General features: G+C 42.8%; 3 protein-coding genes across 5 annotated transcripts; 1 reads left to right on the top strand and 2 right to left on the bottom strand.

Moving 5' to 3' along the window:
- Nucleotides 1-3572: 3572 nt before the first annotated feature.
- On the bottom strand, nucleotides 3573-6987 carry LOC124658131. Of its 3 annotated transcripts, none has more exons than XM_047196557.1 (5): nucleotides 6426-6987; nucleotides 5328-5406; nucleotides 4692-4815; nucleotides 4264-4307; nucleotides 3573-3809 (listed from the first exon to the last, which is right to left on the bottom strand). In XM_047196557.1, the coding sequence occupies exons 1-5, from the start codon at nucleotides 6691-6693 to the stop codon at nucleotides 3806-3808; spliced, it is 519 nt and encodes a 172-aa protein (XP_047052513.1). In that variant the 5' UTR covers nucleotides 6694-6987; the 3' UTR covers nucleotides 3573-3805. The 3 variants fall into 3 exon arrangements, with proteins under 3 accessions (XP_047052513.1, XP_047052510.1, XP_047052511.1); XM_047196554.1 differs by lacking the exon at nucleotides 3573-3809 and adding an exon at nucleotides 3816-4035; XM_047196555.1 differs by lacking the exon at nucleotides 3573-3809 and adding an exon at nucleotides 3816-4035 and having other exon boundaries at nucleotides 5328-5388.
- Nucleotides 6988-38231: 31244 nt separating this feature from the next.
- LOC124656924 (high-affinity nitrate transporter 2.1-like) lies at nucleotides 38232-43029 on the bottom strand. The gene is made up of 2 exons (XM_047195573.1): nucleotides 41711-43029; nucleotides 38232-38439 (listed from the first exon to the last, which is right to left on the bottom strand). Exons 1-2 carry the CDS (start codon nucleotides 43027-43029, stop codon nucleotides 38232-38234), a joined length of 1527 nt encoding a protein of 508 aa, XP_047051529.1.
- A 20237-nt stretch (nucleotides 43030-63266) lies between these two features.
- On the top strand, nucleotides 63267-65161 carry LOC124656923 (WAT1-related protein At4g28040-like). Its single transcript, XM_047195572.1, has 6 exons — nucleotides 63267-63544; nucleotides 63637-63750; nucleotides 64032-64230; nucleotides 64376-64537; nucleotides 64667-64818; nucleotides 64930-65161. The coding sequence occupies exons 1-6, from the start codon at nucleotides 63267-63269 to the stop codon at nucleotides 65141-65143; spliced, it is 1119 nt and encodes a 372-aa protein (XP_047051528.1). The 3' UTR covers nucleotides 65144-65161.
- Nucleotides 65162-72089: the final 6928 nt, after the last annotated feature.

Here is a 72089-nt window from a genome sequence, read left to right as displayed (position 1 = left end):
CAATATCCAAGATAACAAAATCAACGGGGACAAGGTTATTGTTAACCATAATATGAACATTATCAACTCTCCCCAAAGGTTTCTTTTTAGCATTATCAACGAGATTAACATCCAAATAACAATTTTTCAATGGTGGCAAGTCAAGCATATCATAGACTTTCTTAGGCATAACGAAATACTTGCACCAAGATCACATAAAGCATTACAATCAAAATCATTGACCCTCATCTTAATGATGGGCTCCCAACCATCTTCTAACTTCCTAGGAATAGAAGTTTCAAGTTTTAGTTTATCTTCTCTAGCTTTTATGAGAGCATTTGTAATATGTTTTGTAAAGGCCAAATTTATAGCACTAGCATTAGGACTTTTAGCAAGCTTTTGTAAGAACTTTATAACTTCAGAGATGTGACAATCATCAAAGTCTAAATCATTATGAGCTACAGCAATGGGATCATCATCCCCAATGTTGGAAAAAATTTCAGCGAGTTTTATCACGAGCGAGTTTCAGCGGTTTTAGCAATTTCAGGCAGTTTTGTACGCTTTGCACTAGGAGTAGAAACATTGCCAACACCAATTATTTTACCATTGATAGTAGGAGGTGCAGCAACATGTGAGGAATCAACATTACTTGTGGTGGTAATAGTCCAAACTTTAGCTACATTATTCTCTTTAGCTAGTTTTTCATTTTCTTCTCTATCCCACCTAGCACGCAATTCAGCCATTAATCTTATATTCTCATTAATTCTAACTTGGATGGCATTTGCTGTAGTAACAATTTTATTTTCAATATCCATATTAGGCATAACTTTCGATTTTAAAAGATCAACATCAGAGGCAAGTCTATCAACCTTAGAAGCAAGAATATCAATTTTATCAAGCTTTTCCTCAACAGATTTGTTAAAAGCAGTTTGTGTACTAATAAATTCTTTAAGCATAGCTTCAAGACCAGAGGGTACACTCCTATTATTGTTGTAAGAATTCTCATAAGAATTACCATAACCATTACCATTAGCAGAAGGATATGGCCTATAGTTATTACCAGAATTGTTCCTATAAGCATTGTTGTTGAAATTATTATTTTTAATGAAATTCACATCAACATTTTCTTCTTGAGCAACCAATGAAGCTAAAGGAACATTATTAGGATCAACATTAGATCTACCATTCACAAGCATAGACATAATCACATCAATCTTATCACTCAAGGAGGAGGTTTCTTCAACAGAATTTACCTTCTTACCTTGTGGAGCTCTTTCCGTGTGCCATTCAGAGTAATTGATCATCATATTATCAAGAAGCTTTGTAGCCGCCCCCAAAGTGATGGACATAAAGGTACCTCCAGCAGCTGAATCCAATAGGTTCCGCGAAGAAAATTTTAGTCCTGCATAGAAGGTTTGGATGATCATCCAAGTAGTCAGTCCATGGGTTGGGCAATTCTTTACCAAAGATTTCATTCTCTCCCATGCTTGAGCAACATGTTCATTATCTAATTGCTTAAAATTCATTATGCTACTTCTCAAAGATATAATTTTAGCGGGAGGATAATATCTACCAATAAAAGCATCCTTGCATTTAGTCCATGAATCAATACTATTCTTAGGCAAAGATAGCAACCAATCTTTAGCTCTTCCTCTTAATGAGAAAGGAAACAATTTCAATTTAATAATATCACCATCTACATCCTTATACTTTTGCATTTCACATAGTTCAACAAAATTATTAAGATGGGCAGCAAGCATCATCGGAACTAACACCGAGAAAATTGCTCTCTCATGACAAGATTCAGTAAAGCAGGTTTAATTTCAAAGAATTCTGTTGTAGTAGCAGGTGGAGCAATAGGTGTGCATAGGAAATCATTATTATTTGTGTTTGTGAAGTCACACAACTTAGTATTTTCAGGGGTATTCATTTTAGCAGTAGTAAATAACGCAAACTAGATAAAGTAAATGCAAGTAACTAATTTTTTTCTGTTTTTGATATAGAGAACGCAAACAAGACAGTAAATAAAGTAAAGCTAGCAACTAATTTTTTTGTGTTATGTTTAGGTGCAGCAAACAAAATAGTAAATAAAGTAAAGCAAGACAAAAACAAAGTAAAGAGATTGGATTGTGGAGACTCCCCTTGCAGCGTGTCTTGATCTCCCCGGCAACGGCGCCAGAAAACAGGCTTGATGGCGTGTAACTCACACGTTCGTTGGGAACCCCAAGAGGAAGGTATGATGTGCACAGTAGCAAGTTTTCCCTCAGAAAGAAACCAAGGTTTAATCGAACCAGGAGGAGCCAAGAAGCACGTTGAAGGTTGATGGCGGAGGAATGTAATGCGGCGCAACACCAGGGATTCCGGCGCCAACGTGGAACTCGCACAACACAACCAAAGTACTTTGCCCCAACGAAACAAGTGAGGTTGTCAATCTCACCGGCTTGTCTGTAACAAAGGATTAACCGTATTGTGTGGAAGATGATTGTTTGTAGAAAACAAGTAAAACAAGTATTGCGATAGATTGTATGCGATGTAAAGAATAGGACCGGGGTCCACAGTTCACTAGAGGTGTCTCTCCCATAAGATAAAAGCATGTTGGGTGAACAAATTACGATCGGGCAATTGACAAATAGAGAGGGCATAACAATGCACATACATGATATGATAAATATTGTGAGATTTAATTGGGCATTACGACAAAGTACATAGACCGCTATCCGAGCATGCATCTATGCCTAAAAAGTCCACCTTCGAAGTTATCATCCGAACCCCTTCCAGTATTAAGTTGCAAAACAACGGACAATTGCATTAAGTATGGTGCGTAATGTAATCAATAACTACATCCTTAGACATAGCATCAATGTTTTATCCCTAGTGGCAACAGGACATCCACAACCTTAGAACTTTCTGTCACTGTCCCAGATTTAATGGAGGCATGAACCCACTATCGAGCATAAATACTCCCTCTTGGAGTTAAGAGCAAAAACTTGGCCAGAGCCTCTACTAATAACGGAGAGCCACTACAAGAAATCTGGTGACTTGCGACCCTCCATATTGGTCGCTGAAAGGTCGTTGTCCGCCATCTATGACCACGCCGTGACCAATAACTGTTGGTCGCCAGTTGAGCGTCACTGACGGCGCACGGCGACCTTCTTATTTAAATGGTCGTAATCCTCTACGACCAAAATGGATGGTCGTAGATTCTATGACCAAAATGTTGGTCACGGGCTGGCCTGCGCTATCCAAGTCAGATCCAACGTGGCAAATCCTACGTGGCAGATCGGTGACCAAACCAAATGGTCGTGCATCGAAATCAGCCCAGTCCAGTTCAATGCTTTAGATGGGCCTAGGCCAACAATTCAGCCTATATATATTTTTTTTCCATTCATTTTTTCGGTTACATGGGCCAAGCCCAATATTTAAGCTCTTTTATTTTTAGGCCACGACCATTTTGGCACTACAGGTTCAGTTTTCTCTTTTGCACACAATGGTTACACTAGTCAGATTGCTCCTAGTTGTCAGGTTCCACGTAGAAATGGTTCGCAATAGATTTTTCACTCGTTTACACTTTTTATCAAGAATATTCAATCAAATTGATTCCAGAAATGATTCATTCCAAAAAAAATCAGAACAGAGGTAGTTACAGACTCACAACACAAATTCAAAAGAGTTTACAACAGCACGTTTAGAACAAAATTCAATAACAGTTATACACAGGCAGCAAAACATGCAGACCATATCAACTGAAACGGTGCTGCACTATCTTCATTCTTCAGGCATCTTTTTATCCTTTGTCACAGCAGCTGCCTCCAAAGCGTTCACATCCTCAACTATTTTCCAACAGATAAATGACATTAAGACAAAAAAGAGAGTTAAAATGGCAGGAAGCTAATTCACCACAAACTTCAAAAAAAGGACGGTGTCAAATGGCAGCAAGATAATTCAAGTGTTTTTCTTTCTGCGCATTTTTCTGAACTTAAAAACAGTCTGCACCGTATTTCAGATACAAGAGCACATCAATTATGCCTCTGGTGGAAGAAAATTGTTGTAGATGGACTGCACATAAGACATAGATACAGAGAGGTGAGCAATCAGATGGCCTCACCATAAGCACTACAGCAGCTTGACAACAGAATATCTCGTTTAGACCCCTTCCTACGTTTGTATACTTTATGCAGTTGCAAGGACAAGTAAATGGGGTGATTCAGTTGATTGTTCACATGCTGCGCAAACACGACTACAAAAGAGCAAATACTACATATGTTCAGTTACTGATTTAGTTACCTTGGCATGCTATGATTGAGTCCTTCACGAACCAGGACCATCACCTGCATAAATTGTTTCATTTACCATCACTGAAAGATCAGAAGCAGGCAAAATAGGCTGTTTGCATAAAAGATACAATGCCAAAAGAATCTCGGTTGCATATAAGATGCTACGAGAAATACAAAACCACATAACAACCAACTGACCATCTGTGGCCATGCACTTGGTGCTTATTTTACATGAAGTTCCTCCTTACAGCTTACACTAAACTCAACAAGAACTAAAGCATCACTACACAAAACTCACAAAAAATGAAGCTCAGGTGAACAAAGCATTAAGTTATATGTGCATATGAAATTATCGTGATAAATAGCAAATTATTGATAAACAGCGACTATCAATACATAAAAAAATGGGATGCAGAAGAGACAGGAAGGTAATATTACCCTGGAGGCAGACACAATTCTGGGCCTCCTTGCGGAAGACGTCAAGGCCAGTGTAGTATCCCTTGGCCCTAGGCGGAAGATCAGGCCAAAGGGTCCCAAACATGAGAGCGCCATCTTCGGGTTCCTACAACAAGATTCCAGTTTCAACAGATGCAGCGCATTAGAGGAGGTTGAGCAGGAAACATCAGTAAAATATGTAGCATGATCATAAGACAGTACAATATATTTATTGTGTGGGTCTATAATAAATCCTCTTGCAAGTTAGAAGCTGCAAAAATCTTTATTTGGGCTTAGTGAAGTAATTGCACAACTAATTTAGACAGAAGAGAAGCCTTGTCCATGTCTATCCTTCAAATTATAAGTGTATTGGGGTCAGATGGACCATTCTATCTCATATCATTTACACTTAAATTTACCACTTCACACTTTACTTTAAATTATTTTGTAAGTATGTCTCACAAGGTTTAATTACTGCCATTTTTTCAATACAGATTAAATTACTACCTCATCACCCTAATCTTCTCTATAAATAGGCAATGCTAAATCGCTTACATAGGAATAGGTAAAAAACACCATACACAGGAAAAGGTAATCAGCATATGTATAGTGTCTAAGACATTACAGAAGTGACTTTACCTAATCCAATCGCTTGCTGTCCAGAAGCAGACCATATATCCTAAGCAACACGCATGTGCACCTGCGTCAATTAGAAGCACTACAACTCAGCAACTGAGACAAATATCTGCATCAATCAATCGGTCCAGCAATGCAATATATAAGCCCAGCTACAATAGATATACTCCTTTGATAAAAAAAAACCATGCATGCAAAGATGCTAAAACTGAAAGAGCAGGATAACTCCTTTTGATTATATCCTCATGTATATCGTGCACTTCTAGTTCATATATGGACAAAAATGCGAGTAAAACACAATCAGTAAGCATAAAACTGCAAGTCAAACACAATCAGTACACTTTTTTGAACGTTGCCTCCTCCTACACCACCCGGAAACAAGGAACCCTATCAAACTACTATAAACTCAAGTACAAAGAAATACAGTACAAGTCTATGTAAGAAACAAATTATCATCTGAATTCAACATACTAGCAGTAAACTAACCACCACATACTGCAGCTAGATCTGTATTATAATGCAACCTTGGAAGGTAACAATAGAAGTGTACAAATAAGTGCATTCAATTGAGAGATCTTTGAGCTGATAATTGCTATGTACAAGAAAATATCAGAACATCTGCAATGATAAACAGCAGCGAGGTTTACCACTAGAACACACTGCAATAACAATACTGCCTCCAGCCCTATGTTGACTGTGTGTATCAAATTCTACATAAATTGCCCCAACACATAGTGGAGCTAATTCCTAGACATAGTGGAGTCGATTCATCACATAGTGAAGCTAATTCAAGACATAGTGGAATTGATTAATCAAACTTCAGTAGCAAAGACTGATACTAATCGCTAGAAAATAAAAATTAGACCATGTTCACACAATATCAAGTAAATTACAACGACCCTAGTGAAACAATATTTAGTAATATAATTTATGGCTAGCTTCGTGACTACCTCTCCTTGCTTGGTATGTGAGACATCTCGCCTAGTAGCTATGTATGTTCTGGCAGTCGTGAAAGTATACTAGACGCACAAATTTTCTATTCACATGCACATCTAGTGATATCCCAAAGGCCAAAAATCCATAAATTACCAAGAAAATTACCTGAGGTAGAGCCGTTCATGGGGAAGTCTGCGTACAAGATCCTCATCGGCGTCGCCCTGTGTGCCGGCCATGAAGCTACGCCATCCGCTGTAGCCGAGGTCTGAGAAGCCGTATACTTGCAGGGTTCCACCTGCAGAAAGAGATTAAGAGAGAAAAAGGAGTTAGAAAGAAAGAAAAAAACCGAGTGGAAGAAGGGTAAAAGTGAGATGCGGCATGGCTGGGTGAAGTCGTGGTCCGGCGACCACATGGCCAGATCCGGCGACCACATGGCCAGATCCGGCGACCCCGAGGCCAGCTCCGGTGATCCCGCAGTCAGATCCGTCGGCTTCTTGGATTGGTCCACCGCGGGATCTCACGCGCGCCGACCACGGCGAGGCCGTCCATCCACGGGTCACGCTGGACGGCTAGCTTAAAATCCTCGTCGACGAAGGGCAGCGCCTCGTTGTCTCCAGATCAGACACGGAGGAGGGACGGAGGCCAGGCAGTGAAGAGTACACCATGGCGGCGCGGTGGTGGGGTGAAGGACGCGCGGTGGTAGGGGAAGGTCGTGGCAAAGTGGCGGTGGGGGATAGCCATCTGAAGGTATAATAGCTGCCCCCCCATGGGGGCTTCACATCGATCCTCGAACGTGAACCGTTTGATCTTCCCATCAGCTAATCTCGGCCGTTCATTGTTGGCTCAGAATCTGCTAGATAAATCCATGCAACGGACGTATCCTACCCGCCTCAGGCTGCTCAAGGGTCCCACCAACGTTCGGGCCCACCCGTCAGTAGCTGCGGGTGAGGTTGGCTTCGGTCGGCCGCGTCGCACTCGCGCGTGGAAAGATCTCCACTCGCGCTGCTCTCCTGCTGGGCCACCAGCTAGATAAATCCATGCAATTGTTGTGTGTTACCCGGCTGAGGCTGCCCGTGGGCCCCACCATCGTTCGGGTCCACTCGTCGGTCGCTGCGAGAGAGGCAGCTTTGGTTGGGCGTGTCATCGCGGGCATAGGGGTCCGCCGCCCACCCAATCCCCGATCCCATTCTCTCCCCAATCCTCAGTCCCATTTCTCTCCCCTAGAAACCCTAGGCCAGTCTCCACCACGCGATCCACGGCCGCCACATCCCCTCGCCGAACCGGCGAGGGCGAGCGAGCATCGAGTGGAGCGAAGCAAGCTGCCGGGAAGATGCGCGTGGTCGGCGGGAGGGCGCGGAGGAGCGCGGGCTGCAGCGGCGCTTCACCTCGCCATGCCCTCCTCTGCGATTGGGTCGACGTGCGACGGCTAGGCGGGCAAGCGCGTCCGGGGTGGAGCAGAGGAGCAGAGGAGGCAGCGGACGGCGGCACGGCCTCTCCCTCCTTTGGCAAATCCCCTCACGCTTCGCCTCCTCTCCCAATCCCACCCCGTCTCTCCTGCTCCTCCCTCCTCTCCCTTGGCAAGAAGACGAAGGGGGATCGGCAGATCGAGCGGGCGACCATGCCAGGATGCACAGAAGGGGGGCGTTGGGGCGGCGCTTGCTGAGCAGGAGGGCGTCCACGGCGGATCTATGCGAGGAGGAGCGCCCACCTCCGATTTGTGGTCATAGGAGGTGTCCTCCATAGCGGTGCGGCTTAGGCCGGAGCTTGGTCGGCGGCAGAAGGAGTCCCACCGGCAACCTTGGAGGAGCCATCAGGATGGAGGCGCCGATTCGTCCGGGCAGCGGCAACTGCTAGCTCGTTTTGGTGAGTTCCCTCCATCTATCTCTCAGATGATTTGAGGTTTGTGGTGCTCAGTGCCGGCCCACCCCGATGTGTTGCTGCTCATCAGATCCGGAAGGAAGGGGAGGAGCCAGGGATGAAGAAGTAGTGGGGAAGAAGAGAGGTTTCAGGGAGGAGAAATAGGAGTGCTGCTCGTGACTTCTAGTGCTTCATTTAACCTGCCAGGCTCATCTTTTTCTCAAGTTTCACATGAAACACCAAGTTCTGCACCTGAAGCCTGGCTGCATGTCTCCAACGTTTGGCTTGAGGCAAGATTTTGCAGTTGAGAGAAAATGGGCTCTTGGGCTTCAGGTAATTTTCGTTCGAAGTTCATCTTGCTATAAATGAAACTGGAATGCTTAAAGTATCCTAATTCATGCATATTGGTTTCATGTATTTATTGTTGCAGCTAGAGGATGAATTACCTTGACCTGTAAGAGGCACTCGATCTCATACAAATTACATACAATTTCTGATTTGGAGCCTGAAGAAGGTATGTGTTGTTGCTCCACATTATTTGTTTGATGATAACCATTGTTATTTTGATTGTTTAACTGAACTCTCGTGATAAAGTATTTAAATCATAATCAGCTTGCTTCCTAAAGAAATGATTTCAAATGCACTCGCTTAATGCAATGAAAAGGTTTTTGAAACATTTCCATTCTTGAAATTTAATCTGAACTTATCTACTTTGAATTAATTGGTTTAATTTTGACTTAACTTCTGTTCCCTAGCCCCGGCGAGGCGAGGTCGTCACTTTCGCCTATTTAAACACACCTAGGCACCTACCATATGTTGGTAAGTCCAGTCATTCCCATGCTCTCTCTCTTGATCGACCTATGCATCATAATGGAATACCTGGTTGGTTGTGAGCATCAATAGACTCTCTGTAACTATTAATTACCTTAAAGCAAGGAGCTATGTACTCCTAGGTCATGAAGGTTGAACTATATCTAAATTATTGTTCTTCCATGTTTCGAGCTTCGCACATTTCTACTAAATAGTTTATGTAGTTATATTAAGTTTTATGAGAGATGTTTTCTTACTGACATGTTTAAGATACTTTGGATTAATTTTCAAGTGAAAGGATAAGCACTTCATTGTGTGTGTACGACACTTGGTGGTGATCTCTGTTTTGTTTACCAAATAATGTTCACTTTGCGGACCGGTAGTTCTGTACGATGTTTGGGAACTGCCTATCCTTATGTCCTGGCCGATGCATATGTGATTCGTCTCAGTTGTAGCTAGCACCATTCATAAGGAATTCATTTAAGTGCACTTCCTGTCTAACATTATGCCAATGAAAATGTCATATGGTAGGTGCTGGATGAGAGCTTCAGGATGTAGTATGTAGTCATGGGACCATTTTGGTGATGTCTCCACCGGCATCTTCGGCTCGCATACTTGAAGTATTTGCCCTCTAGCTTTACTTGTTATTGTTACTTCAACTGCTGCATGTTTAAGACCCAAAGCTTCTCCACCGATTGCATAGTACTAACTAGCTAAGGACATACTCTACGCCCGAGACATCGGCAAATTAGTCCTCGGATTACGGCAATCTTTGCTTCAGATTTGTTCCGGCCGACAAGCTTCTTCCAGGTCCTAAAACATCACTAAGCTGAATTACTAACTAGCCTTTGATATTCAGATGCACCTGTAACTCTCATTGTTCTGTGACTTGTCCACTTTCATGAGCGATTAAGCAATCATAGGGTGTTTTCTTTCATGTACTTTCTGTAAAATTCTACTGATCATGGTAAATATATATTATATCTGAAGTTTAAAGAAGTCTGTAATAAAAATGCTTGGGCATGTCTTCTGCAATTCACTTTTATTAAATCATTTCATCCTTATCTGCTGTCTTTTGGAACAATTATTCTATCTGGTTGCCCGTTGGTTGCCCGATATTAGATCTTTTGAGAGCTGCTTAGAATAACTAAGTCGGTTTTTGTTTCCTTATATATATCGAAGTTTCAACTTTTCAAACTACTAAATTACAAGCCTTGGTATTATTACAGCTCATTCACCCGTGTTCCTATATAGGTATAAAGGCCAGTGACTTTTATGATATCACATTTTCTCACATTTGATTTGTGACTACAGATATAAAGGCCGGAGTGATTTGGGAGATACGAAGCAAATTGTTGTGTCCTTCATCAATTGAAAGGTATTTCGCCTATAGCTCATGCTTTAAATAGCAATGTATATTTAGAATTTTGTGTGGGGATTGATGTTATGATGCAATTCATGTGCATGATCTCCTGCACTTTACTTCCAAAGCAATGTGAATTTAAGGCCATGTTCCGAGATTCGGTCATAGTAATTAAATCAGAAGCTTTGTGTGTTAACCCACTTCGATAGCAATTGAACAAGTTATGTCAACGGATAATAATGATTGCCTTTGCAAAGCAACTACTTTATCCAAGCAAACCCAATATACTCGCCCAAACAAGCTGTCCCGATAGTGAAATACAATAGGCAATGCGCTCAGCCTAATAATATTGTATACAAAATATTTCATACGGTTTGATAAGTTGGCTTAATGAGTTGGGTGATACATTGCTTGACTCCTCACATTTTCCCACTGCTTACGGTACTACTATTAGCAATTGGGTTTATCTTGATTTTGTTCGACACCTTATTATATTTAAACCAAGACAAATAACCACCCTTCCGGACACCATGTGTGCCAGGTCCTTTGCCGAACCAAGTGATAGAGCTTCTACCTATTCATTCGGAATCTAAACAGCCAGACTATGGATCAACGACCGTACGTCGCATATTGTTTGATATTGGTGCTCGGTAGTGCTGATTGGTCTTCTTGACGGATTAAGGCTTCACACGCATTGAATCTAAACATCTAGCTATGGATCAACGAGCGTACATCACATATTGCTTGATGTTGGTGCTCGACAGTGCTTGATTGGTTTTCTTCACGGATAAGGGCCTCAAGCGCATTAGATGTAAGGCACCGTAAATAATTGGATTTCTTCACCACTTGTATTAACTAATTATAACCTCATATACAGCTTATGCCAATTTTGTTTTTAGATCAAATCGGGTTCCTGCGACGTACTATACGGAATAGCTAAGCTTGGGCGTTATCTCTCTTGGAACAAAATGGGAAGGGCCTACATGTCAAGGCCTTGGATCCAACGAGGATCTGTTGTGCTTCTAGAATTAGAAATTTCTTCTAAGATATTATTGGTGAGCTTATTTGGACGCATTCTTGGCAACGACAATGAGACAGTGCTTAAGAATGGCACTAGAGTTAATGATAAGATTTTATTTTTTATCTTGCATGCTTTTTCTTTTTTCCTGTGTGAAAAAGGTGTTTGATCCTTTGTCTATATGCATTTTTGTTACACTTAATGTCTTAGGGATTTTCTTTTTGCAGAATGAGTCTACGGTAAAAACTTCAGAAGTGTTAATTGGTCTCCATAAATATGAATGGTGTTGCAGACCTAACATTTCCATTATGGCATTTGTTGCACGGACAATATGGTGCCTTAAGTTACAAGCCTCAGAGTTCAAACGTCAAATTACTTTTCAGGTTCAAACTATTATATAAAAATATACTTGGATGTATGTTTTAATGCTAAGAATAGTTCGTGCGGCAACAAGGTCCACATGTAGCTTATGTAGATGTAGCTCTTGTTGTTTCTTCCTTACTTTTGCTACTCTCCACAGAACAATTGAGTGTTAGTTGTATAATATTTTGCGAAGTGATCCGGTGCTAGATTTAATCGATTCTCTAATATTTGTTTTCTCTAAACCTGAACCAAATTCTTGGTTTGGCTCATATTTCTCATATTTGGTTCTTTTTTTACTCACAATCATGTAACCTTCTAGGTCATGTACGATTTCTGCACGCAGTTTTCAAATGTAGTTGTTGTGACTTACATCGCTTTGATGTAGCCAAAATAGTCCAGGGATGAATGAAATATTAATTGGTATTATATCCTTTCTCTCTGATGTGAATGAAGAAAGGGAAAATGAAGAAAGGGAACTTTTAGTCCAAGTATCATTTTTCATCAGGTGCTCATACCTTCATGGACGACTTCCCATGCTCTTCTTAGATTATGGGCATATGAACACGCATGGTTTCAGTTATACTGTCATCACACAATGGCAGTCGGTAGTGTCGTGCTGATGTGAGACTTTGAGAGAGAGAGAGAGGTGGGGAAGTAAATAAATGCATAGACTTTCAGAGGTGATGAATAAATTGTGCTTAGTGTACATCTATTTATAGACTATGTTGATCATGATGGCTAGGGAAAAAAGGGAACCTGCTTATTTCTCATATTTGGTTCTTTTTTTCACTCACAATCATGTAACCTTCTAGATCATGTACGATTTCTGCACACAGTTTTCAGATGTAGTTGTTGTGACTTACACCGCTTTGATGTAGCCAAAATAGTCCAGGGATGAATGAAATATTAATTGGTATTATATCCTTTTCTTGATATTGGGAACAAATACTCGTGTGATTGTTTTTCTTTTTCTGCTTAAATCTGAAGTATACTTAAACTTTTCTTTGCATTTTTTGCAACATTTATTTATACATACATGGTGGAGCGCGGGACGACAAGGCAGTTCTCCAGTCTTCATCACTGAAGATGGCGGCCAACAACATATCGGCCAGCCCTCCTCTGCCTCTAATTTTCAGGTTCTCTCTCTCTCTCTCTATATATATATATATATAGGATAAATACTTCCTACTCCTGGGTGTAACTACACCCATGTCTCATATACGACCATACGGAAGTATATACCATACTTTATCGGTTTGAGTATGTTCGTATATCGTATCTAAGATACTCCAAACCAAGTTTGGTGAATTTTTTTTAAATGAGCCCATGGTTTGCACTATATATCCGAAATACATGCATATTTATATGTAAAGAAAGAGTGTACGTAAAAAAATGTATATACCACATACAAAATAGTATATATACTACTAAAATATTCTTATATACTTCATACTACTTTGTAGGAAGTATGCAGATTTTTTTACGTAGACTCATTTTTTACGTATACATATGCATGTATTTTGGATATATAGTGCAAACTATGGGTTCACTTTTATTTTTTTCACCAAACTTGGTTTGGAGTATCTTAGATATAGTATACGTACATACTCAAACCGGTAAAGTATGGTATATACTTCCGTATGGTAGTATATTAGATATGGGTGTAACTACACCCAGGGGTAGGAAGTATTTATCCTATATATATATATATATTTATATATATATATTTATAAATATATATATCTATGTGTGTGTGTGTTAAACATTTTCTACTACACTCTGCAGCCGAGGTCACACAGCAGTCTTCCTTACCTTGGCTTGTATATTAGATTACCACGCATGTACATGTTTCTTACTGTAACTAATTTTACTCTGCTTGTAGGTTCAATTGTAATTAATGGAAAGATGAAAATGTTAGCCACAGAGGCAACCAAATTTTTAGGCTTAGGTTTTCTCCATCAGTAATATGTAGCATTTTTATTCACCAGTTTATGGAACTGAAAAAATTCCACGGTATCTAATTAAATTATGCCAAGCAGCCATTACTTGGATTTATAAGGTTACACTTCATCTGCATTCCACCATTATTAGAAGGGATGTGTCCACGAAAACTGAGTTCGTAGTTCAACTAGGTGTTCAATGGTTGCCCTGGTTGGCAGTGCCTTAGATTCTGCACAACTTGGTAGCGAATTTATAATCACTGTATTTTGTATTGTCGGGTTCGGATATGGGGAACTATCATGTAGCAATGGATGCAAGAAAGGTCTACCGAAGTTCATTTTCACACCCTTGAATAAGTAAGAGGACTATCTACGTATAGCTGTTTTAAAATTGTTTATCAGTGAGGTGTAGGTCTTTGTTCTCTAGACAATGCTAAATATTGTGTATCTTAACTATCTTAGTGGACAAGAGACATGCTAACAAGTCTGGAAAAGCATTTGGGGGAATGAGAAAGAACTACTTCTCTTAAATCTGCAACTGAGTTACACCTGTCGTATTTTTTATTATCAAACATGCATTAATCTCCAACTCTTAACATTTCTTTCATTTGTCTCGCTTTTAACTGCTGGCTAATTTTATCTTCTCATTTACGGTGGTATTTCCTTTTGGTAGTGCAAGTACCTGTTGTGGCCATGTTTCCTTTGTGCTGTTGCGGACCATGTCCGGAGAATGTCCATGAGCTGCTTATGTAGATGTTGCTTTCGCTGTTACTACCTTCTATTGCTTTTCATAGAACGTTCTTCTATTTCCCTGATTGTATATCAGCTTTGCTGCTAATATTTGTAGTTGTATGTGCTTTATCCAAGTTTCAACCTAGCAACATCATTTTGTAAAGCGCAACGGATGTATTATTCTATTGACAATTATTTTTATCGTTCTTATAAAAATTAACATTGACACGAGCTCCACGGGGTCGTGCGCCAAGGCGCACATCTAAATCTAGTAAACGTAGAGCGGGAGAGAGCGTGGTCGAGGAGGCAAGAGTAGTAGCATTCCGCTCGCTGAGTGGTGGTAGGGGTGAAGGAAGGGCGAGCTCGGGAGCGCCGGCCCAAAAGCTTGGGTGAACGAGGGCCGGGTGGGTCGTGGCGGCGGATAGGGTTGTGTTGTGTCTTGGGATGGGTAAAATGAACCGCGCTTGGAACTGGAAATTCGATACGCGCGCAGAGATCCGGTGCCCCGACTGAGGCAGGGCACGGATGAACAGTATCGTGCCCTACTGCCTTTTCTGGCCGTTGGATCGAGAACCGATGGCTGGATGAACGTGAACAGGCGCATGCTACAGGGGACATCTACAGTGCGTATGCTACAGTATATTTGCTACAGTGCATCGTCCACAGTACCTACTACGGTGACATCCACGGTGCGTGCTACGGTGCAAAATCTGGTCTATTCATTTTCGATCCAACGGCCAAGGCAGCAGGGCACGGTACTGTTCATCCGTGCCCTGCCTCAGTCGGGGCACCGGATCTCAGTCGCGCGCGCAGACACCCCGCGCTGCCATGGAGTTTGTTCAGAACGGTAGTTTATTGTCTACAAGAATAGTACTAGTGGTAAACTTTTTGCAATAACAACTTTGCCTAATTTGAGATGAATTATATGTAAAAACTAAATCTTTTGCCATAGAATATTTTTTGTACAAAATAATAGTGTCATAAATATTTGTGAAATATCTATGTTTGCTTCTATATGTTTTACAGGTGACATTTACAAAACAAAATTCATATTTAGAGATCATAAAAAACCGCTTATGAATGAAAGTGTGGTTCATCCTCTAAGATATAAAACACCACAACTTTTCAGGGTCAATTGCAAGTAGAAAGACACAATTCGTTACCGCGCCGAAGCAACACCAATTCTTGCCAAAAAAAAAATGTAGTTGGGCTTAAGGTGGAATGTGTTGCGTGCTTTTGAATTGCCATCCAGCAACGAAGCTTGTTCCAACACTTTGCCCATCCTGAAGTCCCTCTCCTCTATATGACAGTCTGCATAGTTTGTTCAAATAACTCTATATTGTGCACATGTGTGCATCTTGAGATGGTAAAAATCTTGATGCTGGGAATTAGCAGTCATGACAATTTAAATTAGTCGTAATCGGCTAGAACTAAGGTCATGGACCGTATTGTTCTCTCTATGACCAATTCAAGTAAGGAAAATATGACCTTTATGACCAGAATTGTCGTAGAAAATTAGGGTTTGGACCCTCCCAAACGGCTAACGACAACACATAGGTAATAGATTGATAATCACCATAACATAGTATTCTCTATCCATCGGATCCCGACAAACACAACATATAGTATTACAGATAGATGATCTTGATCATGTTAGGCAGCTCACAAGATCCAACAATGAAGCACATGAGGAGAAGACAACCATCTAGCTACTGCTATGGACCCATAGTCCGGGGGTGAACTACTCACTCATCACTCCGGAGGCAATCATGGCGGTGAAGAGTCCTGCGGGAGATGATTCCCCTCTCCGGCGGGGTGCCGGAGGTGATCTCCAGAATCCCCCGAGATGGGATTGGCGGCGGCGGCGTCTCGATGGGTTTTCCGTATCGTGGCTCTCGGTGCGGGGGTTTCGCGACGGAGGCTTTAAGTAGGCGGAAGGGTAGGTCAAGAGGCGACGCGAGGGGCCCACACAACGGGGCCGCGTGGCCGGGAGGTGGGCCGCGCCGCCCGGCGTGTCGCCGCCTCGTCGCCTCACTTCGTTTCCCTTTCGGTCTTCGGAAGCTTCGTGGCAAAATAGGACCACTGGGCGTTGATTTCGTCCAATTCCGAGAATATTTCCTTTGTAGGATTTCGAAACCAAAAACGGTAGAAAACGACAAGCGGCTCTTCGGCATCTTGTTAATAGGTTAGTGCTGGAAAATGCATAAATACGACATATAATGTGTATAAAACATGTAGATATCATCAATAATGTAGCATGGAACATAAGAAATTATCGATACGTCGGAGACGTATCACCGGCCCCCTCCCCTTGCTCCTCATTATATAGGTGGAAGCCCCCAAGAGTTGGACTCCAAGTCTTCGAATAAGACCCCAACTCAAAACTTGCCATAGGTGGGAAACCTACCCAAGGTGGGACTCCTACTCAAGGTGGGACTCCCACCCTTTCCTTGGGGGGGGGGGCACCTTAGGTGGAGTCCACCTGGGACTCCTCCCCCTTAGGGTTGGCCGGCCATGCTAGTGGAGTCCCTCCGGGACTCCGCCTTCCATAGTGATTTCATCCGGACTTTTCTAGAACCTTCCATAAATGCACCGGATCATTTTCAAACTTATAAAATGACTTCCTATATATGAATCTTATTCTCCGGACCATTCCTGAACTCCTCGTGATGTCCTGGATCCCATCCGAGACTCCGAACAAAACTTCGAACTCCATTCCATATTCCATATCTACTTAAACGGCATCAAACCTTAAGTGTGTCACCCTACGGTTCGCAAACTATGAAGACATGGTTGAGACTTCTCTTCGATCAATAACCAATAGCGGGATCTGGAGATCCATAATGGCTCCCACATATTCAACGATGACTTAGTGATCGAATGAACCATTTACATACGATACCGATTCCCTTTGTCACGCGATATTTTACTTGTCCGAGGTTTGATCATCGGTATCTATATACCTCGTTCAACCTCGTCTCCTGACAGGTACTCTTTACTCGTACCGTGGTATGTTGTCTCTTATGAACCATTCATATGCTTGCAAGCTAATTAGACGACATTCCACCGAGAGGGCCCAGAGTACATCTATCCGTCATCGGGATGGACAAATCCCACTGTTAATCCATATGCCTCAACTCATACTTTCCGAATAGCTAATCCCACCTTTATAACCACCCATTTACGCAGTGGCGTTTGATGTAATCAAAGTACCCTTCCGGCAAAAGTGATTTATATGATCTCACGGTCGAAAGGACTAGGTAACTATGTATCGAAAGCTTATAGCAAATAAACTTAATGACGTGATCTTATGCTACGCTTAATTGGGTGTGTCCATTACATCATTCACATAATGACATAACCTTGTTATTAATAACATCCAATGTTCATGATCATGAAACTATGATCATCAATTAATCAACAAGCTAGTTATACAAGAGGCTTACTAGGGACTCCTTGTTGTTTACATAACACACATGTATCAATGTTTCGGTTAATACAATTATAGCATGGTATATAAACATTTATCATAAACATAAAGATATATAATAACTACTTTATTATTGCCTCTTGGGCATATCTCCAACAGCCGGATGAATGAAGGGCCAAACCCGGACGAAATCGAGGAACCGGGGGCGCGACTGGGCCGAATTTCGCCGTCCGGATGGGAAAAACGTCGCTCGGGGGCCTCGTCGGGGAGACGAGTGGAGATTCTCTCACCGCGGCCAGTCCTATATACCGATCAGGTCACACGGCACACCCTGGTCGGGTAATGGGCCTGGCCCATTTAGCTTTTTTGTTTTCTCTTTTCTATTTTTTGTTTTATTTGTTTTTCTGTTTTCTATTCTATTTTCTTTTATTTTTTATTTATATTTTTATTTTGGTTCAAATTTGAGAATTATTGATATTCGAAAATTGTTTAAATATAAAAACTGTTCAAATTCAAAAATTGTTCAAATATAAAATTTATTCAAATTCTAAAATTGTTCAAATTGAAAATTGTTCATATAAAAAATAAAAGATCGAGGAGAAAATAATTTTAAATTTTAAAAGTTTTAGATTTTGAAAAAATATAGAAATTAAAAAGCGTTCAAATTTCAAAAGTTTTAGATTTTAAAAAAATTAGTTTTCCATAAAAAATCAGATTAAATTTTGAATTTTAAAAAACGCAAAAAAGAAAGAAAAAAGAAGCAACAAAAAAGAACAAAAACCGAAAAATGAAAAAAAAAATGACGGACTGGGCTGGCCCAACACCCACCCTGGAGGGTGCGGCACCTGGTTCGCACCGATCAGGGTGGTGTATAGCACCTCCCACCACTGCCGTGGAGTTAGGCGGAGCAAGATGGCCGTCCTATTTCTTTGCTCGCTTTTAGCTGCTCCATCTAACGGAAACACCAAACGGAACCCGGGTCCTCCCGAGGATGAAAACACATCCAATTAAAGACCACCACGTGTCTAGCATCACATGTATTTTAATTAAGTATCAGACATTAGCTAACCTTGTATTGCTGTATTCCATAAGTTCAGAAATTAATGCTGGCAGACAAGCTGACACCCGACATGCCCCATTAACTTCAGAGGACAACCTGCCCAGCAAAAGTTGATGCTTAATTAAATTGATGCCTCTAATTCAGATCTTATCGAAAATAATTTGGTCATGAACAGTAAGGACTATTTTTTGGTAAGCAAATATTTTTTCTTAAGTATGAACATAATAATGCATTTTTTATGCATGTGCTTCATCTTATTGATGCTTGTAGTTTAAACTTATCAAACAATAAGATGATCATGAATGGTAAGAATATTTTCTTGTTAAGGATGTTTATTTTTTTAGACCATATGATTAGAACAATACAATTTTCAAGCTTCAATTAACATCGATTAGAACCACTGTTTAGTGTTTTTCCAAACAATAAAGATCCCGGTCTAAATATCACCATTTAATGCCCAGCCATTAAATTTCGAAAAAAAACGAGACCTATGGGCTCTAGCACCCAAGGCATATTTTTATAGAAGGAGGGAGCTGCGAGAAACAACCGCGGGCTCGAGACTCGAACCCGGGTTGCTGGGGCTAGCGAGCTACTCCAGTGCTACTAGCCACCTGACCCTCTGGTCACAGCCATTAAATTTCATGAGGGGGAGTACTCTCTAATGAGTACTACTCCTACTACTAGTCACTCACTTTAATTTCCCTAACCACTTTTGTTTAGGCATGTAAAAGTTATGTACGCCTATGTTCGATGCCAAAAAATGGCTCATTTTCTAATTATAAAATTAACTCGATAAGTTTTTAAGAACGTGTAAAAATGGCTCATTTTCAGAAAATATATTTTAATGTACAAATCGAATTTGTTCCCAGCAGAGTAATTAGCATATTATTTCTTAAGAATTCCTCGAAGAAAAAAAATCTGAAATTCCTTGAGTTTTATACTGATTCATGTAACCGCAGCAGGGGGAAAGTGGATGCATGCAACGAGAAATTAATGCATCATTAACATGTAATCTCACTGCCCCCAATTAATGTAGCAATCAGGTTGTTCAGCAACGCAGGCAAAGGTGTCAGTGCATTAAACATCTCCTATTAATTGCCGTTTGTATTTTGCACGTATAGAATTTGTAACTCTTTCGTATTAAGTGAGCGCTATATTAAATTCAGATCTCAAAGAGTGAATCATTGGTCTCGATGTCATCCTCGCGCGTCCCCATGTTCCAAACGTCCGGGTCGCTCCATCTAATCCATAACGTCATGGTTTTAGGTGGACCCGTCTACAATACCAAATAGGCCCATCATAATTGCTGATCTAGTCCCAGGCTTAGTTCATAGTTGGGCTTAAGTGGCCTCGATCAGGTCCACGAAAGCTCATCAGTTTGCAGCCCACTCACGGAGTGACTCGAAACATTTTGACCGGCAATTCCTCGCTGAAGAAGGAGCGGTGCCGTCAAATTAGCTACTCCCGTCAAATACGAAGTTAGCTGCTCTACTAAAAATAGAATTATCTGGTACCATCAAATTTGGGTGATTTGTTTCCGTAGTTACATGGGGTTTCACAGAAAGATAAATATTGGCAAGCAAATTTGGATGATTAGTTTCCTTATATACTGACTTAGTAAGTTGCTAAACCATTCACATAGATAATTATGATTTGTTTCCTTAGATAATCATGATTAGTGACCTTGCATACATATAGAGACATAGAGAATCTTCACAAGTGTTTTTTTAGATAGTGACCCGTAATTCGATTTTCTACATCTTGATGATCCTCTCGAGTAAAAAGTGTCCACAACTTCAACAACTAATGGCAGTAATGACAATGTTTCTTGAAGAAAAGTATATGTGATATTTAACAGCTAAATGCTTACATCACCCGTAATTATAACATTTCACCACACTTAAGTACTAAAGTATCAACATTCCCTTACAAAACATCAATGTAAAGCAATCTTGGCATGCACTGATTGTGTCTTTATTTGTGATTGCTAGAAAAAATGGTCATCCAAAATTAAACGGTTGGTACCACTATTTCTAGAAATCAAACTCATGAAATTCTCCTGATAATCTTCTACTATTTATACTGAATACCTTTACTTTATTACAAAAAATTGCAACAAAATCAACTTTTTATGGAATTAATCTTATTACAGTGCTAGTAATACAAATATTTTAAAAAAATGTTAGAATACAAAATTTAAGTTTCAATCATACAGCTGATATATTATTATAAATACACAAAAATTGTGATTCTATTTTGCTGCATTATATGATTTCTGTAATTTGGGTTTGCGACATATCGCTCAACCAATTTGGTTTAATTTTAAGAAAGCGTGAAAAGATGAAAAAAAATCATCATCTACATAATTATTCACACCAATTATATGTATATGTATATTGTGTGTCTGTACTTTATTATGCTATTTGCTAATGGTAGGTTACTTTCAGACAAGTCGGCTAACTTGTTTCTTGAGAAACTTTGGTCCATATGCCCCAAGATGACTCCGCATATTCTCGACGTGAATATCTATATTGATATCATGATAGAGACGGTTTCTACAAGCCACGAGTCCAAAAAATATCCTAACAACGGCTCATAAAATAGAATTGCCAAGTTTAGTTTTAACTAAAATTAGTTTTAGATTGAACCGTTAGTTTGTCATCAAACTGAACCCTCTTGCCAGAATGAAGGTGACAAAGGCAACCACATCAGGGACACTAGCGTGCAGCGGGCCACCATCTTCACAACCATGTCAATGGCAACGCCATCATAGACGCCAACATGCAGCGCGGTACCGTCTTCAGAACTACGTGAAATGATAAAGACGATGGCCGGCATGGTCCTAGTACCGGTGTAAATGGAACAACGAAGATTATGATATGTGATCATGCCCATACCGCACACGGCTTTTGACCATGGGCTCGTATTTGTAGAGAGGCAGGAGAATGGAGGGATGAAGAGGACGCAGTCGGTTGGCTATGTCTTGTGCTTGTTGCTGCCATCAGATTACCAATTAGAACTGTTAAGCGCATCAGTTTACGGTAGGAAGATTTGATGACTGACAGTTTATATGGCCGTCTTCTCTTCATTCCATCTCCTCTAGGCCATGGTACGTAAAACAGAGAACTGCAGCTATATCAAAAGGAAAGAAAGTCTCGAGATCTTCATTCGGCTGACCTGTTGTTGCTTCGATCTGTCCTGCAACTCGAATGAATCGTCATAGGCCGCAGGTTCCATTTCCTGGCAATCCAATGATCTTGCCAAATACGAAAGATGACACAGTTCTTTAAGTTTTTGTAGTACAAGGGCATCCAGTGGCAAGGGAATCATTCTAGGGAAATATATAAGAAAATGCATTTTAAAAAAACGCAGATTACAGTGAAAGATCTGACGGCAGTTGACTGTGCAGTAGGGCTTCTAAATTAATTATGGCTTGTATGTGCATTGTTGTGACACTGAAGCCTGAAGGTTCCGGGGTAAAATTACGGAGGTGTGTTAGGAACCTTGCATTGCCATCCTCTCGTCGGAGACATGGGCTCACCATGAATGGCTTGGCCCAGCTCCCTGCCAGCTGCGCATCGACAATTACAACTGCACAAAGAGATGCAACGAACAGCCAGAAGGATCAGGACCAAAACAACAACGGCTTCTTCTCCCACCTCGGCTCTGATTCCCCATCTCCTTTCATGCTTGTTCCTCTGGTGATTTTTTTAAAATAATATATTTTTTTATTAAATTTCAGAAATAATACTTGTTTTGGAGAAATTACAAAAATAGGATCCACTCAGCGAAACAAGTATTAAAAAACATATTATTGTTTAAAAAATCGATGTTCCTCTATGTAGCTAGTGAATTCCTATATCTATGACTGATTTAAGTGAATTGAGCAATTGGCTGTTAACATGAGGCAGTCATCCCCTTCTCCAATTTTCCCCATTTTTTCCCATCCCATATCTCACCATGACTCCCGAGCTCAAGGCCTACCTCGATGAGTGGAGGGCCGAACACAAGATTATGTATGACGAGATGCTCGACACTCTTCGCAGACCGCTAACCGAATTAAGCTGTCATCCAAAAATTCATTATTTAAAATTAGATTTTTTTGGCATGTCAAGATTGCAAAACAGAAGTGCTTCTTCTCTACAATTTCTCTTATTCTACTGGCAAATTATTAGCATGGAAAGCACTTTGATTGATTAATTTCTAATTAATCTCTAGTTTGTGGGTGCATGAGACCACAGTTGAGGAAGTCCCTAAGAAAATAGCTTTTGATTTTTCAATCAAGCTGCAAAAGATGCTCGTAGTGGAGTCATTTTCGCCAATGATCTCGAGGTGATCTAAACTATGATGCAATCTTGACAGCTCACGATCTGGAGCTTTTTTGACAGCCTGAATAGTCAACTCCTATAGTGTTGTTGCAATCAACGGACTAAATATAGCAGCAAAATAAGCCAACATGGTTTTATCAAAGAATTAACAAAAATATAAGTACATCATGGCGTAGAAGTAATTATGCACTGCACTTATTCATGATAATCAAACCTTGTCATAATTCATAGACTTAGCTCAGCAACCCTGATAGGTCCGAAGCGACGGATATACAGGTGCTAGAGATGTATTATTGTAAGACCTGCGCTTCGGTCCACCTCTCCTAAGTTTTTGTTGTAAGTGCATTTTAGTAATTTTCCGTACTAACTCATGTCAATTGAAACTTTTTAATTCGGGTCATGCCACTACAACAAACGTAAGAATTCCCAAGAAAATGTATGCGTTGGGGGTGTTAGGAAAATCCTTGGGGATGCTAATAGCAAAGGGGTACTCTTGCAATTGCTGCCTTGGAGTTAATAGCGTAGCAGATGCTACTATCTACAACGATCTCGTTGGGGACAAGTTCTGCAAGGACATAATTGCAAGGGTTGTTCTTGGTGATGAATTGTCTCGGTTGCCACATAGAATGCTACTATTCTCAAGGACCCCTGTACGTAAACAGATTCATTTGACTAATTAATTAAATATTAATCATATTTCCTATAGGAAGGACTGGGAATGCATTTATTTATTATTTTTATTATTAATTTATCGAGGTTCCATATTCCATATTATTTAATTATGGGTAACTGAATATTTTAATCTACTTTTATTTAGCACGCACTAGGATTCAGCTTCACGTATCATGTAGGCACAGTGTATGTAAACAATCATTTAACCAATAAATAATCTCACTTTTAGCATTTTTTTTTCCTTGGCCATGTCAACACACTTTGGTCATTGATGGATTACACAAGAGAAGAAATGATAATTTAACATGGTAAATAGGTCCATACTGGCTAATCTAGTAACTATATAATACATATATCTCGGGTTTCTTGATCATCACATCACTATGATGCTCCAGATTGATAGCACATCCTAGAAATCCCAAGGATCATCATTCTCCTGAGATCTTTCAGATTGTGGTCGTTGGTCTTCATGTGTATTGAATCCATCCTGTAGCAGAATAACATGATGTACTTTAGACTTACAAAAAGGGATACAAGAATGTATGTCAACTTCCACTTTCAAAATAAACTTCATTATAAATGATTCCAAAACTTATGAATAATGAGACCTTTCGATTTGATCAAACAAAACTGGATCTATAACTCAAGAACTTATATGCCAAGGACTCATACAATTTGTGACTTGACATTTTCTCTTGAATGTTAGCACTTGTGCATGTGTTGAAGCATTCAATAGGTTCATTCACATACCATTGTCGAACACATTTTTTTCAATGTGCATCACATCAAGGTTGTGTCGTATAAGCAGATCAGGCCAATAAGGCAACTCCCAAAATATAGATCTCTTCACCCAATTATGTGTCTCCTTGAATCCTTCAATCTCTTGGTTTCCTACCTTGGTACCAAATGTGATTTGAGGAAAAGACTTGACCCGCTTGTACACATCCAATGACGAGCGATAAGTTGGTGGGCCATCTTTCTCTTCTCTATCCTTTGTGAATTTCTTTTTTTCACGTCGAAAAGGGTGCCTCTTTGGTAGGAAGCGTCTCTGGCAATCAAACCAACATGGCTTACCTCCAGCTTCAAGCCTAAATGACTTTATATCCTCCATGCAAATTGGGCATGCCAATTTTCCATGTGTGCTCCAGCCAGCCAACATCCCATATGCTGGAAAATCACTTACAGTACCAATGAGAGCAGCTTTCATTAAAAAGTTTTGATTCCTAGAGCGGTCATATGTCCAAACCCCCTCTGTCCAAAGTTGTAGAAGTTCATCTATCAATGGACGGAAGAACACATCTATGTTTTTTCCAGGGTGCTTTGGACCTGGTATAACCATGTTCAGAAAAATATTTTGTTGCTTCATGCATAATGCTGGGGGCAGATTATATGGAACAATGAAAACGGGCCAACAAGAGTAGCTGGATCTTTGTGTGATTGAAAGGTGTAAACCCATCGGTCGACAATCCTAGGCGCACATTTCTTGGATCCTTTGCAAAATCGGGGTATTTTTTATCAACTTCCTTCCATGCTTCGGTGTCGGTTGGATGAGCTAACTTTTTCTTTTTTTTTTCATTGTTACGTTTCTCTGATTCAAGTCCCTCCTTGTGGTATGTCATGTGTTTTGCAGTGCTTTCTGACATGTACAGTCTTTGCAGCCGTGGAATGATAGGGGGGTAGCGGAGAACCTTCTGTGGTGTTCCCTTCTTATTCTCAGGCAATGCATCCCCTTCAGCATATCGAGGCTCATTACAAGTGATGCATTTCCTTCTGTTAGAGTGCTCCTTGTAGTATAACATACAATCATTCTTACATACATCAATCTTTTGGACAGGCATGCCTAAAGCCTCAACCACCTTCTTGCACTTGTAAAAACTTCCCAGTAGATTTGCACCTTGAGGTAGCATTTCGTTGAATGCCTTGATAAACCCATCAAAGCAAGAAACAGATACATTGTGTTCAGATTTTACCGATAACAAACGAGTTACAGCTGACAATTGAGTGTGTTTCTGACAATTCTCCCAAAGTGGTTTGTCTGCTGCTTCTAACATATGAAAAAATGATGATGCCTCAGCATTTGGTGGCTCTTGCATGTTTTGGTCAAAATTAGGCCCAGCAGCATCCAACACCATCTCATCCATATGATCAAAATCTCCATAGGTATTACCACCTCCATCTGTTTCATTGTCTGTGCCAACTTCAGGGGTCTCACCATCAGTCGCTTCATGCTCACCATGTCTATTCCATACATGATAATTCTCAGTGAAACCTTTGTTGCACAGGTGCATTTGGACTACACGCCTGTCATGCAGTTGTCCATTATTACATTTTGTACAAGGGCATCGGATCCTCTTTTCAGCTTGACCTTCTAAACTTGACTGAGCATGTGACATAAACCTTTTCACGCCCTGCAGATATTCATCTGAGATGTATCCATTTACCACCCTTTTGTACATCCAACTGCGGTCTTCAGCCATGGATTACCCACTGACAAGTTGAGCCAACATGCAAGTTTTGGTTGCCTCTATACTTGGCCTTAGATGATCAAAGAGATTCCCCCAACAAATGATGAGAATATCAAAATTAAACTAATATCGAGCAGATTCTTTAAACAACTAGATGTATGGTTGATCTATTTCTTCCATCATCATAAGACATCATATCCTAATCTACTGCTCGAGATATAATTTTTTATCATTACTAATTTGATCAAATAATAATATAAATACGAATTTCGAAAATATGAGCATATCAACATAGGGAGATTCTCTATATAAATTCTAATTAAAATTATTGCAAAGATCACAGTAGGAATGTCTAAGTACTTATTATGCTACTCACTCTCTGAAAATACAAGCCTGCACATGGTATCTCAGTCGAAAGGATGCACCACTACTTGTTGCATGAATGAAAATCACTTATAAATATGGTGTATAAAATCCTAAAGTGAACAACGTATCATACTGAACTACTTCCTTGTACAGTAAAGGGATTATGAAAAGAAGTGTTAGTATCATACTGAACTACTTTCTTGTACAGTACATATCAGTGGTTGTATCATCTCCTTTTACTTGCATTTTTCTTGGCATGCCAGTTAATGATCTTACGCTTTATCGGATAAATGCTTTCATTTGTCTACGGTTCCAGTAATAACTCTAAACTAAAAGATGTGCTAGCACGTGGATATAGATCATTACTACCATCTAAATTCCACCAACGTTCAGCAGAACCAAGTTGCATAATATGTCAGACAGTCAGAGCATGTTAAATTATCAAATTCAGTTTCTCATGGTACTCTCTAGTACATAAGGACGATTATAACATGTAAAAACTACCGAATCACCCACATCATGTATGCATACAATACAATCACTGGGAGTTCGTACAAAATGCCTACTGAGGTGAACAACAAAACAACTAGAAGCATGTATATTACTATAGACCAAGGGGAAGATATTGTCTGCAATATCTGAGATAATGTCTAACCTAGAATTTCTTTGCTTGCGGTCGGCCGGCCGGCGACGGGCATCAGGTCGTGCACGAGCAGGGGAAGCGATGTAGCCGACGCGCTTGGATCCGACGGCGGCTGGTGGACGTTCTACCGCGACTGAGGCGCTGGACTCCAAATTGATCGTGGTTAAGGATGGAGGGGGAGGAGCTATGGCGTGGATGAAGAAATCCCCAATATGGGATGCGAAAAATGGCAGCAGCGGAGAAGAACCCGTGAGTGGGGGAGATGGGATTGTGGGGCAGTGGCGTGGAGGAATAATTAGAAATTCGCGGGAACGGGGAAGAGGGAGATTAACCAGAAATTTGGAGATCGGAGGGAATAAAGAAAATTTCAGTCTCCTTTTCTCTCGGATGGTGGAAGAAGCTCTGTATTTCACCCAGTTTTTTTTTTCTGAATAACTCACCGAGTTTGCTGGGAGTGGGAAGATAACGTTTGCCTGGTCAAACAGGGGTAATCTGCTAGCTAGAAATTCAGTAATCAATAGCCTATTATTTTATACTTCAATCCAAAATGGTCGTGATAATTTTTGATAGTTTTTCTATTTCACTTGACCCATTTACTTTAGTATAAATAAATTTATGTGCATCTCTAAAAATACATATTACCCAAAACTTTGAGAAAAACTGATGCGTGGTATTGATTCCTTCCGCACAAATAAAAGCTGAATAATTTATTTGCACTTAAGTAGACTAGCACCAGCTGCCCCAACGGCTGGTTAGTTTTCCTTGGAGATGCTACACTTTTGCAAGGGCGCATTTATCACCTTGCTAATAGTACTTTTCAGCAAGGGTACCTCCTGTCTCCTAACAAATAACAATTAATAGCAACGAATTTAGTGGTGGTAGCAGATAGGTACTAAGTGCAAGGCATAGTTTTAGCAACGGAGATTACTCTTGGGGCTAATCACATTTCTTGTAGTGTGCACTGTTTAGTCTATCAAACTGCACACGAATATCCATGCCGTCTCTTCTCGATTTCGGGGTGTTAATTCCAGAAAAAAAACACCACATTACAGCTAGCGCCAAGTTCGCAAAATCACCGCTATTCGTCTAAATTGCAAAAATCCACCGGTATTGGGAGAATTCGTTGCAATGTGCACTGAATTGTCACGATCAATTGTTCTAGCTATTGCAAAAGGTACAAGATCGAACGCCCATCAAAAGGTAGAAGATCGATCGCCCATCAATAGTCTATTGCAAAAGACAGACGATCGCCCGAAAATAACTAGAAGGTGTGATCTAAACAAAATAAACAATACGCGTCTAATTATTCATATGTTACTGATATACCGTCGCCGGCTCTCATGTGGACATGCCACTAGAAAACCTCATTGCGCCCTCGAAATGTTAGGACTTCGAAGATATATCTGGATTAAAGATAAACTACCACAAGAGTGAAGTTATCGTGATGGGGCAATCGCTTGAAGAGCAACAAAGAGTTGCGAACAAATTCAACTGTAAACGCGGATCCTTCCCATTTATGTACCTTGGCTTACCTATATCGGATAGGAAACTCCGCCTCGAACAATGGTTGTTCTTGGTGAGAAAGCTTGCCTGAAGAATTGAACCGTGGCTGAGCAAGCTCCTTACTTCGGGAGGAAGACTTATTCTATCTAATGCGTGTCTCGATAGCATCCCCATCTTTGCTATGGGCCTTTTTCTGTTGCATGACAGGATTCATGCTAGATTCGACTCTCATCGAGCAAAGTTCTTTTGGGAAGGAACTGGCACTAAGCGCAAGTACCACATGGTAAATTGGCCAACGGTCTGCCGCCCAAAATTCACGGGAGGATTAGGTCTGCTTAACTCCAAAAAGATGAGCATAGTGATGGCGTGTATTTCACACGTTCGTTGGGCAACCCCAAGAGGAAGGTATGATGCGCACAGCAGCAAGTTTTCCCTCAGAAAGAAACCAAGGTTTATCGAACCAGGAGGAGCCAAGAAGCACGTTGAAGGTTGATGGCGGCGAGATGTAGTGCGGCGCAACACCGGGGATTCGGCGCCAACGTGGAACCTGCACAACACAACCAAAGTACTTTGCCCCAACGAAACGAGTGAGGTTGTCAATCTCACCGGCTTGCTCTGTAACAAAGGATTAACCGTATTGTGTGGAAGATGATTGTTTGCGGAAAACGAGTAGAACAAGTATTGCGATAGATTGTATTTCGAGTAAAGAGAATTGGACCGGGGTCCACAGTTCACTAGAGGTGTCTCTCCCATAAGACGAACAGCATGTTGGGTGAACAAATTACGGTTGGGCAATTGACAAATAAAGAGAGCATGACAATGCACATACATATCATGATGAGTATAGTGAGATTTAATTGGGCATTACGACAAAGTACATAGACCGCCATCCAAGCTGCATCTATGCCTAAAAAGTCCACCTTCGAGGTTATCATCCGAACCCCTCCAGTATTAAGTTGCTAACAACGGACAATTGCATTAAGTATGGTGCGTAATGTAACTAGTGACTACATCCTTGAACATAGCACTAATGTTTTATCCCTAGTGGCAACAGACACAACACAACCTTAGAACTTTCATCGTCATTGTCCCGTGTGTCAATGCGGGCATGAACCCACTATCGAGCATAAGTACTCCCTCTTGGAGTTACAAGCATCTACTTGGCCAAAGCATCTACTAGTAACGGAGAGCATGCAAGATCATAAACAACACATAAGCATAACTTTGATAATCAACATAACAAGTATTCTCTATTCATCGGATCCCAACAAACGCAACATATAGAATTACGGATAGATGATCTTGATCATGTTAGGCAGCTCACAAGATCCGACAATGATAGCACAATGGGGAGAAGACAACCATCTAGCTACTGCTATGGACCCATAGTCCGAGGGGTAGACTACTCACACATCACACCGGAGGCGACCATGGCGGCGTAGAGTCCTCCGGGAGATGATTCCCCTCTCCGGCCGGGTGCCGGAGGCGATCTCCTGGATCCCCCGAGATGGGATCGGCGGCGGCGGCGTCTCTGGAAGGTTTTCCGTATCGTGGTTCTCGGTACTGGGGGTTTCGTCACGGAGGCTTTAAGTAGGCGAAGGGGTAGGTCAAGAGGCGGCGCGAGGTGCCCAGACCATAGGGCCGCGCGGCCAGGCGGGGGCCGCGCCGCCCTATGCTCCGGCTGCCTCGTGGCCCCTCTTCGTTTCGTCTTCGGACTTACGGAAGCTTCGTGGAAAAATAGGCCCACGGGCTTTGATTTCGTCCAATTCCGAGAATATTTCCTTACTAGGATTTCGAAACCAAAAACAGCAGAAAACAGACAAGCGGCACTTCGGCATCTTGTTAATAGGTTAGTTCCAGAAAATGCACTAGTATGACATAAAGTGTGCATAAAACATGTAGATAACATCAATAATGTGGCATGGAACATAAGAAATTATCGATACGTCGGAGACGTATCAGCATCCCCAAGCTTAGTTCTGCTCGTCCCGAGCAGGTAAAACGATAACACGGATAATTTACGGAGTGACATGCCATCATAATCTTGATCATACTATTTGTAAAGCATATGTAGTGAATGCAGCGATCAAAACAATATGTATGACATGAGTAAACAAGTGAATCATATAGCAAAGACTTTTCATGAATAGCACTTCAAGACAAGCATCAATAAGTCTTGCATAAGAGTTAACTCATAAAGCAATAATTCAAAGTAAAGGTATTGAAGCAACACAAAAGAAGATTAAGTTTCAGCGGTTGCTTTCAACTTGTAACATGTATATCTCATGGATATTGTCAACATAGAGTAATATAATAAGTGCAATAAGCAAGTATGTAGGAATCAATGCACGGTTCACACAAGTGTTTGCTTCTTGAGGTGGATAGAAATAGGTGAACTGACTCAACATTGAAAGTAAAAGAATGGTCCTCATAGAGGAAAAGCATCGATTGCTATATTTGTGCTAGAGCTTTGATTTTGAAAACATGAAACAATTTTGTCAACGGTAGTAATAAAGCATATGCATCATGTAAATTATATCTTATAAGTTGCAAGCCTCATGCATAGTGTACCAATAGTGCCCGCACCTTGTCCTAATTAGCTTGGACTACCTGGATTATCACCGCAATACATATGCTTTAACCAAGTTTCACAAAGGGGTACCTCTATGCCGCCTTGTACAAAGGTCTAAGGAGAAAGCTCGCATTTGGATTTCTCGCTTTTGATTATTCTCAACTTAGACATCCATACCGGGACAACATAGACAACGAGATAATGGACTCCTCTTTTAATGCTTTAAGCATTCAACAACAATTAATTCTTTTCTCATTAGAGACTTGAGGATATTTGTCCAAAACTGAAACTTCCACCATGAATCATGGCTTTAGTTAGCGGCCCAATGTTCTTCTCTCACAATATGCATGCTCAAACCATTCAACTCGGTGTAGATCGCCCTTACTTGAGACAAGACGAACATGCATAGCAACTCACATGAAATTCAACAATGAGTTGATGGCGTTCCCCAGTAAACATGGTTATCGCACAACAAGCAACTTAATAAGAGATAAAGTGCATAATTACATATTCAATACCACAATAGTTTTTAAGCTATTTGTCCCATGAGCTATATATTGCAAAGGTGAATGATGGAATTTTAAAGGTAGCACTCAAGCAATTTACTTTGGAATGGCGGAAAAATACCATGTAGTATAGGTAGGTATGGTGGACACAAATGGCATAGTGGTTGGCTCAAGTATTTTGGATGCATGAGAAGTATCCCTCTCGATACAAGGTTTAGGCTAGCAAGGCTTATTTGAAACAAACACAAGGATGAACCGGTGCAGCAAAACTCACATAAAAGACATATTGAAAACATTATAAGACTCTACACCGTCTTCCTTGTTGTTCAAACTCAATACTAGAAATTATCTAGACCTTAGAGAAACCAAATATGCAAACCAAATTTTAGCATGCTCTATGTATTTCTTCATTAATGGGTGCAAAGCATATGATGCAAGAGCTTAAACATGAGCACAACAATTGCCAAGTATCACATTACCCAAGACATTTATAGCAATTACTACATGTATCATTTTCCAATTCCAACCATATAACAATTTAACGAAGGAGAAACTTCGCCATGAATACTATGAGTAGAAACCAAGGACATATTTGTCCATATGCTACAGCGGAGCGTGTATCTCTCCCATAAAGTGAATGCTAGGATCCATTTTATTCAAACAAAACAAAAACAAAAACAAACAAACAGACGCTCCAAGAAAAAGCACATAAGATGTGATGGAATAAAAATATAGTTTCGGGGAGGAACCTGATAATGTTGTCGATGAAGAAGGGGATGCCTTGGGCATCCCCAAGCTTAGACGCTTGAGTCTTCTTGATATATGCAGGGGTGAACCACCGGGTGCATCCCCAAGCTTAGAGCTTTCACTCTCCTTAATCATGTTGCATCATACTCCTCTCTTGATCCTTGAAAACTTCCTCCACACCAAACTCGAAACAACTCATTAGAGGGTTAGTGCACAATATAAATTGACATATTCAGAGGTGACACAATCATTCTTAACACTTCTGGACATTGCATAATGCTACTGGACATTAGTGGATTAAAGAAATTCATCCAACATAGCGAAAGAGGCAATGCGAAATAAAAGGCAGAATCTGTCAAAACAGAACAGTTCGTATTGACGAATTTTAAAATGGCACCAGACTTTCTCAAATGAAAATGCTCAAATTGAATGAAAGTTGCATACATATCTGAGGATCATGCACGTAAATTGGCATAATTTTCTGAGTTACCTACAGGGAGGTGGACCCAGATTCGTGACAGCAAAGAAATCTGGAACTGTGCAGTAATCCAAATCTAGTACTTACTTTTCTATCAACGGCTTAACTTGGCACAACAAAACTCAAAACTAAGATAAGGAGAGGTTGCTACAGTAGTAAACAACTTCCAAGACACAAAATAAAAACAAAGTACTGTAGGTAAAAACATGGGTTGTCTCCCATAAGCGCTTTTCTTTAACGCCTTTCAGCTAGGCGCAGAAAGTGTGTATCAAGTAACATCGAGAGATGAAGCATCAACATCATAACCAGCGGTGTTGGGAGTTTTGTCAATTTTAGGCCTATAGTAATTCTTTGGTTTAGGAACCTTAGAGACATACATGAATTTTTGCTCCTTACCCACATAAGCTTTCTCATTAAATTTAAGAGAAGAAAAAGTTGAACCCAATTTTCCCATAGCTCCTTCAAGTTTACCAATTCTATGGGTTTGATTATCATGGATAGCACAAGTTTCTAGAGTAGCAATTCTTTCGTTAATTCTTCCTAGGATTTTATCAAGTTTATCGAGTATTATCAAGTAATATTTCCAATTTAGTTTCAACACTACAATTTTTCTCTATGGTTTCCAATTTTTTCATAACATCCTCAAGGGAGGTTTCACTTTTAGTTTCATTAACAGGTGGTGTTCCAAATAAACTCTCAATAATGCAGCTAGCTTCTAAAGCGGGAGCACCTAGAAAGTTACCTCCGCGAGACAATCAAGAACATATCTATTCCAGCTAGAGATACCAACATAAAAATTCCTGAGTAGGATAGTGGTGGAGTGTTTCTTAGTGCACCTATTATGGGCATCACTAATTCTATACCAAGCATCTTTTAAACATTCTCCCCCTTGTTGCTTAAATGAACGAACTTCAACTTCGGGATTACTCATTTCGGCAGTAGTAAATAAAGCAAACTAGATAAAGTAAATGCAAGTAAACTAATTTTTTTGTGTTTTCGATATAGCAAACAAGATAGCAAATAAAGTAAAACTAGCAACTAATTTTTTTGTATTTTAATTTAGTGCAGCAAACAAAGTAGTAAATAAAACTAAGCAAGACAAAAACAAAGTAAAGAGATTGAGAAGTGGAGACTCCCCTTGCGGCGTGTCTTGATCTCCCCGACAACGGCGCCGGAAATTTATGCTTGATGGCGTGTATTTCACACGTTCGTTGGGCAACCCCAAGAGGAAGGTATGATGCGCACGGCAGCAAGTTTTCCCTCGGAAAGAAACCAAGGTTTATCGAACCAGGAGGAGCCAAGAAGCACGTTGAAGGTTGATGGCGGCGAGATGTAGTGCGGCGCAACACCGGGGATTCCGGCGCCAACGTGGAACCTGCACAACACAACCAAAGTACTTTGCCCCAACGAAACGAGTGAGGTTGTCAATCTCACCGGCTTGCTGTAACAAAGGATTAACCGTATGGTGTGGAAGATGATTGTTTGCGAGAAAACGAGTAGAACAAGTATTGCGGTAGATTGTATTTCGATAAAGAGAATTGGACCGGGGTCCACAGTTCACTAGAGGTGTCTCTCCCATAAGACGAACAGCATGTTGGGTGAACAAATTACGAGTTGGGCAATTGACAAATAAAGAGAGCATGACAATGCACATACATATCATGATGAGTATAGTGAGATTTAATTGGGCATTACGACAAAGTACATAGACCGCCATCCAAGCTGCATCTATGCCTAAAAAGTCCACCTTCGAGGTTATCATCCGAACCCCCTCCGGTATTAAGTTGCTAACAACGAGACAATTGCATTAAGTATGGTGCGTGATGTAACTAGTGACTACATCCTTGAACATAGCACTAATGTTTTATCCCTAGTGGCAACGAGCACAACACAACCTTAGAACTTTACGTCACTTCGTCCCGGTGTCAATGCGGGCATGAACCCACTATCGAGCATAAGTACTCCCTCTTGGAGTTACAAGCATCTACTTGGCCAAAGCATCTACTAGTAACGGAGAGCATGCAAGATCATAAACAACACATAAGCATAACTTTGATAATCAACATAACAAGTATTCTCTATTCATCGGATCCCAACAAACGCAACATATAGAATTACGGATAGATGATCTTGATCATGTTAGGCAGCTCACAAGATCCGACAATGATAGCACAATGGGGAGAAGACAACCATCTAGCTACTCGCTATGGACCCATAGTCCAGGGGTAGACTACTCACACATCACACCGGAGGCGACCATGGCGGCGTAGAGTCCTCCGGGAGATGATTCCCCTCTCCGGCAGGGTGCCGGAGGCGATCTCCTGGATCCCCCGAGATGGGATCGGCGGCGGCGGCGTCTCTGGAAGGTTTTCCGTATCGTGGTTCTCGGTACTGGGGGTTTCGTCACGGAGGCTTTAAGTAGGCGAAGGGGTAGGTCAAGAGGCGGCGCGAGGTGCCCAGACCATAGGGCCGCGCGGCCGGGGCGGGGCCGCGCCGCCCTATGCTCCGGCTGCCTCGTGGCCCCTCTTCGTTTCGTCTTCGGACTTACGGAAGCTTCGTGGAAAAATAGGCCCCTGGGCTTTGATTTCGTCCAATTCCGAGAATATTTCCTTACTAGGATTTCTGAAACCAAAAACAGCAGAAAACAGCAACTGGCACTTCGGCATCTTGTTAATAGGTTAGTTCCAGAAAATGCACTAGTATGACATAAAGTGTGCATAAAACATGTAGATAACATCAATAATGTGGCATGGAACATAAGAAATTATCGATACGTCGGAGACGTATCACATAGCTTTGCTTTTCAAGTGGGTTTGGAAACTCTACCAAGAAGACAACACCATCTGGGCCAGAATCATCAGAGCCAAATACCGGGATGCCGACAACTTGTTTGAGGGTTCCGGGCAAGGTGGCTCGCAATTTTGGAAAAGTTTGCATAAAATAAAACAGTTCTTCAAGTTGGGGGCGAAACACGTTATCAGTGATGGGCGGCGAACGTGCTTGTGGACTGGTGGATCCGTGATCGCCCCCTCAAAGAGATCTTCCCCAATCTCTTCAATATTTGCGAAAACCAGACTCATTCGGTAGCTACCGTCCTCTTGAACATTACCTTCCGTCGCTCGCTCAATCCGGAGGGAAGGAGACAGTGGATCGAGCTAGGTGCGCTCACGGATACCATTGCCCTCACAATCGGTAAAGACAAGATCCTCTGGCACCTTGAACCATCGGGCAAGTTCTCGGTGCAATCACTGTATGCCAAACTGTCGCAAGGGGCGTCAGTGACATTCCACAAGGATGTTTGAGAAGCTAAAGTGCCCCTTAAGATCAAGATTTTTGCTTGGCAGCTCATATTAGATAGACTACCGTCTAGCCAACAGATAGTGACAAGGCATGGTCCGGCCACGGGAAACTGTTCGCTCTGCGGAGCCGTCGAAGATGTTGGGCACATCTTCTTTTCTTGCTCTCTGGCTAAATTCGTTTGGTGCGCCATTCGAAAGATTTTAGATTATAATTAGAGCCAAGGAATTTTCCACAATTCCATGCCATCTTAGCTAGCCTTGCGGGAAGGGCCCGTAGACTCCTGTGGTTCCTCTTTCTGGCTCAATCTTGGGCTCTTTGGAACATTCGCAATAAACTTACCATTGAGAAAAAAGTTATTAATCATCCCGCTAATGTGATTTTCAAAACTGATATCTTCTTACAGCTCTGGACCGTCAAGGCAAAACCAAGCGACCAGGAGGGACTCCGGTGGATGGAAAACAAGCTGAGGGAGCTGTACGCCACCGTGAGACCAGGAACTACAAGCTAAAGAAGATCCAGTAGCTCTCGCTCGCCTAGATCAGTGCTGCTGCCCCCCCTGATGCTGTCCTGTGTTCTGTGTTGTACCCCGTTTCACCCCCTTTTGGCTAAGCTGTATGCCGCATCATGTACCAAAATATGTGTGAACCTAAGGGCTTTATTAATTTAAAGTCGGGCATTATTATGCCTTTTATCTAAAAAAAATGTCAGGACTGGACCTGCATAGACTATGCCATGTCAAGCCTCTTTTATGTCAACGGTTAAACAAGGACCTGAAATTCACCACATGCAACCCTTATTCCATTGTAGGTAGTGATCCAAATGATCCATTATTATGGTACCTTCTACCATATTTAATCCAAAAAAATATAATTCCTCCATTTCACGAAAGTTCGAATTAAGACAAATCTCAGACAAGTTGAATGGGACCGAGGGGGTACTAGCTTTTGCCCATGACATCGTCAAGTTATTAAATTTTTGAATAAAAAAGGTAGAGGGTACGTTAACAACGGACCACTTGCATCCATAACTGAGGTAGTTTTGGGTATATTCCTTGTTGTAAAATACATGTTTCCTAGTTTTGTGATGAGGGCTGATACACATATGCTCATAATTTCCAACAGATGGGTTTATACCATATGTAAATGGGGTGAATGTGTAAGGGAGCAGGTGTGCTCCACGCACCCACACTTTTTTTTACCTTTTCTTTTCCATATCTCTCTAATTAGATTTTTTGTGATGAGGGCTGATACACATATGCTCATAATTAGATTTTTTGCAAGTCACACAAAATAAAAAATAGAATGGGTAAAAATAGTTCGGAATTTTTTGTGCAAATTTGAATTTTAAATTATTTCAAATTCAAAATAAATTCTTGATATATATATACACATAATGACAAAGAAATCCAAAATATTTTACCCATATTCTAGTTGTTATGTTTAAATAATCTGCAAAATTTCAAGTTCAAGGATTATGTGGTTTGAGAGATACAAAAATGAGTTGTTGTTTGAGAGCAGTAAAAAAGAGCTAGCACGGATCTTGATGCAGTATAGATAGTTCAGATAGGGGTGCGCACCAAGCACCTGCTCTAAAAGTCCTCTCTCGATGGATTATATAGATACACGAAATTTTATAGTGCAAAAATATGGTGACAGTAAAATTAATCTTGTTTTCTGAAAAGACGATCTTTGATGAGAAAAGAAAGGATCTTCATGAAGATAATATAGACATTGCTAATCGACCAAGACATATCATCGTTCTTTTTCGGCACATTTCAATCCAGCATTGCTGAAACGAACCAAATTACTCATGAGTTGCTTATACATTTTGGTTGGTGTCATTGGGCCGCGTGGCGGCCTTGGCGATAATGGCGTTGCGCCTGCCGCGCTCTGAGCGGCTGTTCTCGGCGAACTTGACGCTGCGGGCGTTGAGTCCCTTGCTCTTCTCCTCCTCCGACCACTCCGAGCCGTAGTACTTCTCCTCATCGGCACCGGCGCTGGGCGGGAAGAACATTGAGCCCCACTCACTACAGGAATGGACGCATACGCCGACGGCCAGCTGCCCTCGGCGTAGCCACGTCTGGCCCTCGGCGTATGGCGTCGGCGTTTAGGTCCCTCGGCATAGACAATATTGCCGTCGGCGTTGCCCGGCCCTCGGCGTAGCATGCTATGCCGACGGCAAAACCGTCGGCACACAAATTTTACAAATTTGAATTTTCTTTTTTTCAAAAAAAAGTTCAAAAACAAAATCCGAAAAAAAAATAAAAAAAATGTATATGCCGACGGCAAAGCCCTAGGCATAGAGTTTTAAATTTTTTAAATTTTTAATTTTTTTACACCATTTTTTTTCCTTTTTTTACTTGTTTATCTTTCACCCATACACTTTTAACTCTAAGTACACTTAATCTTAGGTCAAATTACAATCATGGCTAAACTTCCCAATCGGTCACCCATCCTCACACTACTCCAACCTCAGCACGCTTAACTTCTTGGTTCCATTCGGATGAGCTTCCCTTAAAGAATTGACTCCTTGCTGATAATAATAGCCTATCAACCCTATTAACCCTTGGACCGTGATGTCACAACTCATTCTTTTTGAATTCCAAACAATTACTTAAGTAAACAATAATGAATATATAAGTAACAATGATTAATAATATTGAATTTAAATAACAATAAAATGATTTTATTTTTTGGTCTTTTTCTATTTAATATGAAACAATTAATATCTTTAAATCGGAAAATCGATATTCCACAAATAATATGTCTAAATCGATCAGAAAAATGAGAGGAATCTAAATATAATATCCATATGATCATTTGAACCTAAAAATCAGAGGAATCTAAATATGACGCCCAATTTGCCATGTGGCCAAAACGGCCCCCTCGGGAGATGCGAAATGGCCGTATCGGGCGGGTTGGTGCACCGTTCGCCAATACGCTAAACGGACAAAAATTAGCACATAAAGTGATGTGTTATAGACCTAAAAACATTTTTTGCGGAATTTATTGAGCGATGGAAAGTGTACCCCTAGTTCAAATTCGGTCAGTTTCCAGCGGATTCGGCGGGACACCACAGGAAGCCGCATGGATTCTCAGATAGCTAGCGCGTACATATGGCATGTGATATATGGTGCGGAGGCGGTGTCCTACCACTAGGCGGAGGTCTAGTGTAATACTAAAATGCGTCCCATGTAGCTGCTTCACAAAAAAAAACCGTTTTAGCACCCCGAAAATGAAAAAACCATCACCCATGGGTCGGATTGGAAATCCGCTCCCGGGGCCTTGCTTCCCATCCCAGGGACCACGCACGTGCCAAATATGGCCTCGTTCCGACAAACTATGTGGTGTCACGGGCCGTTTCCTACTCATTTGCCCTAAAAGCCATAGAACTCCGGACGTGATAGCCCTGTTTGTGAAGGGTTTCCAAAATAATTGCCGTATCCTAATTCCGACTTTTGGAGTGGTTACTAGGACACATAAAATGACGCCATGCGGCTCCGCGGGATTTTCTGACTTCGTTTAAATTGCCATTTGACCAAAACGGGCCCCCACGGAGATGCGGTATGGCCGTACCGGGCGCGCTGGTGCCCCCGTTTACCATCGCGCTAAACGGAAAAAAATTCACACATAAAGTAATATGTCCTAGAACTAAAAACATTTTTCCCAGAATTTATTGAGCGATGGAAAGTGTACCCCTAGTTCAAATCATGTCACTTTCCAGCGGATTCGGCGGGACACCGCGAGAAGCCGCATGAATTCCCGGATAGCTAGCGCGTACATATGCCATGTGATATATGGTGCGGAGGCGGTGTCCTACCACTACGCGGAGGTCTCGCGTAATACTAAAATGCATCCCATGTAGGCTGCTTCACAAAAAAACCCGTTTTGGCACCCCGAAAATGAAAAAACCATCACCCATGGGTCGGATTGGAAATCCGCTCCCGGGGCCTTGCTTCCCATCCCAGGGACCACGCACGTGCCAAATATGGCCTCGTTCCGACAAACTATGTGGTGTCACGGGCCATTTCCTACTCATTTGCCCTAAAAGCCATAGAACTCCGGACGTGATAGCCCTGTTTGTGAAGGGTTTTCCAAAATAATTGTCGTATCCTAATTCCGACTTTTGGAGTGGTTACTAGGACACATAAAATGACGCCATGCGGCTCCGCGGGATTTTCTGACTTCGTTTAAATTGCCATTTGACCAAAACGGGCCCCCACGGAGATGTGGTATGGCCGTACCGGGCGCGCTGGTGCCCCCGTTTACCATCGCGCTAAACGGAAAAAAATTCACACATAAAGTGATATGTCCTAGAACTAAAAACATTTTTCCCGGAATTTATTGAGCGACGGAAAGTGTACCCCTAGTTCAAATCATGTCACTTTCCAGCGGATTCGGCGGGACACCGCAGGAAGCCGCATGAATTCCCAGATAGCTAGCGCGTACATATGCCATGTGATATATGGTGCGGAGGCGGTGTCCTACCACTACGCGGAGGTCTCGCGTAATACTAAAATGCGTCCCATGTAGCTGCTTCACAAAAAAACCCGTTTTGGCACCCCGAAAATGAAAAAACCATCACCCATGGGTCGGATTGGAAATCCGCTCCCGGTGCCTTGCTTCCCATCCCAGGGACCACGCACGTGCGAAATATGGCCTCGTTCCGACAAACTATGTGGTGTCACGGGCCGTTTCCTACTCATTTGCCCTAAAAGCCATAGAACTCCGGACGTGATAGCCTCGTTTGTGAAGGGTTTTCCAAAATAATTGGTGTATCCCAATTCCATCTTTTGGAGTGGTTACTAAGACACATAAAATGATGCCATGCGGCTCCGCGAGATTTTTTGACTTCGTTTAAATTGTCATCTGGCTAAAACAGGAACCTGAGGACATATAAGAAAGTGATTGAATTGTTTCTATATTAACATGGTACTGTACATGATTCAAATATGCATGATTTTGACATGAATGGATAGATGATGTTTTTATGAACATTTTGATACCTCATACGCATTTTTCCGACATCATATGAATTAGTTATGATTTTTACAAAATTAGACAAATTTGAAAAATGGCTACGCCGAGGGTGGCCGTCGGCGTAGCCCTGTCTACGCCTAGGGCCAAAGATATGCCGAGGGCTGCCCTCGGCGTAGACCTCGCTACGCCGACGGCCGCGCTACGTCGAGGGTCGGATGAGGAGGCTGGCCAGGCCAGGCCATACGCCGAGGGCCCCGACTTTTGGCCGTCGGCGTATAAAAGGCCCTCGGCGTATCGCGCCATTCCTGTAGTGACTGCGGGAAATACACGAGCGTGACTGGCAGCGTGCATGCCATTGTCATTATGCCCATGTACTGGAGCCCCTGCCCAGTGCCGTAGCTGGACGACGTGAAGAAAAGCAGCTGCGTGAACGCCGCACCGAAGGTCCCGCCGGCGCCGGTCATCCCCGAGATGATGCCTAGGGAGCGGCGTGAGACGAAAGGTATGACGGCGAAGATGGCGCCCTCAGCGGCCTGAGCGCAGATCGAAAAGAAGACCATGGCGGTGACGGATGAGGGTAGGCTGGAGGCGCGACCAAGCCAGAAGCAAAAGGCGCCACCGGCGGTCTGGAGGATCCAGATGTTCCAGAGGCGGGCGCGCATTCCGAAGTAGCGCGCGCCAACGTCGGAGAAGTAGCCGCCCATAGAGCGCACAAAGATGTTGGCGAGGCCGAAAGAGGCGGCGATGGTGCCGGCGGTGCGGAGATTCAGGTGGAACCGGTCGTAGTAGTACTCAGCGATGACGTTGTCGGTGCAGAGCTCGACGCCAGCAGAGTAGCCGTAGAGGAGCACGAAGATCCACGTGCGGTAGTTGGTGATGGCGCCCCAAACCACCTTGACGAAGCTGTCCTTGGCAACTTGGCCCTTTTTCTGCAGGCTTGAGAGGTTGCCGTCGGGGAGGTCCTGCCCCAGCGTGAGCACCATGATGCCCACGACGATGTGCAGCGTACCGGGGGCGAAGTAAGCTACGCGCCAAGCCGTGAAGCGGGTGGCGCCGCACTTTTGGATGGCCTCGAACACTAGTGGCATGAGGAGCTGCGTGATGCCTCCACCGACGTTGCCCCAGCCGGCCGCGAGCCCGTTGACGGCGCCGATGATGTTGCCGCTGAACATGGTGCTCATCCAGTACTGGCATGAGATGAGCGTGGCGAGCGAGAAGCCGATGAGGAAGCGGACCATGATGTAGCCCGAAGCGTCGTCGACGAGCGACATGCAGAACACGGCGGGCGCCGACAGCATGACGAGGAATGCGCAGCCGTAGCGGGGGTCAAGGAGGTCGCACACGACGCCCATGGCGACCCTTGAGAAGATAGAGCCGGACACAGAAGCCACACTGGCATTGCTGATGTCGGCCTTGGTGAGGCCGAGGTTGTCGCGGATGATGGGGACGAGCGGCGCCGCCGCAAAGGTAGAGACGAAGGCCATGAAGAAGGCCATCCAGGAGAGATGGAAGGCGCGCATGTGCGGGCCGGCGAAGGAGAAGAGCCTGAAGGACTTGGCCTTGTGCTCAGAGTCCACCGGCAGCGAGAACATGTCCGGCGCCGCGTTCGTTGCCCGGGGGCCCACCTCCGTCTCCATTTGCTCTGCTTCTTCTCTTGCTCTTAAGCTTAGGTGGTGGCTGCTCTCGAGCTCTGCTCTGCTGGTCTGTGGCTCTGTGCTTTGGATCCCACTTCTGTTTGGTATTTATAGCACGCGCGCGTACACATTGCAAGCAAACGTTGACATATTGTCGACTGCGTCATGATCTCATGGAAACAGCTAAGCTAGCTCAGAGATGGTGCCTCGATTAATTGAGATCTAGATAACACGAAGAATAAGCTTAGTTTAAGACTTTAGGGACATTGCCTTCAGAAAAGACTTCAGGGATGCTGAGAGCGTTGAAGCCAACGAAAAAATAGCGTGCTGTTTTAGCATTTTGGTGGCGCTATGGCGTATTTGGAGACTGAACCCTAAGCTATGTATGTTTGACTCGCTAGGACACTAATCCCGCTACTAAAGACGCTATGTATGCTATTTTTTTAGTGTTGTAGGGGCACTTTTTTTCGCAAGAAAATGGACCAATCGGTTAGCACCATTTTGGCCATTTTGACCCATGAGCCGCCAAAATTCCCATTCCTAACCCTATTCATTCAATTAGAAGCACATCGACAGTTTCCACTGCTCCTCATGTAGTTCATCTGATTTTGATTAGTTACTACTTCTGCTATGATGTTGCCTCGTTAGTCGTTTATCTAGACTATGCATGTTGTTTCGTTAGTTGTCTACTTATGTTTCTTACATCTTAATTCTCCATCTAGTTTTGAACTATGTCTACTTATTATTGATGCTAGTACTTGTTAGAGCGTGATAAATCTTTGTTTTTTATTGTGATCTGGACTTTGTCATTTTGATTTGCTAATCATTGCGATCTAGACAATTTTTTAATGCTGGAATCCTTAGTATACATACTAGTATTTATTTTTTTATATTTCTTTACAAAACTCTGTTTTATAAAATAGCATGCTGTTAACATGTTTTAACGTGCATAGTATATTTTGGAAAGCAACGCTATTTCATTTAGCGTCCTATTTTTTCATTGGTTGAATCTAAAATAGGAAATTCCGTTTCCGTAGAAGCCCTCACACTTTTGGATCAACGAAGGATCAGAATACGAAGTCTTTGTGAACAAGATGCTTCCCCAGAGCCCAGTAGATTTGTTTCCATTATTACTTTCTTCCAAAGATTGGGTTTATTTAAAGAATGTGTAGTGGCGTTTACTGAATAGATTAGAGGATCACCCTCCCAAACGAAGCAATAATCCTACACCTACGGGGTGTTTCCTATGGGCTGAAAGTTACTCCTTCGAAACATAAGCATTCTTTGCTAATTTGTGCACAGATTGGATAACAGAGGTGTTCTCCGATATATCCCACTTTTAAGAAGTTAATATCTCAACGCTGATCAGCGGTGGAGATTAAAAGATACCATTTCTTTACGAAGGGTATTATGGTACATTTTGTTGAAGATTTAATGAACTAGACTCAGATCTTGGCAGCTCCTTTGAATTCTAAACTGTAACTGACCTAGATCCCCAATTTGTATGCTTGTGTTCTTCTATCCTAGATTAACTTTTAGGGCCTTCCATCTGATCATGCCAACGTATGGATGAAAACAGCTAGAGAGCCGCTTCATCGGGCATGCCGAGGTCGCAGCAGCTTGAAGATGATGCAACACAGAATTCACATTCCCAACTCGTTCTTTCATCTGATTTGACCACATGTAAGTGCATCTGATTTAACCGGATCATGTTCGCCGACTTGAGCATAATGAATCCGGAACAAAAACTGTCCAACGGCCACATGTAACCCCATCGGCTCGACGCAATTTTTGTCCGGCAGCCAAATTTTGATTTCCAAACCAAATTCACAAGGTGGCCATACAAAAAAATGGTGGTTCAAAACTATTTAGTCAATCATAAAGTGCACACAAGTATTAGCTGCACAAGTTGCAAAAGAGGCACAAGTTCGAATGAAATGAAGTAAATTAGGATAAATGTGGGCGATGTGTCACGTTTGCGGATGATGCCTCGTTTCTTCTCGAACCATGCCTTTTGTTCCGAATTCATTATGCTCAAGTCGGCGAACATGATCCAGTTATGCTTCGCAAGAAACTTGGCCGCGGCCTCCAACCTCTGGACCTTTATGACCTGTTTGGTTAGGTCGATGAAGGTGGCAGCAACACCCTCCTTCTGCCAGCTGCTTCTCATCCCTCTTGGCCAGGGCCTCTTCTGTCTGGGCCATTATTGTATCCCAGATCTCGCTCAGCGTAAGGGCCAAAGCATCGCGCTTCAGATCAACCTTGGTGGACTTGTGGCCCCTTTCGCCGATATGGAAGGGATTTGTTTTTCCCGGGAATCCGTCTTCGCCATCGACGGCCATCGCCACACCGGCTCCGCCATTCTTGAAGGTGATCATGTAGACCGCATAGCCTAGCTTTCACTTTGGAGCATACTTACCCACATGCCAACAATGGACCATTTGGTAGTCCTTACCCCATAATGCCTAGAATAAGTACAAGGCTCTAATTTGAGACTTTGGTGATATGCCAAAGCATTATTACTTTCCACAAATGAAGCCGGTCGTGCCCTTACAACATCAACAACGCCAAGGCCGCTAACTTTGCGCGAAACAACATGATCAATCACCACACAAAACTTGTTTGTCACTTGTTGGATGTACATCCACATCTATTGGAGGGCCAACTGGTTGTGGATACTATGAATCTGGAACAGAGCTAGTAGTCGGCATTCATGGAATTCTTGGGTGACCTTCCACCAATATGCATGGCCTTTTTGCTCGGCACCACATATAGGATCCTAGTTGATGGACATCCAATATAGGCATAGCACGAAGTCCTCTTTGTTGCTGTAGCCGGAGGTTCTTTGTCTCATGCCCTTCTTTTTTCCCTCGCCGACGTCCTTTGCCCCGACATGGGCCTCACCTTCCTCGAAGCCCTCACCCTGGGCATCATCGAGCACGGGCGTTCTTGCTCCATAGGTTGGCCCAATTGGGAGAACAATGGGGCCTCATCAATGTCGTACCCTTGGGTCTAGGTTTTCGTCCTAATGTCATTGTAAGTTAGAAAGCCACCACCATGGATCATCGCCTCAATGCAGCCCTCGTTGTGATCGACGTAGTAGGCATGAGGATCACCAGGCATCAAAGGACTATAGCACATAGTAAAGGGACGTGAGATCGAGCGAGCATACCGGGTCGGTGGGCGTTGGGAGGGGCTGTGGCATTTCCTCAAACAGGTTGCGGGGGCTGGCATGTTCACCTGCTAGATTGCCTGAGCCTTCCTAATGGGGCCTTCTGCTGGATCACCGCCAGGCGTGCGGGATAGGTCCAGACCAAGGACCCCAATGATGCCCTCAAAGTACGGGACATCTGGTGACAATGATCGAGAGGCGTCGAGCCGGGAGAGAGGCTACTAGACCTGCATTGCGCGACATGGCGTAGCCGGCAAAAAAAGTGATGGGCTTTGTTGTAGAGGTGGTCGTGTGGCCTGGGAACTTATAGAGCTCATCAATGACACCTGGGCATGGCCGACGATTGCCTCACGCTTTATCTTGAGAATTGCCTCAGCAACGACTGGCGATAGCCAGAGCTGTGCGTTGGCATTGGCTTTAATCTCCAAGTCCATCTGAGTGGTCAATCTCGCAGTGACCTCGGTGTCTTCGCCGGCACGACGCCGCGCCGGTAATTGCATTTCTTGGTCTGTATCGTCTTCTCCTTCACCATCTGCTCCTTCTTCGGCACCTTGTCCTTCCCTACGTGGCCGGGGCGACGGCCCGATTTTTGGGTTGGGTTTTGGGTGGGCTCTGTGATGGCGGGGGAACTACTTACGGTGGCTTGGTTGACGTCCATGGAAGCCACGGCGTCCATCGCAGGATAGGGCTTGGCGTCGGCGAAATGCATTTTTTTTGGGTTGGCGGGAGTGGCACTGGATTCTAGCGGGCGGGCCATGTAGGTATGGGAGTAAACCGCGCTCGGTCTCGTTTGCTGTTTGCGGTGATGCATTCCGAACCCAAATTTGGGCCGCGGGTGCATTGGCGCGAACAAGCCGGTCAGTTTCACTGAGCAGCTAGGCTGGGATTTTCTCCAATTCTTGTTTACGCGGATGTAAACGGTCACTTTATGTCTGTTTATGTCGGGTCACTCGAGATGTCCTAAGAGCATGCTAGCCTATGTAGCTCCTGCTTATACACAAGCTGACTACAAGCTTATGTAAGGCTTGCATGTATCGGTTTTGTTAGGAAGTAGTGGCAGTGTTTGGAGAACTATACCTGTGATCACCCACTCCAGAAGATATTGCTTGAATCATGGCACATAATGTAGTAACCGGATTTTCAGGGATGCTTGGAAACATCGATTATATGCATTGCTAGTGGAAGATCTATCCATTTGCTTGACAAGGATTGTACAAAGGTCACAAAGGAGGTTGCAGTGTGATACTTGAGACAGTGGCACATCATGGGGTATGGATTTGGCATTTTTTCTTTGGTATTGATGGATCCCACAATGGCATCAATGTGTTGCAGTGCTCCGATATATACTACCTAGTGGATGATATCTATCCAAGATGGGCAACATTTATGAAGATAATCTCATGCGCTACTCCAGGAAAAAGAGCTTGGTGCTCAATGCCAGAAGGCTTGCGGGAATGATGTCGAGCGGCCATTTTTTGTCCTCCAAGCTCGATTAGCTATTGTCCAGTTCCAACTCTTACCTGGTCGAAAGATCAGATGACGGATGTGATGACTGCATGCGTGATCTTGCACAATATGATCATTGAGAGTGAACGGGGGCATTCAGTGATTGACCTAGATCCATGGCACCGGAGGGTCCTCTTGCAGTAGTTGGTGGTCCGGAGCTGTCTGCGTTAGCTTCCTTCCTCGCCATAATCCGAGACACAACTACTCATCACCAGCTGCAAGACGATTTTATGGATCATCTATGGATGTTGAAAGGAGGGGCCTAGTTTTTTTTATTTTAACTACGATTTCTATTATGTAAAAATATGATTTCTATTTCATTATGTGACACCGTAGTTTAGCGGTAACCTATTTAAGTATTTATTCAAATTTGTTGGTCGTATGGCCGCTTTGGGAGGCCGAGCACCTCCCAAAATGAATACGAACAGGTTTGCAAGGCCAAAACAGCATGGATATTCGTGTGACAGTTTGACAGACTAACAGCGCATGACCCGAATTAAGAAGTTTCAGATGACATGAGTTAGAAAATTTCTAAAATGCCCGTTCAACAAAAACTTAGGGGAGGTGTACGAAGCACAGGTCTTACAATAATACAAGTAGCACCCGTATATCCGTCCCTTCAGACATACCAGGGTTGCAGAACTAAGTCTATGAATTATGATAACCTTTGATTATCATCGATAAGTGCACTCTGTATGATTACTTATACGCCACGATTGTACTTATACTTTTGTTAATTCTTTGATAAAAGCCATGTTGACTTATTTGATGCTATATTTAGTCCGTTGATTGCAATAAGACTATAAGAGTTGACTATTCAGGCAGGCTGTCAAAAATGTTCGAGATTGTGAGCTGTTTGCATTGCATCATACTTTAGCTCGCCTCGAGATTATTGGCAAAAATGACTCCACTACGAGCTGTATTCCTCAACTGTGGTCTCATGCACCCGCAAACTAGAGGTTAATTCGAAATTAATCAATCAAAGTGCTTCCCATGCAAATTATTTGCCCGTAGAATAAGCCAAATTGTAGATAAGAAATGTTAGCACTTCTGTTTAGCAATCTCGATATACCCGAAAATCCTAATTTAAATAATGTTTTTTTGGTTGACAGCTAAAGAAAATCTGACCGCAATTTTAGCCCAGATCGATCCTTCAGACTTCGGTGTCACAGCGATGCACATACAAGCCACAATTACTCCGTAATTCGGAGGCCCTACTGCACAGTCGACTGCATTTTTTGATGTTATTCGCTGTCGATTGATGGACCGTTAGATCCTTCTTTCCGTTTGATGCAGCTGCAGTTCTCTGTTTTTGCCACGCCTTATACCGCCACCCGTAAACTGATGGACACTACACCCTCTCAAACTGATGCGCCTAACAGTTCTAATTGGGACTCGGATGCCTTGTAGGGGAAGTTATGGCAACTGAAAGTTGTGCCAAAGGTTGGAGTATTTTTGTGCAGTGGGATTAAGGGCTTATTGCACTGTTTGCTGAAATAGCCCGACGCCGGCCATCAGGAAGAAGCTCTATATCTTGCACTGCTGAGTTGCATCCACGCAAAACAGTTTTGGACAGTGACCCTTGACCATCTCGTCTTCCACCTTGTGGAGGTGAGGCAGCAGAGGGCGTCGACGGCGGCGTGGATCCCCATAAACCCTGCTGTTAGTAGTTCCGTTTCAGTTTAAACAGTTGTTAGTTTCAGTTAGCTGTTTTTCCTCGCTTGGAAAAGTTAGCTGTTTTTCAGTGACGGATTTGGCCCAGCTTGGGTCGACGCGGCTGTGCGTTTTGACCAGGTTTTTAGGATCACAGCGTGAACCTCGCTCGATCGTGGGATGATACGATTCAGTTGTAAGCATGGCGCATAATGCGGCAACATTTGTGCGTTTGGAGAATAAAAGGAAAACAGAAAAGTGGCATTGAGTATGCCGCACCAAAACGATGCGATCAAGTTACCCAACCGAAAGTCCCTCTTGATAGTGCGGTTATCTATCCTATAATCTGGTCTTCCAACAACCATCTTGAGACCGGTAAAAATAAAACCTAGCAATGCCATACCTTTGCCTTGCGCATCCCGCTTGATCTTGATGACAACGCTTCAAACTCCACACAAGCCGGAATGCGTCACTTGATCGGTGTTGCTTCGTGAAGACTCACAAATGCACCCTCATACACCATGATGGGATAACTTCATTGAGACACATATTCTCTGTCCATTATCACCAAATGGACCGCAAGCTTCAAGCATGATATCTTTAATATGCTCATCTTGAACTTGCCCTGAAAGAAGTTGGGCGGCGCGCTCAACATGTTTGGGTGCACCACCTGCCCTCTTTTGAGCCTCAGGCCCATCCAGGCCTCCTCCAAAACTCCAGGGTGCTTCTCCCGATGAAAAAGTGACGCTCCAAAAATCGAATCCCGCACTAACAACAAGAGAGAACTACAACCCAGGACTTGCTATGATTGTGTTGAACTTTCGGGCCCGGATTTGCTTTTCTGCTCCTGCTTAGAATAAAAGCTTTTATCGGTAATATGGAAAATTCCTCGCTGTGCGCTCGCCTTTTGCCTGCTTCTGCTTCATCTGCAGATCGGATCAAATAACGTCTTATAATAAGAAGAAATATTTCTCGCTATCAATCCCCTTGACCCTCATTCTTTGAGAATCAGAAGGATCATTTTCGAGTTTCCATTTCTTCATTTCGAATTTGGACTCTTCTATCTTCGATTTTTTTTTGGTCTCTAGCACATATCTTTTACTGAAATCAGGGAGAACCAACACAGGGGCCTCAATTAAAGCTTGCTTGAGAACATCAAAGGATTGCTTTGGCTTGTCCACACTCCCGCTACTGACACTTGAAAAAGTTGCTTTCAAGGTCTCGTCGCTTCAGTGAATCCTCCACCCCTTTTACCATTTTTAATGGAATATCCTTCACTATTTTACTAAAAATGGAACGAAATGAGATTGGATTGTCCTCAGTTGAAAAGAGATGTCTTGAGCAATCAGAGAATCACTTTGATAAACATATTTGATCATTACCGACTTAATTAAGGCATTAGTGTTTGTTCTATTAGACAAAAAAAGATCGCCCGTCGAGCAGAGACGAAATTCGGCCTTAGTGATCCGACGGTGCCAAGTGGAAGGGTCGTCGAATCCTAGGTCAATTTGACTCCATATAGGTCGAAAGTGAAAATATGCGAAACAAGATTTTCCTGTTCTATAGGGTTATAAACCAAATAGAGGGGATCATTGGTAAATCTCCATAAATCAATGTAAAACATGTCATTATTATCATATATGTTGCAAATATGTGGGAATTCAATATGATAAAGGACAAAGTTCATGTATGCATTTTACATGCATCAATCATGTACCCTATTCTTAAGTACTTGTTCTGATCAAACTTGTATGCAAGAATATGTGTGAGGAGAAGTGTGTATTAGATGGAGTAGCATGGTTGTAGTGATTTCATAGTGATAACAAATTTAAGATCTACTACGGTATTTAACTTTCTTTTGCTGCCTCCTTTGGGATAAAGTGAATCCATGTGCTATAATTATGTTGTGACAGTAATATAATCTTGTTTGGTCAAGGTAGCATATTTGAGATTCAAACATCATGTCATATTACTTAAGTCTAAACTCTCTTGATTCTTAATTCAAGATTCCTTGGAGTATTTCCTTTCTTGAGGAGTATAAGAGTGATGTGTTGTATCATCTCTATGTTAGAACGTGATGCATATATGAATGCTTATTAAACACATGTTGAAGTTCACCTAATATTATGTATTTGATAAATTGTTTGTGTTCACTACAATTTAAAAAGGTAGTAGCTAGACAAGTGAACCCACGAACCCCGGTCCAATTTAAATCATTAGAAACACCTTTCCAACATAATTACCACACTTTATATTTTCTGCAATACTAATATGAAGATACCAAAAATACTTTCTTTACTTGCACACACAAAAACCCAAAAACACTATCCTTTTGTTGCCTTTGTTTTTCTTGCTTAGTTTGTTTGCTTTACTATACTTTACTTAATATTTATATTTTCTATTACTAATACGAAACTGATGAGGACATCCCTGTCACACTACTACCTCCGTCATTGCAAGATGAAGATGATGCTGCTATGAAGCTAAAGTCCAATGAAGTCAGGATTGGACCAATGACACGAGCTCGTGCGAAGCTACTTAAGCAACATGTGAACTTGTTCCTATGTGATACTTTGGTCGATGAGAACTTTATACTGCCTAAGTCGTATTACTTATGTATGATCAGGTATGAAGAGGAACCAAGCATCGCACGAGGAGGAGAGGAGCAGCTGGACAAGAAGCTGGAGAAGAAGCTGGACGTGAAGCTGGACATGGAGCTGGACATGAAGACATCCCATGGACGCGCGAGGGAGGAGCGGGAGGTATGCGCGAGAGGAGGAGATCAAGTCCAGGCCGGCGCCAGGTCCGGTCAGACCGGCCGTGCCGCCGGACCAACCGGTCACAGGCCCGGTCCAACCGGTTTCCACGCCGGATCAGCCCGGTCCAAACCGGGTTCTGTGCTTGTGCCAATCGGGCCACTGTCCAGGGACGCTGGAGCCATCACCCGGTCACCACCCGGCACCGCATCCGGTTGAAACCGGATGGGCCGGTCCCAGACCCGGTCGACCGGCCCCCAGGCCGGCCGAGTCCGAGTCTGTCTCGACCAGATCTATTCTGGGTCGGTTATTTTCTTACTTTTTCGACCTGAGGTCGTCCCGGACGCTTATATAAGTGCGCAAGACGCCCCCAAAGTTGCTTTAGACCATGTTTAAGATAAACTCTAGTTCTTAGTTGTTTGCTCTGCAAAACTATTGAATCCCTTCACCATATTGCTTGATTTGGTGTAGATCTGAAAGTCTTGTGTGATCTGCTGTTCCATTGGGAATTACAAGGTTGCAACTTACCGCTTCGTGGTCGGCGGCTACGTGCGCAAGTGTGTGGAATTGCGAATATCTTGCAGGGTTGAGAGCTGTTGCATTGGCGACAGGGACCAATCGAGAGATCTCGTTGCGTCATACAAGTTATCATCCACTTCATCAAGTTATCTCCGCTGTGTTCGCCCCGTGATCATCATCACCACCGTTGCTTACTGAGAAGATCGGGCCACCCCTTATCATCTTGGTATCAGATTTCAGCGTTTCCTCGGTAAGCCATCCACAATCCACCCCATAGTTGAGTTGTGAGTGTTTCCTATCCAGAAAAAGCCAAAACAAATTAGGGTTAGGGTTTGCCATAGCCTTAGACTGCACTAACTTCGAGTTTTAGTTGTTTTTCATAGTTTTTTTTGCGTATCTTTTTCTTCCTTCTAGTATTGTTAGGGTTTGTGTTTCCGCTTTCATCTAGAGTCAGTTTTTGTTGCTCCAAGTACACATAACATACAATGTGTTTCTCCAAACCATAGCCACAACCTTTCGATATACGTGACTAGGAACTTTCCCAGAAGAGACTAGTTTTACCACTCGACAGGCTGCTCATTAGGGTTTTGGTGCTTTGCTTTATCTGTTGTCCGTGTTATCAAGGAGTTGAGTCAAAAAAAAAAAGAAAATTGAAAAGAAGCAAAAAAAAGCTACATATATGCGTGTGATAAAAAGAAAAATTCAAAAAGAAAAGTGAAGTGCTAGTAGAGTCAAGTGAAGGCCTAAGTTTTCTTTACTGCATCTTGTGTCTGTTCCGTTGAGCTTTGCTAGCGTCTCTCGAGTGCATTGCAACCTTTCATCCATATAGTTGCATTGCCACAATTATCGCCTTGTGTGAGTATCATTGGTTTTCTACGGTCAGCGCTAGAGCTTGTTATTGGTGCAAATAGGTAGCCCACCTACAGCCCCACATATACCCTGCTTTGTCGTGTGATTGTTCTTATACCCTTGATATTCGCTTCGCTACATCCGTGCACTAGTCATCACTACACGTGGTAAGCAATACTAATTCACTTTGGAGTGGTAAGATTTCCTTTTCTTATCAGTTTTGAGTGAGTTGTGAGAGTACCACAATATATATTTGTTTTAGTGCACTAATCTACTAACCATGTCTGCTAGTGATGAGAAAATTGTTAACCAGGAAAACAAGAATTCCGCTGATTTGATGACATGGAGGGAGTATGAGGCTCTTCGTAATGAGATGCGACGTGAATTCCGCACTCAGTATGATGAGCTTAGGGGAACGGTCCAAGGGATCTCCCAAAAGTTGGATGCTACTAATGCGACCGTCACCACAATGCGAGATCAAATGACGGATATCCAGCGCAGTCTTCAAGATTTGCAACTAGCAGTTGGTAATCTCACTCAACAACAGCAACAAGAAGACGAAGACGAAGCAGAAGATGAAGCACCTAATGCTCGTGGTGCAGCACGTGGTAACCGCCCTCGTGTGTTTGCTGAACTTCGACGTCCAGGTCGTGGGTTTGAGGAAGAAGATGGATTGGTAAGCCCAAGTTCTCCATACCCAAGTTTGAAGGAGGTGCTGATGTTGAAGAATACCTCACTTGGGAGCTGAAAATTGAGAAGTTATGGCGCTTACATAATTACACTGAAGATAGGAAGATCAAGCTTGCTTCTTCCGAATTTGATGGCTATGTATTGCGTTGGTGGGATGGATTTGTTCGTGCTCGTGAAAAAGATGGTGAGCCGCCTATTATCACATAGCGTGCAATGAAGGCGGCAATGCACGATCGTTTTGTGCCCACTAATTATTTGCGACATATATATGATAAGTTGACCCTATTGAGACAAGGTGTGAAGACTGTTGATGAATATTACATGGAGATGGAGATGGAGATGCTTATGCAGCGTGGCCGTGTCCGTGTGTCACTTGAGATGACAATGAATCGTTTTCTCAATGGATTGAAGTATGATATCAAAGGCATTGTTCGTCATTACAGTTACACCACTATGAATGAGTTGCTACATCATGCAAGAGAAGCTGAATCATAGTTGGCTGACGAAGCTAAGGTTAAAGGCCGTGCTATGGGAGCTTGGCGTTTCATGCCTCGGGCGCCCCCATCTACGGCGCCGGCGCCATCTACGCGCTCCGCACCTTATTCTACTCCGCCTAGCAAGCCGGTCTCCAATGTGTCCAACACAAAGAAGTCCGAATCTGCTGCAAGTACGAGTGGTTCTAGCATCTCTACTGCGCGCAACCGCGATATGAATTTCCGTACGTGTGGTGGCAAGGGTCACTTCAGGAGAGATTGTCCTAATCGCAAGGTCATGATTATTAATGAGGACAATGAGTATGAGACTGGAGATGATGTTGATCCTATGCTCCAGAAGATGTTGAGTATGACAGTGATGGTGTAGATGCTTATCCGTCTGAAGCTCGCACTATAGTTGTGTCTCAGCATGCTCTTAATGTGTTGCCTAGTGCATCTCCTCAGCGCTGCAATATGTTCCAAACAAAGGCTTTAGTTGGTCCTGACAAGGCTTGCAAGGTCATTATTGATGGCGGGAGTTGCTGCAATTTAGTAAGAAAGGAGTTGTGTACCAAGCTGAAGTTGAAGTATCTACCGCACCCGCATCCATACTATATTCAGTGGTTGAGCGACAATGGAGAGATGAAGGTAAACCACATGGTGCGTGTTGAATTTGCGATTGGACCATATAAGGATTCCATTGATTTTGATGTGGTTCCTATGACGATGTGTCACCTACTATTGGGTCGGCCTTGGCTCTTTGACCGTTCTGTGCAACACAATGGCCGTGCCAATACATATCACTTGGAGTTCAAGGGCAAGAAAATCAACTTGCAGCCTATGTCACCACAGCAAATTGTCAATGAATCTCGTCAGAAAGTTGAAGTAAACTTGGAGGATGCTCCTTTAGATGGGCGAGAGAATTGTAATGTCGTGAGTGATATAACGAAAAGTGAGAGAGTGAATTCCTTAGTCTTATTAGCCACCAAAGAAGACATGAGAGAATTTAGTGAGGATCCTACAGCCATGCCTCTTGTGCTCATGTATAGGGGTGCGGTTTTGGTTTCTAACGACATGACCCCTCTTCCTCTTGGTGTTTCTAATGTTTTGCAGGAATTCAGCGACGTGTTTCCGGAGGAGGTACGCGCAGGACTACCACCATTGCGTGGTATTGAGCATCAAATTGACTTGATCCCCGGAGCTTCGCTGCCCAATAGGGCGCCATATAAAACGAATCCCGAAGAGACGAAGGAAATACAGAAGCAAGTACAAGCGCTACTCGACAAAGGTTATATCCGCATAAGCCTTAGTCATTGTGTTGTTCCTGTTATTTTAGTTCCTAAGAAAGATGGTACATGGCGCACGTGTGTAGATTGTAGAGCGATAAACAACATTACTATTCGATATCTTCATCATATTCCCCGTTTAGAGGATATGCTAGATGAATTGAGTGGTGCTGTTGTTTTCTCTAAAATTGATTTGCGTAGTAGTTATCATCAAATTAGGATGAAAGAAGGGGATGAATGGAAAACAGTCTTTAAAACAAAATTTGGTTTATATGAGTGGTTAGTAATGCCTTTTGGTTTGACTAATCCACCTAGCACTTTCATGAGACTGATGAACCATGTTTTGCGTGATTTTACTGACAAGTTTGTGGTTGTGTACTTTGATGACATATTAATCTACATCCGCAATGAATCTGATCATACTATACATATTCGACATATTTGGCAAGTGTTGCGTGATAATAAACTCTATGGTAATCTTGAGAAGTGCACATTTTGCAAAGATAAGGTCATATTTATGGGTCATGTTGTCTCTAAGCATGGAGTAGAGGTAGATGTGTCTAAAATTGAAGCTATTCAAAATTGGCCTACTCCCATGAATGTGAGTCAAGTAAGAAGTTTTCATGGTCTAGTTGGGTTTTATAGAAGATTTGTGCCCAACTTTAGTACTAATGCTGCACCTTTGAATGATTTGACTAAAAAGGGTGTTGTCTTTGAGTGGGGCACAGCCCAAGATCATGCTTTTGATGAACTGAAACGATTGTTAACTTCTGCACCATTGATTGCACTTCCTGATTCAATAAACAATTTGAGATTGAATGTGATGCTAGTGGTATTGGAATTGGTGGTGTGTTAATGCAAGAGGGTCGCCCAATTGCATATTTTTCTGAGAAACTTTCTGGTGCTAAGTTAAACTATCCTATATATGATAAAGAATTGTATGCTTTGATTAGAGTTCTTGAGGTTTGGTAACATTACTTGTGGCCAAAAGAATTTATCATACATTCTGATCTTGAAACTTTGAAATATCTGAAAGCCCAATCTACTTTGCATAAGCGTCTTGCTAAGTGGGTTGAGTTCATTGAGTCTTTTCCATACATTATTAAGCATAAGAAGGGAAAAGATAATATTGTTGTTGATGCTTTATCTAGGAAGAATATGCTATTAACTCAACTTGATGTTAAAATTCCTGGATTAGAGATACTATGTGATTTGTATGCCACAGATCATGATTTTTCTGAACCATATCGCTTGTGTGCTATTGGTAAAGTATGGGAAAAATATCACATACATGATGGGTTTTTGTTTAGAGCTAACAAATTATGTGTTCCAGAATCTTCTGTGCGTTTGCTCTTATTGCAGGAATCACATGCTGTAGGTTTGATGGGTCACTTTGGGCGTGAGAAGACGCTATTCATGCTAGCTGACCATTTTTATTGGCCAAAGATGAGGCGAGATGTGAACAGGTATGTGAAGAGGTGCATTACTTGCAACAAGTCCAAGTCCAAGCTGAAGCCTCACGGTAAAGTCCTTCAACGAAAAATGTGGCAATAGCTTCTAAATCTGCAAGTTCAAAGCAAACATCCCTTTTCCCCTTGCCTGCCTCCCCATGACGAATCCTTTGTCTACCTGGATCTTCAAAGAGCCTCATAGCCAAAAATTAGCAAGCAGAGAAGCCATTTCTTTCTCTCTCTGATACTAATTCCCATCTCATGAAATTTCGATTCCATTTTTATTAATAAAATATAGGGCTGGCCTTTAAGATAGGATTCCATAATTGCAAATTATTTTGTAGGACTCAAAAAGAAAGCAATAAGACTGAAAAGTGGATTTTAGACCTGGCTGACTGACATGTTTACGTCTTTCCGGAGTTCTATACAGCTCCTATTCGTGGTTGGTGCCCTAATTCCACCTTTACCGGCACCTACTACACCATGGGAGGATATAAGTATGGATTTTGTGTTAGGTTTGCCGTGTACTAAGAGAGGCCATGATTCTATATTTGTGGTAGTGGATAGATTTTCCAAGATGTCACACTTTATTGCCTGCCACAAAAGCGACGATGCGTCGCATATTGCTAACCTGTTTTTCAGGGAGATTGTACGTCTACATGGAGTCCCGAAGACTATTGTTTCTGATCGTGACGTGAAGTTTATGAGCTACTTCTGGAAGACGCTTTGGAGAAAGCTGGGGACAAAGTTACTTTTCAGTACTACTTGTCATCCCCAAACTAATGGTCAAACTGAAGTGGTGAATAGAACATTGTGACAACTGTTGAGATCCATGATCAAGAAGAACCTGAAGGAGTGGGAAGATTGTTTACCGCATGTGGAGTTTGCTTATAACAGGCGGTACATTCTACTACAGAAAGTCAATATGGAGGCATCCAAGAGGGCAGATTTTGTGCGAAAGATTCATGTGAAGACTAAAGAGTTGATAGATAAGAAAGGCAAGAGCAATGCTGCAAGGATGAACAAGAAGCGCAAGGAGATTTTGTTCAAGCCTAGTGATATGGTCTGGGTACATTTTCGCAAGGATAGGTTCCCGGAGCTGCGGAAGACCAAGTTGCTTCCTCGTGGTGCTGGTCCTTACAAAGTTCTTGCCAAGATCAATAATAATGCATACTCGATAGATCTTCCAACTAATGAGTTTGGTGTCAGTAATACTTTCCATGTAGCTGATTTGACACCATATAACGGAGAAGACCTTGGAGCATCGAGGTCGACGCCTTTTGAAGGGGGGGGGAGATGATGAGGACATCCCTGTCACACTACTACCTCCGTCATTGCAAGATGAAGATGATGCTGCTGTGAAGCTCAAGTCCAATGAAGTCAGGATTGGACCAATGACACAAGCTCGTGCGAAGCTACTTAAGCAACATGTGAACTTTTTCCTATGTGATACTTTGGTTGATGAGAACTTTATACTGCCTAAGTCGTATTACTTATGTATGATCAGGTTTGAAGAGGAACCAAGCATCGCACGAGGAGGAGAGGAGCAGCTGGACAAGAAGCTGGACAAGAAGCTGGACGTGAAGCTGGACAAGAAGCTGGACGTGAAGACATCCCATAGACGCGCGAGGGAGGAGCGGGAGGCATGCACGAGAGGAGGAGATCAAGTCCAAGCCGGCGCCAGGTCCGGTCAGATCGGCCGTGTTGCCAGACCAACCGGTCACAGGCCCGGTCCGACCGTCTTCCACGCTGGATCAGCCCGGTCCAAACCGGGTTCTGCGCTTGTGCCAACCGGGCCACTGTCCAGGGACGCTGGAGCCATCACCCGGTCACCACCCGGCGCCGCATCCGATTGAAACCGGATGGGCCGGTCCCATACCCGGTCGACTGGCCCCCAGGCTGACCGAGTCCGAGTCTGTCTCGACCAGATCTATTCTGGGTCGGTTATTTTCATACTTTTTCGACCTGAGGTGGCCCCGGACGCCTATATAAGTTCCCAGGACGCCCCCAAAGTTGATTTAGACCACGTTTAAGATAAACCCTAGTTCTTAGTTGTTTGCTCTGCAAAACTATTGAATCCCTTCACCATATTGCTTGATTTGGTGTAGATCTGAAAGTCTTGTGTGATCTGTTCCATTGGGAATTAGAAGGTTGCAACTTACCGCTTCGTGGTCGGCGGCTACGTGCGCAAGTGTGTGGAGTTGCGAATATCTTGCAGGGTTGAGAGCTGTTGCATTGGCTACAGGGACCAATCGAGAGATCTCGTTGCGTCATACAAGTTATCATCCACTTCATCTAGTTATCTCCGCTGTGTTCGCCCCGTGATCATCATCGCCACCGTTGCTTACTGAGAAGATCGAGCTACCCCTTATCAGAAACCTTGTGCTTGACCACACGGTGGAGTTGGGACACAAGATAAAAATATTGCTTTGTAGGTTGCTAGAAGATGAGAAGAAGAGATAATTTCTCCACCCATTCCTCGAGAGTTCGATATAAACCCTCGAGTCACTCTTGTGGGTAAAAGACGTTAGCTACAACACCTGCACTTGGAGTACAACGAGTTGGTACGGAGAGTTGTTGCCATCAGATGGCGAGCAGCCCGCTGTCGCACACAGTTGTTACTGAGCTGCTCACCAAGAATCCATGTGATTTCCTACCCAATCAAGATCCCTCATCTTTGACAGCATGGTAGGCCAAACAACTCTGATCCCTCCGTCCGTGTAGGCTCTAGCTCGGGGAGATTCTATAACCCCTGTTGGCTATTGGCCCAGGCCCATATTCCAAGATAAGGTGTTCTATCTGGTTTTTCCTATTTCCTGCATATTATACGGTTTTTTTTGTTTGTTTTCATTTTTTGGTTTTTTGTGGTCTTTGTTCGTTGCTTTTTGAAAAATGTTCTTTTTGTAAAATTTTGAACATTATTTAAAATCTATTTTTTAATCTAAACTTTGAATGTTTTTATATATGGACATTTTGAAGATGTATTTATTTATATTAAACATTTTTTATTTAAAGAATTTATGAAATTTTAATAATTTCTAAATGAACATTTAAAAAAATAAAAAAAATTGAACATTTTAAAAATGTACAATTTGTTGAAAAACTAAATAGAACCGTAAAACTGAGAAAAGAAACCCAAAAACACACAAAATCTAGAACAAACTAGGCGAAAAAAGCGATGTATAGGCTAGGCCCATGACCCAAGGTGTACGGCCCATGATAACCACCGCGCGGTATATCCTATTCATCGCTTATTGTGGCGCTGGAGCGCCGCACAAGGGAATGATTCGTTGGGCCGTGTATTATTTTGGGGAACATAAGCAAATGTATTTCAAAAAGCGCAGATTACAAAGAAGGATCAAACCGCCAATGAATCGACTGCGACAAACACCAAAATGCAGCCATCTAGGGGCATCTGAATTAATTATGGCTGGTTTGAGCATTGTTGTGACACTGAAACCTGAAGGTTATGGGGTCAAATTGCGGCTAGATTGCTCTAGCTGTCACCCCAAAAAAATCATTTTTTATATTAGGATTTATTGGCATGTCAAGATTGCAAAGAAAATGAGTGCTAACATTTCTTATCTATAATTTGGCTTATTTCTAGGTGCAAATAATTTGTAAGGAAAACACTTTGATTGATTAATTTCAAAATAACTTCTAGTTTGAGTCCCAAAGCAAATGGGCTTTTAATTTATTAATCGTGATACAAAAGCTGCTCGTAATGGAGTCTGGATTCATTTTTGCCAATCATCACTGATGCAATTTGACAGCTCACAATCTCGAGCTTTTTTGACAGCCTTGCCAGAATAGTCAACTCATATAGTCTTATTGCAATCAATGGACTAAATATAGCAGCGAATAATGGCAACATGGTTTCTGTCAGAATTAACAAATTATAAGTACATCATGGCGTAGAAGTAATCATGCAGTGCACTTGCCAATGATAATCAAAGTTTATCATAATTTATATGACTTACGTCGGCAACCCTGATAGGTCCGAAGGGACGGATATACGGGTGCTACATCCATTATTGTAATTAACCAATCTGTTAGACCAAGGAAGTAATAGTGGAAACAAATATATCGAAATATTGAAAGTAAAGTAAATTGGGGATATGTTCTAAAATAGTTTTGGGGAGATATAAATGCTAAACTATCAAAAAGTGGCGACCAAACAAGTCCATGCCATTAGTCCAAAAGTGAAGAATCTCTGAAATAATTCATACAAACAGAATCTCTAAACTCTGTAAGTTTTGTGTTGTGATTACATTTTATCTGCATTGAATAGTTCACATATTTGAGTTTTTTCTGCAAGTTGCCAAGTAGGTCGATTCTGGGCAAGCATCTTGTTCACAGAGACTTCTTATTTTGATCCTTGGTTGATCCTAAGGGGTGAGGTAGGTTCGCTCTCAAAAAAAGGGCAAAAAGGGGGTGTGGCAAGTTGAGGCTTCTACAGAAACGGAATTTCCTATTTTAGATTCAACGCTCTGAATGTCCCCGAATCTTAAACTAACCTTTCTGCATGTTCTCTTTTTTTATCTTGTTTAATCAAGCCACAATCTCTGAGCTGTGTCTTGAAAACTCTAGGCTATTTGGCAAGATGGGGATGTGTGTCCTGTAAAACATGGATAAAACATGGATGTGTGTAAGACTTTGGTTTCAGAAATGGGGGTGGAGCCCTGTTTTTCTTTAAAAAAAACAATCTCTAAGCTAGCTTGCAATCTGTTATTGCTAGCGTGTTGTTTCTGGAGTGCCGGCCCCGATGCCAATGAAGGAGGACGCCGATGACTCCACCGCCTTGTGGTGGCCGGTGAAGGAGGAGGTCGAGAACAAGGTGGTGGATCTGCCACCACCGGCCCCAACAAAGAATGATGGCAATGACCTGGAATCCGCCATCAAGACCTCAGAGCTCAGCCATTGGCTTGAACTGGCTGCGCGGCTCCATCCCTCCACTCTAGAGGCAGCCGTGCAGTTAGCAGTCGAGAAGGAGGCGGTTGTCGCGGCGGCAAGGGCCCAGAGGAAGGAGACGGCGAGGTGGGAGGCGGCAAGGGTTGTTGAATTGGTGATCCCGCTGTGGGCACCAGCCATCCCACTAGCGGCTGTTGCCCCAATATAATTTTATTTAAAGAACCCAACGACGACCGATGGCCAAACCAAACCCTAGGCTAGAGTTTATGTGAGAATTATTTATATTGTTACAGGTTTTCTCGCCCGTTTATGGCCTAAATTAATAAAATATCTAGTTTATCTATGTTCCAAATTTAAATGAAAAAAAATTAGCTAGTGGCGTTGAGCAAATATTTCGGCCATTCACAGGCACCCAAAGCGACAGAGGGAGGGTAATCCCTCTGGTTGTCTAGATGACCATCCAAACAGATCAAATCGAACAGATTTTGTGTTCCATTTAGGTGGCGGTGAGTGACAAAGAAAGATGCTTAAGGAAGTATTTTTCTATTTTGTGCCGTTCTACTAACTCCTTTTTAGGAAGGGGAAGAAAACTTGGACAAGCAAGCTAGGCAATCATGCCACAGAAACCAATTGATTAGACGGGAACATGAGTCACCAGAAAAGAAGAAGAGGACATGGGCATATACCTGGGCGTCTGGTCGAATATTTCAAGCCTGGTGATGCACAATGGCTCGCCGCATCACCGTCGCCGGCAATTCTTTATCTCCTCTGTCTCTTTGACTGCAAAAACATGAATTGTAAAACTAACAGGTAGCAATGACGATTCAGCGGCGGCTGGTTTGTCCATAAGCAAGCGCGCGCACATGGATGCTCCTACTTAGCTGGTGACTACTAGTAGTACTTCCACATATCGAACTGAATTTCTGATCTCCATCACACTCGCTCTCCGGCGCGCTACCAGATCTCAGCGGGCGATGGCAGGCGCCGGCGGCGGCGGCTGGAGGTCGTGGGCGGAGCGGTACAAGCCGGGCGTGGCGATGGTGCTGGTGCAGCTGTTCTACTCGCTGGTGGACATGGCACTCAAGACGGCATACGGGCTCGGCATGCGCCCCATCGTCTTCGTCGCCTACCGGCAGGGCATCGCCGCCGCCGCGCTCTTCCTCGGCTCCCTCGCCACCAGAGGGTTCACGCTGCGCCCCATGGCCGTCGGCTCCCGGGCCTTCGCCCTCCTCTTCGTCGCCTCCCTCGCCACGTACGCTCGAAAAACTCTTCTTTTCCGTCTCCGGCCGGCTTCAGTTCAGGGCCATCCCTTGTGCTGATGCCCATGTGTTTTCGATCTCGCAGCGCGACGGGGCAGTACTGCTACTTCATGGGGCTGCATCTGGCGTCGCCGTCGATGGCCAGGGCGACCACCAATCTCGCCCCCGGCATCACGTTCGCCATCGCCGCCGTCATCGGGTACCAACAACTCCTCCCCTCATGTGTCCTTCCCCGCCCCAGAGTTTGGAAGAACACGCTGGCCGTCCGATTTCTTAGCTTGCTTTTAGCTACGGAGGCAATACTTATTCTGGGCAGGCCTACTTGCAATGGCAAATAAGCCCATCGGGCCTCCTGGTCCCAGGCCCAGTTAAGTTAGGCTTAACCTGCCTCGGTCTGGTCCACGGAACGGATGCTCCTCCGTTCGGAGCTCACTGGTCGAGTGACTCGAAATGTTTTTGACTGATCCCACGCATCTGCAGGTTGGAGAAGGTGGATTTGAGGAGTTCAAGAAGCATCGCAAAGATCGTCGGCACCATCGTCTGCCTCGCCGGAGCAATGCTCATGGCGTTCTTCAAGGGGCCGAAGCTTCTCGGCGCGCTCGTTACCGACGACTGGGTGATCGGAGGAATGTACCTCATGGGGAACGCCATCTGTTTCTCCATCTGGTACATCTTGCAGGTAAGCACTGCATGCACCTTGACAACATTTATCCGTTCATTTTATTATTGTTGTGGACCAAATTTGTCTTTTGCTTGGTTTAAGAAAGGAAAACCACAGTAGGGTTGCTCTGTTTCTGAATGATCGTGTGCGTGATCAATTCCAGGTGCCCATCTGTAAATACTACCTTGATCCATTGTCCTTGGCGACTTGGATGTGCTTCCTGGCGACCTTGCAATGCATGGTGATGGCATTCTTCCTAGAAGAAAACTACTTACAGATCTGGAAGCTTGCTTCAATATGGGAGCTTCCCTGCATCCTATACGGAGTAAGTGCTGCTCCATCCGTGCAAAAACTGCAAATGCATGAGTGGTGATCCTGATCCACATATTGTTCCCAATTACATGCACCGACGTATAATCTTAGCCAACTGAACAACATCCAACATTTTTTGTAGGGTGTTTTTGCCTCGGGCGCAAACTTTTTTATGCAATCTTGGTGCATAGCGGTGAAAGGTCCTCTTTATAGCGCAATATTTACGCCACTCAGCGCAGTGATCACGACAATATTGTCTACGCTCTTCCTTCACGAAGAACTCCATATTGGCAGGTATGTACTAACTTGATTCGTCATTAGTTGCGCTGAAAACCCTGTTGTGTACAGTGGATAATTCTTTTCTTGTCGATGATGTTGACCGCGTTTTTTTCTTCTCTTGCGCAGCGTATTAGGTGCTATCACCATCATCTTCGGACTGTATGTAGTGCTGTGGGGTAAAGCAGATGATGTAAAGAGCGAGAGGCTGGCCATACGTTGTACTGACCCCGAGAGCATTGTAGAGCAAGATAGTATCGGTGTAAAAATAGAGAGTGAGACAAACCTTTCAGAACCATTGTTATCTGAAAACGGGAGCCTTGATACTTCAACATGCCAATGATATTGCAGTATTTTGAAATGAGCTTCTAGCCTATGAATTGATAGTTAGCTACATTATGTAGCTCAATTTACTGCTTTTACATAATGTAGAATAATATTTGTGATTTCGGGTCCTTCGACATGCTAAAATGATTGAAGACATGGTCTCATAGTCTGCTCAATGCATAAATTGCCGAATATATCTGATCCAAACAACCATGAACCCATGGCTGTCTTCCATTATTAGGACAAATCAGGAACAAGTCAATTACTAAGGACTAAGACATACGTTAAGAAGGGCCGGCATAACAGAAAAAACTACTACTACAAAAAGGTGATGGCTAGCTATAACTCATCTTGCTATAACTATTTTTGAAATTGAAAGTGAAATAGGTTGGGTTAGGTTTGACTTGCCTTTCTCATAATCATGATCCATCACAACTTTTCTTATTATAATACTTTGATGTGAATGTTGGCACAAATAGTGGCGAATATTCAGGCACGAGCTCTTGGGAAAGCACGACCATATCAAGCGGACCATTTGGTCTAGAAAAAGAAGGTCGAAGCGCACACGGGAGAAGCACATGCGACAGAGAGCAAGAAAAAACACAACTAAAAATGGATGTGAGTTTTTTTCTCTAAGACACACAACCATGTGTTCATCTTTACATAGGTAAAACACTTGGAAGACTATACGCATCACATAGCGAAGCCATACTGATTTTGCTCTCTACATGTAGCACTCTTAACTTCCCAAAACAGTATCGACACAACAATTGTTGCACACATTAACTATCGCTTTATTTGCGTTTATTACACAAATGGGCATTCAAGATAACTTTCCACTATTTATACTAAATGTTTTTACTTTAAAACCAATGCAACTAAACCAACTTTATAATAAAAAAATAATCCTATTACCATGCTAGTAATAAATATTTTTTCAAAAAAAGTTAGAATACAAAATTTAAAGTTCAATCATACAACTCAAATGTTTCTCATTATATATACACAATAAAATGAGAGCATATTTTTCCATAGACATTATAGGATTTATGTAATTTGGATTAGCGATATTTGGCTCAACCAATATTTCTTAATCCAAACAAAGCATGAAAAGATGAAAAAAAAAAATCATCTATAAAAATAATGTGGACCAGTTAGATGTATATAGTGTGCTCGTTTTGCTATATCATGATAGAGGGTTCTACAAGCCCCAAGTCTTACAAATATCCTGATAATGGCTCATCTTCCAAACAAAGCATGAAAAGATGAAAAAAAACATTCAACTGATGATAGCTTTAATACGGTGGACAGAGCTATGTGTCTATGTCTTCACGAACAACACATCGTCGCCAGACGTGCACTCACCCTTAAGGACATAAAACCGAGGAGATGTGTCACTTAGTTAGAACAAATAGGTAATATATATTAATTTAAGCAATCAACCTAAGAACTACATGTTTAAGCTACGCATTCTTCACATTGTTCATAGAGAATGTCAACATGCTGAGGGTAACTTCAACGGAACCACGCAAAACGGACACCTAAACTGTGCGCGCACTTTGTTTCCGTCGTCTGACGGACGCGAAAATATCTGTTTTTTGTCTCGTGTCCGATTGCGTCTGGGGGTGCCTCCAGTGGGGCGACGCATTTGCGCGTCCGCATGAATTGGGATGTTTTAAAACAATAAAATAAACAGGTTCAAAGTAATCTCAGTTATTACATCTAAATTTTTAAAAGTCTACATGAAAATAAGATGGTATTCCTCTAGGCATTGTCTTCATGGCCATCGAATGCCCACTGATGCTCAATCAGATCCGTCTATAGGTGTCTGGACACATTCTCGTCAATGACTTCTACATTCATATGCAGATACTCCTGCCAGGATGATGCCCGAGGGATTGGCGCAACCAGTTCACCTTGGAAATCCCATCGGTGCTTATTGCGGTCATCAGGACGCTCGTTCTCAACGATCATGTTGTGCATGATCACGCAGCATGTCATCACCTCATGCATGGTCCTCAACGATCATGTTCTTGCCGCGTGACGGAAATTGCCGACCGAGCTTGGAGCACACCAAATCCTGCTCCACATCTTTCCTGCAAACCTTTTTCATATTGGCAAACCTCTTCGTCTTCTCCGTGTTTGGATTACGGACAGTCTTCACCAGTGTGGTCCAGTTAGAGTAGATGCCATCAACAAGATAATATGGCTTGTCATATTCATTTCCACTGATCTCGTAGCTCAGAGGGGGAGATTTGCCTTGCATAAGCCTGTTGAAAACCGGTGACCGGTGCAAAAAATTGATGTCATTGTTGGAACCGGCCATGCCAAAGAATGAATGCCAAATCCATAAATCTAGAGATATCACTGCTTCAAGAATGATAGTGCGTCCCTCCGCATGACCGCTGTAGTGACCCTGCCATCCAAATGGACAGTTCTTCCACTCCCAGTGCATGCAATCTATGATGTCAATCATGCCAGAGAACACTCTAGACTCGTTGATAGACAACAGCCGCTTTGTATCCTTAAATGTTGACTCCCTACAGTAATGCTGTCTGAACACGGCAATCACGGCTCGACAAAACTGGTACATGGACTCAAGGTAGGTGCTCTCACCCATTCGAAGATACTCATCGAATATATCATCAGCCATTCCATATGATAGCATGTGGATAGCTGCGAAACATTTTTGGTAGGTGAAGCCTAGCGCACCTGTTGCATCGGGTCTGCATTGAAAGTAGGGGTCGTAGTCTCTGACGCCCGGTAGAATGACCATGAGCAGGTCCCTTGACATCTTATACCGGTGCTGGAATATTTTTTCCGGGAACACCGGATTGGTGCGGTCGAAGTAGTCCTTGTGAAGCCGGAGGTGCCCTTCCACTCTGTTGCACGACAGATTTTTTGAGCGGCCCTTCATAGAGCCCCGGTGCACCGACATCTGGCTGGCATTGTACTCGTGGAGGATGGAGACCGCACCAATAGCCATGATTTGCGTCGTCTGATCGGACTCTTCGTCAGAAGAGGCGTCAATGACCTCCGCGCGGAACTTGTCCAGCATCTTCCACATGTCCATCTGCATGGGTAGCAACTGTGGATCAATGGGCGCGCACAATAGCACCCAAAAGACTAGTAAGAAACCTACCGGCGCAATTTATCGAATAGGTCGTGGGCGGTGAGGCCGGGCGGCGCAACCGACCAATGTTTGGCCCCCCAAACAGGCGATAGGTGCACGCCAGAACCTACCCTGACTGAGATCCTGTTCTCCGGCGCGGCGAGGACCGAGTAGACGGCGTGTACTGCGGCGGTGCGGCAGGGCGACGGGGGTGGGGGTGGGGTTGGGGTGGTGGCGTCGCACTAGGGCAGCAATGAAGGAGAAAAAGAAGCAAATTTGTGTGGTTGATTTTGTTGTTCCTGACTTGCGGGACCGGGTAAGAAAAGAAGGACGCTCGACGAGACCGCGCAGCATCTGCAGAGACGCAAACCTGCCACATTTTTGGGTCGCGTTTGCGTCGCCGCGGACGACCAAGTCACCTTGCGTCGCCCCGCTGGAGCAGGATCCAGGCGCATTTTCGGTCCATGCGGACGCAAATGGTTGGAGATGCCCGAAGACACGCAAGATTCAATATACCTCTCCATCAATGTCAATCTCATTGAATGTTGACATGCTAATATACGCAGGGTTCAATATACCCCTCCATCAATGTAAATCTCATTGAGATAGTTTACATCCTTAAGTGGAAACTTTGGCAAGATTGTTGGGTCAAGCTCATACTCTGTGATAAAATACCGAGTGCTCCGGTAGAAAAATCCTAGCAATGGTGTTTCACCGTTGTGTGACAGGGTTAGCTCTCAAAATCAGTTGCTTCTCATCAGTTGCCTCCATTCAGAATAGACGGCTAATACCATCAGCAAGTTGTGATGTCCCAAGGCCGGTACCATGAGGATCCCAACGATCTCGCTGAAATCCGCACGATATCGATTTGAATACGCCCTTCTACACGATGTGCACGACAAATCACACACGTGAGATTAGAGGAATTACCACAAGTAATAACATTAATTACGGGGTCTTTTGTGGTACCCCTAAATCAATAACAGCCCTCCATTTTCGTTCATCCAAAGGCCTAAAAGAATTCATACTTCTCTCCAAAACGTGAGAGGTATGTATCATACCGGTGCCAAATTTTGTAGCAAACAAGAAAAAGGCCTACAGGGCCACGGCCTACTAGACGGACGCGGCCCGAAAGACGGCCCAGGCCCATGTGCAGACGTTAGATGGTTGGGAAGGGACCGGACGACATAACCCTCGTTCCACCGAGAACTCGCTGGGTGGGCCGCCGCCGATCCACAACTCCGGCGACACTGCCGCCTCGCTTCCTACCACCCGATATCTCTTTCTACATCCCCTCCGCTGCCCCCTTACCGAACAATATCCTGTCCTGGCCGCGGTGCGCCCTTGGCCTCACCCTATCCTCTTCGCTCGCCAAGACGGCCGAGGTCTTCACGGTGGTCCGGGAGAGGTGCCTGGCTTTCATCGCGTCACAGCGCCCTTGGCGGCTCGGCGTTAGTTAGTTTCAGGAACTTCATTCTGCAGGTGAGCTGCCTGCCTAGGATCGTGGGAGCTTAGTATACTTAGCAGTCCAGTTAGAATATACGTAGAAATATTCTTTGCTCTATCTGCAATGGTTGAAGTGTAGCAGCCACTAATTGATAATTTTCAGATTATTATATTTGCCATCTATCCCTGGCATGTCTGTATCTATTTTCTATGGATCTGTAAACATGAGATTATTTTATACAGATTTTAGCTGTAATACTGAAGTGTTTGACACTTCAGCGTTGAAATCTGTATGAATTACTAAGCAGCAGTTTGCACCGTGAAACTATTCCTGCATGTGCAATAGTATAGTCATTTAGTCTTGAGTTATGGATAGATTTTTTTGCAGAAGGCTAATATTTTCAGCTCATGAAAAATGCCCTGAATGGCTAATCAGTTGCCCATTAATAAGCTGTAGCCCGTTTAGTTGCTGCCTGTAACTTCTAGCAATGTTCATATTAACAATCTATAGCCTATTTTGGTTTTGCTACCAATTGAAAAATGTTCATAATGCTATTTGGCTATTTTCCTTGTGCCTCTTATGTTTCCATAGTTATACTCTACTGAATGTTTTTCAGTGTTCTGGAAATAATAGTTTCAAGTTACAGTCTTCTATATATTACATATCGCCACATTCCAGCCTTTTTGTTTTGTTTTGTTTTGAGCTGGATACAATCTTCTCTGAAAGTATATTAGGTAGGACCGCAGAGATGAGTAAAATTATGGTTCAGGGTGACAAAATTATATCAGGTAGGAGTATATTTCAAATTATGGATTAACAGTGAGCAAGTAAGAGAAGGAGCTTACGTGGTGGCAGCACATTGTTCCTGAGAAATTACAGCACATAGTCTCAGTAACAACACACCTGATTTTACAGAGAAAGGGAGGCATAACTCTACTACATCTTCTATGTAATTACAATGCCAAATGGCTAAAACTCTACTCTGAAACTTTTTCCAGAGTTGAGCTCCACGGCTTCTTCTTTGGTGGCAGCTAGAGCTGGCGAGGCTCACGGCACGGAGAGGTACCCAATAAAGGCCTCGCCTTTGAGAACAAGAGAAAGAAAAAAGAATAATACACTGTCCGGTTGCCCAAGATGGTCCTGAACTTTATAGCGAGGCATGATTGGAATTTGCTATGATCCTTCTCTCCGGTGTTTACTTCAGTTTATAATGTTTCGGACTAGCTGTTTTATTTTATTTTATTGAGTTTGGTACTACCAGTGTTTGCTTCAGTTTTATCGAGAAATCTGGCAGCTAAGTTAGTTATCTTGTTTGATTCAGAATATTCTTTATCCTACTTCTGAAATAGTTCAATTGCACACTAAAACACATCGTTGGCATGTAGTATGTAGAGAAAAAAAATGACTGGCTCTAGTGTATGGTTTTCGCTGGAATGGCTCATGACAGTGTCTCAATTCTGAGTTGCACATCCAAAACAAATTGTTGCTAGCATAAACACAAGCACCAGGCCGGTCAGAAAAGTAGTAATACAACAAGTAACTATGTACATACCGGACACAAACTGGACACAAGTAGCAGCTGGATTTAGTGAAATGGTTTTTTTTTTCTTCTGGATCTATTTGCTTTATCAACATACAAAAATCGCAGTAGCTGATGTCTTAGGAACTCGATGATCGACACAAACTGCAGTATCCGAGTACAAAGCTCCCAAGGGCCTTCTGCCAAAATGACAGCACCTCCAGTGCAAATACAAGATTTGTGCTGACTGAGAAAATCTGTAATGTATGTGGTATATGATCAATTCCATGTATACTGTCTGTAAAAGTAAACCATACACAACTGGATATAACTATGTCATGTGATCATGCAGTTTGAACATCCATGCATAGCTTAGATAATTTATGCATGAATTTCTGATAACAAGTTAACAAGCATCATGAGAGATCACATAAATATATTTTATTTCAAACTATTTCACATGAATTTCTGATAACAAGTTAACAAGCATCATGAAATCACTCTTCCAATTAAATTCAGTTTAACTAGAACACCATCAGCATTATTCCAACATAGTTATTCTATCAGATTTCATGATCTGCTCCTTTACCATCTTCCTGGGTCACCTCACCAATCTCCCATCCATTAGATTTCATGATCTGCTCCTTTACCATCTTGAACATTACTGGAGTATAAATACGGGCAGCATTTTGCAACAATGGGTAATCGGATATTTTAGCGAAAGGTACCGACTGCGAAGCTTTGGCATGGGGCCTTCTGGCCACCAATCCCATACCCAACTACATCGGCCTTCTGGCTGTCTGTCATCCGGCGGTAAGAGAATAGGTAAGCAGACTGGTCTTCCATAGCGAGTGGATGGTTATGCTTGTCCTCAAAATCCTTCA

Source organism: Lolium rigidum, chromosome 5 (assembly GCF_022539505.1).
Source record: "Lolium rigidum isolate FL_2022 chromosome 5, APGP_CSIRO_Lrig_0.1, whole genome shotgun sequence".
NCBI lineage: Eukaryota > Viridiplantae > Streptophyta > Magnoliopsida > Poales > Poaceae > Lolium > Lolium rigidum.
This window is presented reverse-complemented; position numbering and strand designations above follow the sequence as displayed.

Bases quoted from the DNA above. Each gene is read 5' to 3' on its own strand.
- LOC124658131 (XM_047196554.1), bottom strand. From the start codon at position 6,693: ATGTGGTCGCCGGATCTGGCCATGTGGTCGCCGGACCACGACTTCACC. The intron at 5,407-6,425 runs GTAATTTTCTTG...GCTGAGTTGTAG, and splicing joins CATGAACGGCTCTACCTCAG to TGCTTCTAATTGACGCAGGT. The intron at 4,816-5,327 runs GTAAAGTCACTT...ATCTTGTTGTAG, and splicing joins ACAGCAAGCGATTGGATTAG to GAACCCGAAGATGGCGCTCT.
- LOC124656924 (XM_047195573.1), bottom strand. From the start codon at position 43,029: ATGGAGACGGAGGTGGGCCCCCGGGCAACGAACGCGGCGCCGGACATG. The intron at 38,440-41,710 runs GCAGTCACTACA...CCATTCCTGTAG, and splicing joins GTCACGCTCGTGTATTTCCC to TGAGTGGGGCTCAATGTTCT.
- LOC124656923 (XM_047195572.1), top strand. From the start codon at position 63,267: ATGGCAGGCGCCGGCGGCGGCGGCTGGAGGTCGTGGGCGGAGCGGTAC. The intron at 63,545-63,636 runs GTACGCTCGAAA...TCGATCTCGCAG, and splicing joins TTCGTCGCCTCCCTCGCCAC to CGCGACGGGGCAGTACTGCT. The intron at 64,538-64,666 runs GTAAGTGCTGCT...CATTTTTTGTAG, and splicing joins TTCCCTGCATCCTATACGGA to GGTGTTTTTGCCTCGGGCGC.